The sequence below is a fragment of the Nicotiana tabacum genome, chromosome 17, assembly GCF_000715075.1.
Source record: "Nicotiana tabacum cultivar K326 chromosome 17, ASM71507v2, whole genome shotgun sequence".
Lineage (NCBI taxonomy): Eukaryota > Viridiplantae > Streptophyta > Magnoliopsida > Solanales > Solanaceae > Nicotiana > Nicotiana tabacum.
Window position 1 is genome coordinate 57,760,788 of NC_134096.1, and position 72,089 is coordinate 57,832,876.

At 38.1% G+C, this 72,089-nt stretch overlaps 5 protein-coding genes and 1 non-coding gene across 8 annotated transcripts; 2 read left to right on the forward strand and 4 right to left on the reverse strand.

Annotated features, from left to right (window-relative positions):
- Positions 1-19,763: 19,763 nt before the first annotated feature.
- Positions 19,764-20,951, reverse strand: LOC107770668 (uncharacterized). The gene is made up of 2 exons (XM_075235571.1): positions 20,726-20,951; positions 19,764-20,368 (listed from the first exon to the last, which is right to left on the reverse strand). The coding sequence occupies exons 1-2, from the start codon at positions 20,949-20,951 to the stop codon at positions 19,764-19,766; spliced, it is 831 nt and encodes a 276-aa protein (XP_075091672.1).
- Positions 20,952-29,525: 8,574 nt separating this feature from the next.
- LOC107770669 (GDSL esterase/lipase At1g28640-like) lies at positions 29,526-29,891 on the forward strand. The gene has a single exon (XM_016590002.2). The coding sequence runs from the start codon at positions 29,526-29,528 to the stop codon at positions 29,889-29,891; it is 366 nt and encodes a 121-aa protein (XP_016445488.2).
- Positions 29,892-30,478: 587 nt separating this feature from the next.
- On the reverse strand, positions 30,479-31,525 carry LOC107808255 (uncharacterized). Its single transcript, XM_075235572.1, has 3 exons — positions 31,206-31,525; positions 30,832-30,843; positions 30,479-30,731 (listed from the first exon to the last, which is right to left on the reverse strand). The coding sequence occupies exons 1-3, from the start codon at positions 31,523-31,525 to the stop codon at positions 30,479-30,481; spliced, it is 585 nt and encodes a 194-aa protein (XP_075091673.1).
- A 1,417-nt stretch (positions 31,526-32,942) lies between these two features.
- TRNAR-UCU (transfer RNA arginine (anticodon UCU)) lies at positions 32,943-33,015 on the reverse strand. The gene has a single exon. It is a non-coding gene; the product is annotated as a tRNA-Arg (tRNA).
- A 473-nt stretch (positions 33,016-33,488) lies between these two features.
- On the reverse strand, positions 33,489-37,939 carry LOC107808258 (uncharacterized). Of its 3 annotated transcripts, none has more exons than XM_016632765.2 (5): positions 37,611-37,939; positions 35,925-36,539; positions 34,604-34,922; positions 34,031-34,112; positions 33,489-33,931 (listed from the first exon to the last, which is right to left on the reverse strand). In XM_016632765.2, exons 2-5 carry the CDS (start codon positions 36,466-36,468, stop codon positions 33,737-33,739), a joined length of 1,140 nt encoding a protein of 379 aa, XP_016488251.2. In that variant the 5' UTR covers positions 36,469-36,539; positions 37,611-37,939; the 3' UTR covers positions 33,489-33,736. The 3 variants fall into 3 exon arrangements, with proteins under 3 accessions (XP_016488251.2, XP_016488250.2, XP_016488249.2); XM_016632764.2 differs by having other exon boundaries at positions 35,925-36,559; positions 37,611-37,909; XM_016632763.2 differs by having other exon boundaries at positions 35,925-36,636; positions 37,611-37,759.
- A 14,639-nt stretch (positions 37,940-52,578) lies between these two features.
- LOC142171866 (protein FAR1-RELATED SEQUENCE 5-like) lies at positions 52,579-53,124 on the forward strand. Its single transcript, XM_075235573.1, has one exon. It carries the CDS (start codon positions 52,579-52,581, stop codon positions 53,122-53,124), a length of 546 nt encoding a protein of 181 aa, XP_075091674.1.
- The last annotated feature ends 18,965 nt before the right edge of the window (positions 53,125-72,089 follow it).

Here is a 72,089-nt window from a genome sequence, read left to right on the forward strand (position 1 = left end):
GAACCTTCCAGCCTGCTAAGGAGGTAAGAATGCCACCATATGTGGGCCTTGTCCTCAAGCTAAAAGGTGGTGAAGTCCACCCTGTTGGACTCCAGTATCCCCGTGTAATGTAGCCTCTCTTGCACTGGTCAATGAAATCATAGGGTTCATATAACCGCTCACCCTCAAAGACAAGGGTACGAAGAGTAGTCCATCTTTCTAGCTATTTCTACTATTCAACGGACGTGACTAGTCTAGGCTCTGGCATAGCCGCTGCAACTGGCTAGACCCCGCCTGCAGGTAGTATACCTGGGGTCTGATAAATGGCAACATCGTGCCCTGGAGCCTGAGCGGTAGGGGCTTGTGCTCCCCCTCCCACCTGAGATCTGGCTGGGTCCGCTGGAAATAAATGAGCTTACGTCATAGAGTCCATGAACTGCAGCATACGACCCATGACCTCATAAAATCCCGGTGTAGTCATGAAATCTGCTGGGGCTGGCTCAGCTGCAGGCACCTCATCCTGCTCCTCAATAATAGGATCCTCCACTGGATCCACTGGTGTTACAACGGAAGCAACTCTAGGACATCATCATCCTCTAACAGGAGCTAGAGCCCTCCTCCGGCCTTTGCCTCGGCCTATAGTAATGAGGGAAGCAACTCCTCTACCGCCGGGTACATCTTCCGTGTGCATTCTCACCATCTATGAGAGAATAATAGAAAGATACTTAGCACAATATCAATTACACGATAGGAGATTAAGAAAGAGAGGTTTCCTAACACCCTATAGCCTCTCGAAGATAAGTATGGACATATCCGCACCGATCTGCAAGACTCTACTAGGCCAGCTCATGACTCGTGAGACCTATATAAAACTAAAGCTCTGATACCAAGCTCTAACGATCCAAAACCTATAATAGGTCGCGATGATGCCTAACGTCGCCGTTAGGCAAACCCACACGTGAACCTCAAATTTAATTATCTCCTTGTAAGTTTTAAAAATAGAAGTTTTCTTAAAAATTTCGAATAAAGTGAAATCTTATGCAACCGCATATACTTCTTTCTAACAAATATCAAGTGTGAATAGTACCACATTGCATAGCCAGCAAAACCCGGTACCACAAGTGCATGAGCAATCTAGAGAATATACAAAACTAATACATCTATTGTCTGAAGTATAATACACAGAATCAGTAAACAAGGTAGAGGGATATTCCAGTGATGCAGGTCGATGCAAGGCTAGAAACTCACCACTAAGTCTCCGTGGAAGTGCGGCTACGTGCCCGTGTGACCACTGGAAGTACATGTCTCAGTACCTGCACATTCAGTGTAAAAGTCTAGCGTGAGTACTTAAACAACGCGTACCGAGTGAAAATCTAGTCTAACCTCAAAGAAGTAGTGACGAGGGGTCGACTTGACACTTACTGGTGGTCAAATAGTAATAAAATGCATAAAGTAGACCTGGAGTATATACAATAAGTAGAAACAAAACAGATAAAACATTAATAGTAAATTCCCAACATGAATCTATATCAAATCTCTAAAAATGTCATAACCGGCCTCGAAGGCGCTAACTCAACTGTTACTAGAACCAAATCAAATCTCAAGTGTTAAGCACGAGTCTGTCGAGGCGAACGGCCCAATCCCATAGGAATAATGATACAAAGTATCGCTAAGGCGAACGACCCAATCCCATAAGAATAATGTTACAGAGTACCGTCGAGCCAAATAGCCCGATCCCATAAGAATAGTGGTACCATAATGCCGAGGCGAACGACCCGATACTATAAGAGTAGAAACGTTACCTCGCTCACAGAAGTACATACGAGTTGAGAAGGCATGGGTCTATAGTTCTTCAAATATTTCAAAATTTCCAAAGTAAGAGCCCAAAATCGGTATTTTTATTCTAGTCTTGATCACAAATTAAGGAAATCAAATACATTGAATAAATACAAATAACACTATTAAGGCATGATATGAATCTAAGTTTACCCGGACATAACATAAATACAGTTACGCACGGACCCTCGTTACTTCGTGTGTATAGCTTCCCACAACAAGTAGCACTTACTAAGGGAATAAATTCCCTCTTACAAGGTTAGAGAAGAGACTTACCTCATTTCCAAGTCCACTTCCCGGTCCACAAATCATACTAATAGCCTCAAATTGGCGACAAGCAATCCGAAACTAGCCAAAGGTCGAAAAACTAATCAATATATGCTCAAAAGTTCATAATTTAACTATTATAGTAATTATCTAACCCAATTTGGAAAGTTCCTAATATTCACCCCAGGCCTACGTACTCGAATTCCGAAAATCTTTGTAAATAAATATTACTCATAACCTCACGAATACAAATATATAATTTCTACTCGATATCATAATCAGTTTCGTGGTCTAATCCCATTTTTACCAAACCTTGGTTTTTCAACAAAATACTACAATTCCTACAATTTCTATGTTAAAATCTACTCATAATCTATGTATTAATGTCTCTGTGTATGAAAGGAGCTATATCTTGCTAGTAAATTAACAGAAAATGCTATGTCAGGCATTGTAGCATTTGCAAGATACATAAGTGCACCAATTGCACTAAGATAAGGTATTTCGGTACCAAGAAGTTCCTCGTCCTCTTCTGGAGGTCGTAACAAATCCTTATTCACTTCAAGTGATCGAACAACCATTGATGTACTCAATGGGTGCGCTTTGTCCATATAAAAACGTTTTAAGACCCTTTCTGTATAAGCAGATTGATGGATAAAGATCTCGTCTGCTAAATGTTCAATTTGCAGACCAAGAGATGCTAGGTGAAAATTGTGTAGAAAATACTTACCTCAAGATTCTAGGTGAAAATTCCTCTCTAAAAAGCTCCAAAATCGGCCAAGAGATGTGTGAAATGAAAGAAATGGCCTAAGTCCCAATTTTAAATTAAACCACTGCCTAGGCGTCCCTTCTTCGCGATCACGGAAGAAGCCTCGCGGTCGCGAAGGAAAAACTTGCCTAGACCCGAAACTATGCTATGCGAATGCCATGGGAAACTAGCGATCGCGAAGGCTTGCCCAGTCTGATCTTCGTGAACACGGTCAAAACTTTGCGGGTAATCAAAGTTGACCCCTCCTAGACACGTTCTTCTACGCGAACACGGGACATGTTACGTGAATGCAAAGGCCTCAAGTCCCAAACCTTTGCGAATGCGAAGAACAAATCGCCCATGTCCTAAATCCTTCACCGTGAACGCGAGAGGACCTCCGCGTTCGCGAAGAAGGAAACCAGAACCAGCAAAATTTGTACTTTTTGACTTAGCTCCAGGTGGTCCGAAACACACCCGAGCCACCCAAGACCCCGTCCAAATGCACCAACAAGTCTATTAATATAGTACGGACCTGCTCGAAATCTCGGAACACATAAAACAACACTGAAACTAAGAATTGCACCCTAAAACCAAATTAATCAACTTATGAACTTCAAACTTCCTCAACTAGCTCCGAACGCGTCGAATCATACTTAGACAACTCGAAATAATGCCAAATTTTACGTACAAGTCAAAATGCACAATAAGAACCTATTCCAAGGCTCGGAATCCCAAATGAACATCGATAAAACAAAATCCATTTCAAGTCAAACTTAGAAAATTCTAAAACCTTCTAAATACCAACTTTCAACAATTAGCGCTAAAACGTTCCCGGTCTACCCAAATATCGCTCCGAACATACGCCGATTCCAAAATCATCATATAAACCTATTGGAACCTTCAAATCCCGATTCTTAGGTCGATTACTCAAAAAGCAGACTCAAGTCAAACTTGGCGACCTTAGGCCATTATTATAGAACAAAGTATACGAATTTAACCCGAACCCTTCCAAAACCAAACCAACCACCCGTCCAAATCAAAAAATAGTGAAAGCACATACTAAAAGTCTTAATAGGGAAACAGGGTGATAAGTGGTGGATTTTGACTACTTATTAGCGCCTTTTAACTTTTGTTTTAGCCTAAAAGCACTGAATTATGTTCCTGAAATTAATGAAATAGTGCAAAATTGTAGGAATGGTGGAAGTTAGGCTCCCAAGATGAAATACAACTCAAAAAGGAGTAGTCTAAGCACAAGGTACTAAAAGGGTACAGACGCACAAAATGTGTGGTCCGCAGAAGGAAGGAATTTTGCGGCAGAGAAGAAATTGCGGACCGCAGAATTCCATCTACGGCCGCAACCAAAGAAGGCAAAATCTACAGACAATTGTGCAAATTGCGGACCACACATGAATTGTGCGGCCGCAAAAGCTGGACTAGGAGTCAAGATCAGAGAATATGCAAATTACCAAGTACTGAACCTTAGTGCATTGCGGATCACACAATATTTGTGCAGCCGCAAAAGATTGCCTTGCGGCCGCAACCTTAACATTACGGATCGCAGAAGAGTGTCTTGCGGCCACAGTTCTAAATATGCGGACTGCAGAAAATTGCTTCGCGACCGCAGTTTAGAATTGTGCGGACGCAGAACTCTAGCTCTTGTCAGATGAAGAAATATGCAGACCGCACATGGAATTGTGCGGCCGCATAACCTCCCGAGGAGTATTTTTGTCCGATATTTTTAGCCTTGTATAAATAGATGAGTTTCAGAAAATTCGGTCAAGTTGGAACATCAGCAATTACTGTAGCTATTTTTCTTTGTCATTTTTTGGAAGTTTACTTTGCTTTGGTGTATTTAACAATAGATTTAATCATTTTAATCTTTCACTATAAGTTTAATTAGTCTTTCTTTTTCATTTACTTCAAACCCAAGTATGAGTAGCAAGAGTTTTACTAGGGTTGTGACCCAACCCTAGTGTGTAAACCTTATGGGTATTTAATTTAGTGCTTGTTTATGATTGGGTGTTTATTATTTAGCTTAGTTCATGCTTTAATTTGAGGAATTAATGGTTGCAAACATTAGTTCATGCCTATTTGACTTAGTCTCTTCTTGAGAAAGAGAGGCCTAGACTAGGATAACTTGGCTAACAAGGAATTGGGTTAATTGAGAGATTGATTTACCCAATTAAAGGGTTCAACCTAGAGATAGTAATAACCCGACTTGAGCTTTTATCAACTATTTTGTGTGATACCCATTTGATCTTGAGAAAGCTAAATTGGGCAAAATCACTCTCTGAGCGAGAGGTATTGAGTAGGTACTTTAGAGTTGATAGCTATAATACACTCCAGTCAACAGAACAAGCATTAATGTCTTTATCACATTAGGCAAACTCCTAGGTAATGGTCATAGACTTAGGCTTTTACCAATTTGGAAAAAATCCCAAAAATAATTATCTCTAGTCTTCTTTCTTTATTTTGAAATCAATAGAGTAAAATTAGAAATAGAAAACCAATCTTTTTGTGGAAGTGCAATCTAGATAATTCAATCATGCGCATTGAAATATATACCCCTAACTCCCAACTTAGCTTCATGTGGATTCGACCCCGACTCTTAGTTGGGTTTCTATAATTACAAACAACTGTTTCAAACCTCTTTTGAGGTGTACAATTAGAAGCTTTCAATCTTTGGCATCATTGCCGGAGAGTTAAAAATGGTATTAGCTATATATTTGGGTGTATTTTTGGAGTATCTTCTTTTCCTTCAGTGTTACTAACTTGTTTGAGAAATTGTAGGTACAACTATGGATACTAATGAGCTCAGAAATATTGCTTTGGGGATGTGGACGTTGAGGATGACCAAGTGGATGAGGTTCCTCTTGAACCTCAAGCTAATAGAAGAGGCCGAGTGCCTCATGACAATGTGTCCGTTCCATCTCCACCTCCACCACAAGCAGCTCAACAGCAGGTGTTACCTAATGAAGGATATGCAAGTGCAATAGTCCCTCCCCATATTAGGGGTGGGCAACTTTCAAATCACCAACATGATACTCACTTTGCTAGAGCAACGAGGTTTCTTCAGCGGTGCTCCAAGTCAAAATGCAAACAAACATTTGAAGGGGTTTTTGGACACTTGTTGGGGGAGAAAATAAACAAATGTCTCTGAGGATGCATTGAGGCTAAGGATTTTTCCCTTCTCTCTATGGGGGAAAGCTTTAGATTAGTTGGAACGTTTGCCGAACCATTCCATTCACACTTGGGATGAGTTGGCAGAAAAGCTTATTTCTATGTTCTTCTCTTCGGGGCACATGGCTACACTTCGGGATGAAATTTTGGCATTTAAGCAAGAGCCAAATGAACCACTACATGAGATATGGGAACGCTATCGAACAATGGTTAAGGAATGTCCCAACAATGATATGACGAAGAACATGATTCAACAAACTTTCTATCGTGAGATCAACACAACCAACCAATGTATAGTGAATCAACTTGCCGGTGGGAACTTCATGACTACGCTGCATTCAGAGGCGTGTGATATTTTAGATGAAATATCGGAAACATCATCGGCATGGAGATCCCGGGCTAATGTTCCACAAGGTGATCCCAACGTAATCCACCTTCACAAAGAGTTGCATGACCATGGGCAAGCCATTACCGAATTGACAACCACCATGAATCAACTAGAAAAGGCTCAACTTCAACAAGTGCAGCATCCTAAGCAAGTCAATGCCATGGAGGGAGTGAACATGATAATGAACAAAATAAGAACAAAGGGTCCACAAGTGCAACATCGAGTGGATAATTTTGTGCAAGAGGATAGTAGTTTTGATCAAGATGATTCTTACAATAACCAAGAAGAGAAGGTGAAATATGCGAACAACTTTCAAGGGTAACGAAACAATTTCCAAGGCCCCAACCAACAACAATGGTGACCTCAAAACAATCAAGGCAAGTGAAATTCTAACAACCAAGGAAATTGGAGTGGTGGAAACAATCAAGGAAATTAGAATGGAAATAATCAAGAAAATTAGGGGGGGTAACAATCAAGGCTGATAGAACCATAATCAAGGTAATCGGGGGTCGGGTTTTCAAAGGTCCCCGATGTATCAACAACCGAACAACCCGCCTCCCTATCCTTCCCATGGTCCTAGTTCTTCAACCAACAATATGGGATGTATTGAGAATATGTTCAAGCAAATGATTAAAAATAATGCCGATTCGGATGCCCAACTTTCCTCACACAACACATCGATCCACAACTTATAAGTGCAAATGGGAAAAATCTCTCAAGCTCTCAATTCTTGTCCTAAGGGGGCACTACCAAGTGGCATAGTGGTGAACCCAAAGGGTGGGAATAATACGGGGCATTCCATGGCCGTTACTATAAGAAGTGGAAGAGGTGGGAATGCACCCATCTCAAGTCAAAGGCAACTTGTGGATGATGAGCAAGTGGTACAAGAATAAGAGGTCCCGAACAATGCGATGCAATCAAATGCTGAAGTTCGGATTGATATTGATGATAATGTGAAAGAGACTCAAGAGGATGTGAACCTGTCTAGGAATCACATTATTGACATACCGGAACAGGTAGTGCAAAAGGCTAAGGCACCATTGCCTAAGCCTCCACCTCCATCTCCTCAAAGACTTTCCAAACAAAATGGCAAGAATCAATTCAAAAAGTGCATTTAAATGATGAAGAGTCTCTCAATCAATGTGACATTAGTTGAAGCTTTGGAACGAATGCCCGATTATGCCAAGTTTATGAAGGATCTCGTGACGAAGAAGCGGTCAATGAATTTTGAAACTATCAAAGTCACTCATCAAGTGAGTGCAATTGTGAATTCAATGGATCCTAAGTTGGAAGATCCCGATGCTTTCATGGTTCCTTGTACAATTGGAACTATCGAGTTTGCTAAAGCTCTTTGTGATATTGGGACAAGTATCAATTTGATGCCCTATTCGATTTTTAAGACCTTGAGAATTAGGAAACCAAGACCCACCTCTATGAGATTACAAATGGCCGATCATACCATGAAGAGACCTTTGGGAGTGATTGAAGATGTCTTGGTTCGTGTTGATAAATTCATTCTTCCCGTCGGATTTTGTCATTATAGATTGTGAAGTTAATTTTGAGGTTTCGATTATTCTTGGAAGGCCTTTCCTTGCTACGGGAAAGGCTCTTTGTGATATTGAAGCCGGAGAACTCACCTTCCGGGTGGGTGATGAAAAAGTGGTTTTCCATGTGTGTAAATCTATGCGGCAGCCAAATAGCAATGAGGTATGTTCTTTAGTGGACTTGGTGACCGATGTTATTGTTGATGATACAAGTGCCACAATAAATGTTGGTGATATGTTGGAGGCCGGCTTGCTCAACCTTTATGATGACGAGATGGATAGCTTCATAGAATGTGTGAACTCTTTCCAAGGAATGGGGTCGTATAATTATGCACCCCGAAAACTATCCTTGGAGCTTGAAAATAGGAAAACTCCTCCTACAAAGCCTTCCACTGAAGAGCCTCTTACCTTGCAGTTGAATCCATTGCCTCCACATCTTCGGTATGAATTTCTTGTCCCTTGTTCTACTTTACCGGTTATTCTGTCCTCTTGTTTGACTAACGTGTAGGTAGATTTTACATTGGTGGTGCTACAAAAGAGGAAGAAGGTTATTGGGTGGACATGGAGGATATTCAGGGGATAAGCCCCGCATTTTTCATGTATAATATCAACTTGGAGGAAGGTGCCAAACCATCTATTGAACATCAAAGGATACTAAATGAGGCTATGCAAGAAGTTGACAAAAAGGAGATTATCAAGTGGTTGGATACCGGGGTTGTCTACCCCATTTCCGATTGTTCGTAGACTTCTCCAGTTCAATGTTTCCCAAAGAAAGGGGGAATGAAGATGATCACCAATGACAAGAATGATTTGATTCCTACAAGAATGGTAACCGGTTGGAGAGTGTGTATGGACTATCGCAAGCTCAATAAAGTCACAAGAAAGGATCATTTTCCACTTCTTTTTCTTGACCAAAGGCTTGATAGGTTGGCCGGTCGTGCTTTCTATTGGTTTCTTTATGGGTATTCGGACTACAACCAAATTCTTATTGCTCGGGAGGATCAAGAGAAAACAACCTTTATGTGTCCCTATGGTACTTTCGCCTTCAAGCGGATGCCATTTGGTTTGTGTAATGCACCGGTGACTTTTCAAAGGTGTATGATGGCTATCTTCATGAACATGGTGGAGGATTAGCTTGAATTTTTCATGTATTACTTCTCGGTGGTTGGGAATTCCTTTGATGATTGTCTTGCTAATTTAGATAAAGTGTTGGTAAGATGTGAAGAAAAGAATTTGGTGCTCAATTGGGAGAAGTGTCATATCATGGTCGAGGAAGGCATTTTCCTTGGTCACAAAATCTCAAAGAATGGAATTGAAGTTGACAAGGCAAAGATTGAGGTGATTTCTAAACTTCCACCTCCAATTTCGGTGAATGGTGTGCGGAGCTTCTTAGGCCACGCGAGATTAGTAAATATTTTGGGGAAGCGACACTCGCATGAATTTCTCCAATATCGTATTATGACGTGTCCGCAAGGAAAAATGTGCGGACCGTAATTCCCATCTGCGGCCGCAAGAGAGAATTATGCGGTCAGCAAGACTACATCTGCGGCCACAAAATAAATTGTGCAGACCTTAGACCCTCACCCTTCAAGCACACTATGTGTGTGACCCTCACTGTGTTTTTATGTGTTTTATTGTATATCTCTTATGTCTGATTGAACATTGAATTGCAACTAACAACTACGTCTACTTGATATAGATAATGGTTCAATCTTAAGGCAGAGATGATACTTCTAAAGGGAGGGGAGAACTTTCTCAGGGATGAGGCAAGAGAGCCTTACCTAGTTCCCAACAGCATGAAATCAAAAAAATGACAGCAGCCGGGAGATGGAGAGGTGCATATCTCTCCGAGACGAGTTCATGCGCCCAGTCTAGGGACGTATCGTATGGAAACTCAACCTCCATTTAGGAACACGCAGCAGTACAGCCCAGTCCGTCAGGGAGATGCCAACTAAGGGACGAGCCAACATCATCCCACAGCACTTTCGAGGATTCGAAAAGTGCTAGTCAGGCTTCTGAGCCATCTACTACACCTGCCCCTGAGGCACCAGAGACATCAGTTCAGTACATCCCCGATGATGGTAGAGGGGAAATGCTATAGTTACCGGCCTTGAAAGGACGAAGAAGAAAGAGGTTTGGGAGGACCGATTTGTCAGTTTGGATGCCTTCACTAGCTTTCGTCAGTAGTGGCCAGTAAGGCTGCTTACTCTTGAGGTGCAGTTTCAGTTGAAGGATTTGGAGAAATACAACCCGGTAGTGCTGAGACAGTTCAAGGAACACAAGGGGTGGATATGGTTCACCTAGAGTGTGGTGGATGCCAAAGACTATCTTGTCCGGGAATTCTATGCCAATGTGGTGCATATCAAGAAGGGGACAAAGGTAACCAAAGTGCGTAACCTTAAAGTGAGATTTGATCAAGCTACTCTCAATACGTACTTCGGTTTCGAGGATGTCGAGTCGACGGAATACTTAGAGAAGTATGCAATGGGAGATGAAGCCTGGTCTTGGTTAGCAGAGATTCTAGCAGTTCCTGGGCCACCACTGCCATGGAGCACAGTAGGGGTTACTATTCACATGAGGACTTTGAGCTTTGAGGCAAAGGGGTGGCAAACCTTTGTCTGCAGAAAATTGGACCCAAGCTAGAATGAGATCTATCTCTTGATTCCTTGGGCAGTTCTAGTTGCTTCTATCATGGTCGGGTACCCTATCAATGTAGGTGTCGTGATGTCGGCCAATATCTCTATGATCGCCCGACAGGATGATTCTTCCTACTCGTACCCCAACACCATTACAGAGTATCTTACGGATGCGGGGGTGGAACAGAGGGATTTTGATACAAAGGTGAAGCCGAAGAAGCCTTTCTCCTAGTACTCACTTATGGATGCAAGTAACCTAAAGAGAAAAGGTCGACCGTCTACCACTATATGCCAGTCTGATGAGCCAGCTGTGGTAGTTACGGAGGAAGTTGATATCCCATCTACTTCGGTCGAGCCTTCCTCTAGTGCCGTAGTTATGCCTCCACCATCATCCACAACCCCTTCTGTAGCTCCTGCCACAGTCTTCACTTCGTCTTTGAAGCCGGTGCCTATGCATACTGCTCCACTTTCTGCGCTGCGAGTCTCCCATACATTGGCGAGCCTCAACAACTGGATGCAGACATCCACTATAAAGTTGTCTGACCTATCCAGTAGTGTTGTAGCACAGTCTTTAGTTCAGACACCTTAGATTCCCCCTACATTTAAGGAGACATTGAAGAAGATCCTAGAGAACTAGAACACCATCATGGCTACCTTGGTACAACTCGGATCACTGATCAAAGAGCTAGGAAAAGTAGTAAAGAAGATGAGAAAGTCCCAGGCTAGTAAGAGTCAGTGGATAAGCTCTGAAGGCAGGTGACCAAGCTTGTTGTAGCCAGAGATATCCCTTTTGACATGTTGATTGACCCACACCCTTCAGGCCCAGATCGTGCAGCACCATTAGCACCGGTAGCACCAGCTGGCCAGTCTGAGGAGCCAGACTCTGCTGTCGACACTGCCGAGGCAGTACGACAGATGTTCACTAAGCCAGTCACACCTAGAGCTGAGGATGATGAGATCCAGTTAGATGAGATTGAGGGCGGTTACATTGCTGGGAACACAGAGATATCCAAGGAGCCATAGGGAGTTTTTCTTTACTCTTTCCCCTCTTTTACTCTTATTTTATTAAGCATCAGGGACAATGATTATTTTTATTCAGGGGGTAGAGTTTATTTTGATGATATTTGGTATATTCTGAGACAATTTTCCTGTAATAACTTGATATTATTTTCTTTCTCTTTCTTATTCTGTATATATTCTCTGTTTTTCTCTCATTATGTATATTCAGTAGTTTTTGTTTAATTAGCTTCTTTATTTTTGGTTTCATTCTTAGTTCGTAATTTGAGTTAGTAGCTTCTTTGTTTGTTTTAGTAGCTTCTTTCTATGTTTTAGAAGACAATAAGCTTTTGGTTTTCTTAATACCACGGTTCTTTCTAAAGGTAGTTGTTGTGTGAACCGGGTGACTCTTCCCAACGATGGATGGCGTGACAATCTTCTTAAGGGATTGAGTCTGTTTCAAGTGTTTAGGTAATAATAGTAGTGGTAATGAATAAAAAGACCTAATTAAGTCATGCTCGAAGAGTCAAACATGCTTCACTTGGTACTAACACACTTAACTATGTGCTTATGGTTAGAAACAAGGTTTTTGAAAGAAATAGCTCTAGTTAGTGACCTTGTGACTCTTGTGTTGACTTTGGTAACCATCGAGTGGTTTAATTGAATCATAGTGATTTTCAATCTTGAATGTGGTCGTTGTGAGCCCTCAACTCTATCCTATTTAACAATCCAGTTGTGTGAGGGGTGATATACTTTGTTGCTAGTCCAAGTACTCGTGCGAAAGGTCTAGAACTTTCCCCGAATGTATTTCAAGGGGAAATCCTAAGTGTTGCTTTGCTTGAGAAGTGATTGTAGGCTTTCTTTGGCCCGTTTGAATTCTCTATTGTCTACCAATGTTGTTATCCCTAGTAAACCCATTTGAGCCTCGAGCCTTTCTCATTTGATAACCATGTTACAAGCCTTTACTCATTTTATCGTGACCCTCTCTTGGCACCCGAGCTTTCCTTAACACTCTTGTGAAACAATTGGCTAAAAACATAAGTTTGGGGTAGAGATGAGAAAATTGAAAAAGGTATCAAGGCACAAAAATAGAAAAGAAATGATGAAAAGGAAAGGCAAAAAAAGAAAAGAACAAAAAGAAAAATGCAAAAAAATGAATAAGTGGAAGGTTTGAAGGGATTCAAAGAGAGGTAATGATCTCAAACATGGAGAAATCAAAGAGTAAGAAAATGAATGTAATGATCACGAAAGAGTGATGTTAAGTCTCTCTAGTTCCCCAAGGAAAAGAAAGTGCTTCAAAGAATTGGCAAAGTGTGAGCCGAGAATAAAACAAATGGAGTGCTTAAGGAAATGTGTAACCACTCAACTATATTGTATCCAACCCTAATACAAAAGCCTTCATTACATCTCGAAAGAAGTCCTATTTGATCTTGAGACAAGTGAGCTTACATTAGTGGCGATCTACATGAGGGGCAAGCCTATGGTACTTGAAGTCGTACTTGTGGCATTCTCTTGAGAGAGATGAGTGAACCTTTCATAAATCTTTGGATTGAGTGCTAAAATTCTTAAGTGAGCCAGGCAACCGAAAAGTTAAAGTGGAGAGTTTGGAATCCACCATGACCTACATGATAGAGAAAGAGTCCTTGATGAGTAAAGTCAACTTTTGATGCTCAAATGTCACTCTAGAACTATATGTGCACAAATGTTTAACTCGTCGCCTTATTGATAATACATAAGTATTGTCGGTAATTGTTGGTCCCAACTGATGTGTGGATGGCTCACCTTCGACTCCTTGAAATGACCCTTAACTTTTGGAGGTGGGAACTAAATTGTTTGCTTGAGGACAAGCAAAGACTTAAGTTTAGGGGAGTTGATAAGTGGGGATTTTGACTACTTATTAGCGTCTTTTAACTTTTATTTTAGTCTAAAAGTATTGAATTGTGTTCTGGAGCTAATGAAATTGTGAAAAATTATAGGAATGCTGGAAGTTGGGCTCCCGAAATGAAATCCGACTCAAAAAGGAGCATTCTAAGCACAAGGCAATAAAAGGGCACAGAAGCACAAAATGTGCGGTCCGCAAAAGAAATTGCGGATCGTAGAATTCCATCTGCGGCCGCAACCAAAGAAGGCAAAATCTGCAAACAATTGTGCAAATTGTGGACCGCACATGAATTGTGCGACCGCAAAAGCTGGGCTAGGAGTCAAGATCAGAGAGTATGCAAATTACCAAGACCAGAAACTCAGTGCATTGTGAACCGTACAATATTTATGTGGCCGCAACCCTAACATTGCAGACCGCAGAAGAGCGTCTTGCGGCAGCAGTTCTAAATCTGTGGACCGCAGAAATGTTGCTTCACGACCGCAGTTCAGAATTGTGCGGCCGCAGAACTCTAGCTCCTGTCAGATGAAGAAATGTGCGGACCACAAATGTGAGGAATTAATGGTTTCAAACATTGGTTCATGCCTATTTGACTTAGTCACTTCTTAATAAAGAGAGACCTAGTCTAGGATAGCTTGACTAACAAGGAATTGGGTCAATTGAGAGATTGATTTACCCAATTAAAGGGTTCAACCTAGAAATAGTAATAACTCGACTTGAGCTTTTATCAAATTTTTTGTGTGATACCCATTTGGTCTTGAGAAAGCCAAATTGGGCAAAACCACTCTCTGACCGAGAGGTATTGAGTGGGTAATTTAGAGTTGATAGCTATAATACACAACAATCAACAGAAAAAGCATTAAAGTCTTTATACCATTAGGCAAATGACGAGCACAAAACACATACTTAAATTGTGAGCTCTAATCAAAGATAGTATAGTATAATATTGTGTCCACATGGATTTAGATTTAAATAGTATTCTCGTAGTTTCTAGCTTGATTGCTATCTAGGAGGATCAACAGTTGTTATTTATATGATTAATAATAAAATTTAACTAAGAATCTAAAATCTATAGCTATTGACTAATGACAATCGAAGCAAGGCCTAAGCAAAGGAAGATATCAATGGGAGAAAATGGGGTTTTGATAGGATAAGTTCAAGATAATTATCTGGAATTTAACTCTAGATAATTCACTTCTAATGTTAAAACGAGTCTTTCAAATTAACTTAATTATCAGTACAATTGTTTAGTAGAAACTCCTCTCTCGATTAAGTCTCAACCTCTCAATCTGAACCAATTTAAGCTTTGCGAAGATATGCAAGACTGCGTAATGGATTGGACTTTAGGATAACCTCTCTCGATTATTCTCCTAACTAGGTTTAATCAATGATTCAACTAGCCTCTTTCGATGACTTAAAAGAATCTATGAACTCAACCAACAATATAATGCAAAGATATCACAAGTTATGCCTCTTTCGATTACAAGAGCAGGTGAATATATATGCAACAATTAAATCTTCAAAAAATGATTCAAATACATAAAAATAGAGTTATAATCCACAAACAATCATAAGTACACCAAATTCATCAAAACCCAAAAGGGTCTACTCTATAGACATGGAGAAGTTCTTCACAAATGTAACAAAATTATAGAAAAACATAAATTCAATCCAAACTCGGATCTTGAGTGAGGAAGGAATGATGAAATCCTTGTGTCTGTGTTCTTCCTTAGCCTCCTTGGCCTCCTTAGGTCGAAATCTGTTCAAAAGTCCCAGAAATGGTGTTTTCTTGTGTATTTAAGCCATCCCCCAATAAACTCGTTACTTCAAAAGTCCCAGAAATCCTTGTTGCTTCAGCGGAAATGGGATGATACTCTAACATTTTTGAACTATCGCGCAGCATGCCGCGCAGCCCCATGCAGCGCGCTTGTAAGGAATTCCAGAACGATTTGCAAAATGGATTCTGCGCAAATTTTGCACTACTGCGCCGCCCCATGTGGCGCTACTGTGCATTTTTCTCAGAGTAGTTCGTTTCTCCAATTTTTGACAACTGGACTTGGTCCTCGACCCCCGAACGCGATCCTGGTTTAATCCCTTGGGCTTTTACTCAGACTTCAAAGCTCCAATTAGCTCGAATTTACTCTGCAACATCTAAATAACTCGGAATCACTCCTACGCAGCATAAAACACATAATAAATGCAAAGCACTACTAATTAAAGCTCAACATAAGTAAAGTGCAGTGAATTAGAGTGCAATAAGTGACTAAAACACGGGCTTCTAGCCCACCATAAGAATAATCTAGGTAATGGTCACAGCCCTAGGCTTTTTATCAATTTGAAAAAATCTCAAAAATAATTATCTCTAGTCTTCTTTCTTTATTTTGCAATTAATAGAGTAAAATTAGAAATAGAAAACCAATCTTTTTGTGGAAGTGCAATCTAGATAATTCAATCACGCGCATTGAAATATATATCCCTAACACCCATCTTAGCTCCCTGTGGATTCGACCCCGACTCTTAGTTGGGTTTCTATAATTGTAAATGACTATTTCATACCTCTTTTAAGGTGTGCAATTGGACGCGATCATGGGGATCTATAAAGCAAAATGACCAGTCGGGTCGTTGCAAGATCAGCAAAGAGAAGAAGAAAAGGGTTGACTCTAGGGTAGTTGACAGGTTGACTAAGTTCAAAAATAGAAAGGTGTTGAATAGGAAAATACTTTCTAACACTGATGAAAAGGGCAAGGCCCAGTTTTTAGAAAATCTTGACCTACAGGGATGGACACATGGGTTTGTTGAAGCCTTTGCCCCTGTATGTGTGCGTACAGTAGTTGAGTTCTATGCAAATTTTCAATTTGATGGCAAGGTAGTAAAGAGTTATGTGAGAGGGTTTGAGATGGAGTTTGATGCTGAAGTGCTTGGGCTGCTACTAGACATTCCTTTACTGGGATTTGACAACTATCTGAAGAAGAAGTGGCATGCTATTGACAATGATGTGGACACAGGCATTGCGGTTACTAGAAAGGTCTCCCAGAAGTTTGAGTTGGATGCTCCCCAAAAGGTGTACAAGACTGATATGACACCTTTTCACAAACTATTGTTTCACTTTGTGAACTCTTGAATTCTGCAGAGATCTAAGATGAGGCATGAGGCCACCTTGCTTGATATAGTTGTAATGGAGCGTTGGATACAGGTAGAGCCATAAATCTTCCTAGCCTGATTATTCAGCATATGGCAAGGGCTGCAGAGACCTCAAAGCATAAACATGTTATGCCTTATGGCTTCATGCTAACTGAGTTGTTTGATAAGCTCAATATATCCTTGCCTGAGCTAAAGTTTTGGAATCACAATGATGTTCTGGATGTTGCCACACTCAAGAAGTGTGGATATGCTGAGATCAAGGTTAGAGGACCAACTGGCTCTGCCATTTTGCTTGGAAGCCCGAAAAGGTTAGAATTGGATTTATAAGAAAATGCTAAGCTCATGGAGGACAATGATGAGCTGAAAAAGGAAACGAGGCAGCTTCGGGAAGAGCTCAAAAGAGACAGAGAGGCTCATGCTTAACGGATTTACACTCTTGTGAAAGCCTTGATCTCATCCACCTCTCACCCCTAATCCTGGTCCTTTACCCAGTGTCTCCCGTCTATTTATTTTTGTTTGCTTAGTGGTGCTGTATTTTGTCTTTCTAGTCTAGTTTTTGAGTAGTTTGCAGGATGTTTCTGTTTAATTTGTATTAACATTTTAGCTCACGGCCTTGGGCTTAATTTGGCACTACTTAATGAACTATCTTATGTTGTTGTACTGCTTTTCACATAGTTTATATCATCACCATAGTTCATTTGTCTTGATATTTCTTGTGCTTGCGTTGTAGCCTCAATGACCATAAATCTTGCATTTACTGTTGCTTTGACTGTCTAATAGCTATGTATTTTTTGATGATTCCAAAAGGAAAAAGATAGAGTAGGGTGAGGGTGATGCACTTGTCTTGGGGAGATGTCTGTTCAAATATTTGTGTTGCTCACAATATGTTGTTGTTCTCAATTGTGATGTTCTGTGTATGTTTATGAATGTCATTACCTGATTCATGAGCACAAAGTTTTCATCATCAAAATAAGGGAAATTTATTGAGAATTGAGGTTTTGATGATTAACAAGTATGTCCAATAAAAGTGTACTAAGAACCAGGTCCTCAAGGTAGCTGTTGAAGGTTCTTACAGTGCAGTAACTTTTACATAAAGTTAATGTAGTCCGATATAACTGGAAAGGACTCTTGATGTGATAAGGACTATTGCCCAAGAATATCTGTCCACATAGTTGATAGACAAGAGTCACAAGATTTGTGGAGTCCGTGAAACTTTAGGATTGCTGCCGAACAAGAAGATAACTGCGTGTAGGACTCACAAAGATCTCAGAATTCGGGAAGTTAATTACTTTCCTTATGGATTGAGAAGATTATCCTTTTGCACATCAACTGAAGAACGTCATACCATGTTAGTGTGTACTGAAAGTCAGTGTTCTTCTTGAGTCTATTAGTTCATGTGTATTAGGAGATTGGATGGTATTCAGATATCATTCAAAATATGTTAGTCGGAGTCACTATTTGAATGTGCAAGTCAGAGTGGCTTGTAATTCATTCAAGTAGTAGAAGTAGGAGAAATGTGTGGGTATTGATTTAAAAATCTTGTAATCAGTACATTTGGCTCATTTATTCTAGTGAAGTTGAAGTTAAAATCCTACGTGGTAAGGTTATGGTTGTTACACATTTGAGCCGAGTGATTTTTCACGTAAAAATTATTATTCTTATTTTACTGTTTATTTTATTTACGAGTAAGAAGTTAGACAAACAACCAAGTTCTTTAATAATTTAGGAAAGTACTCAAATTAAAACCTTCCTTCTTTTCAGTTTCTATATTTCTTTCTCCTCTTCCCAAGCCATAGAGGAGTCAGGAGTAGTATAAGTAAGACCCTTTTTGGGTGTGGAGATAAAAACATATGACATGAGGGACTTGAGCCATCATTTTTAAGCATTCCGTTGTCTTATTCTGAAACTTAAACAAGGCTCACCTAGATTTGACGTGCTGTCGCCAAGCGGGTTAGTAACTTATTTTAGATTAGAAATACGGCAATCACATACGAGCTTGATTTTTTCTTGAGTTAACTGTTAAACACAAGAAAATATTTATTATTGTAGTAAGTAGGTGCACTTGAAACTTATCAAGTAACTGTGTCACCTGCTCAAACAAAACTGGGAGTAGTCTAACGTGGCAGACTATGCCAAAAAAAGTTTCATCAGCTGCTTTATTTTTAAGTGGTAATGGGATAAAGCGTAACAAAGTGGAAACCCTTGCGTGATAAACATTTGTAGTGCCAAAATGACATTGTTAAACGAAATATCTCTTCACATGTAAATCCTTTAATTTGTATTTGATTCAATATTGTCAAAGCTGCATGCCATCTTCAACGCACATTTCACATGCTTAAATAAGGACATATAGGGAGGCCATACGTAATTAAGAAAAGATTATATGTACTCAGGGTAGTCAAGTGACTTATAAGGTAAAGAACAGATAAAATTTTATACTAAATATTAATTGAAATTTGATTAATATATAGTTAATCAATTTTTACAAATTAAATTACACGTACTGTTAATGTTAAAAGATTTTTTAGCATTATTATTAGGGATAATATACCCCTTGAGGTTGTCCCACTTTACCACTTGTACCAATAGGGTCTCGTGAACCTATTGGCTTTGCTTAAAATGTAATAAATACCACTTCCATGACTAACATGCATTAATCATATTTTGATACGTGGTTTACTGGTTTTACACTAAATTATTTCTTTTTTATTATTTATTTATTTTATCTTCCTTTTTCTTTTTTCCTTTTCTTCATCTCCGTCCCTCCTCCCCTTTCCCCCTCCCCTAGAGGCAGATCCAGGATTTAAGCATAACGGGGGCACCATTATCTTTATTGTCTCAATCACCAACGATAAAGTTCGGGTGCAACTCTTTGAAATGACTATGATAATTTATCATCAAAATAAAAACATCAATATTATCAAATACCATTAACTTGATACTAATATAATAAAAGTACATTGTCCACTCATAGTTGAACTCAACGCGCTTTCATATTTTGAAAACGGTCAATAATAGTATCATTGCTTATATTTACAAATACTTCCTTCTCAAAGTAACAAACTAAACAATCATTTAAAAATGCATCACTAATACTACTACGCAATTCATCTTTGATGTACTTCATGGATGAGAATGCTCTTTCTACCGTTGCAGTTGCGACAGGTAAAATTCAAGTCAACTTCACAAGCAAATAAATAAGTGAATAAGTCTCCACAAGATTTGCCTCAACCAATGCTTTTGCCAAATCACCAATTCCTTTCAAATCAGAGAACCTAGGGTCACCATGTTCCATGTGCCATATGAAAGTGTCAAGTTGGCGGCTAAGATCTCGAAACTTCAATTCACCAAAATCATCGGGATAATTCTTGGCCAATGTCATTATTCTTTCCTTATCAAAATTAGCAAATGAGTTAGCCGGATTCAAGCTAGCCATACCAAGAAGCAAGTTACTACTCACAACATCAAAACGACTATTAAACTCCAGAAGTGGAAAATTAATCACTGCATAAAAAAGCTCAACACGTAAGTGATGTGAATAAGTAACACTAGAAGGCCTACGCTTCGACGTTCCAGGAATATAGAATTCTTCCATCTTGGGCACCAAAATATCATGTTTTGCACAAAATGAAGATACTTCATCCATCAATGGTTCCCATCCTTCATCTCTCATTTCTTGCAAACTTTCCTTCGTGATATCAAGAAATAACATGGCATTGACAATATCTTGCTCTTTCTTCTGTAAAGCTTTGCTCAACTCGTTTGACATTATCAACACTTTCAACATTAAGTGAAGCAAGAAAACAAATTCAAATGCTTTAATTTTACTCGTAAAAGCTTATGCTTGCAACATATCATTAGCATCACCTTCACATTTAATCACCCCAAGCACATGAATAATAGAAGAAAATAAATAATAAAGTTATCCAATGTTTTACAATGTGATCCCCAGCGAATGTCACCTGGCCTTTGAAGCCCTCGCTCTTGATTTAATCATTTCCCACTTTGAATTTCACCACTTTCTAGCAATTGCTCCACCAATTCTGCTTGATGTTTCCGAAGTTGGTCCCTACACATAAAAGAAACTCCAATCACATTCAATACGTTAGTAACAATAGAAAAGAAAGTCTCCACCTCCTTGCAAAATTAAAGCTTTAAGACCATTCATCTTTCCCTGCATATTACTAGCCCCATCATAGCCTTGTCCACGTATTTTGGATGGACTTAATGAGTGTTTCATTAGCAAAGAAAGTACTGCTTCTTTCAATGACTTTGCAGATGTATCACTAATACGAACAAGATCAATAAATGGCTCGTTCACTTGGCCTTTTTTGTCAACATACCGTAAAACAAGGGTCATTTGTTCATGGTGTGAAATATACTTGGACTCATCAACTAATAATCCAAAATAATCTCAATCTAGGTCATCAATTATAGCTTTCACGGTCTCTTGTGTACAAGCACTCACAATATCCTTTTGAATTTTTGGCGAAGTCATCATATCATTTTTTGGAGCATGTTTTAATATATCTCTATCTACGTCTGGAAGCCTATTTCCAAGCCATTCCAAAAGCCCTATAAAAAGGCCTTTGTTTTTTGAAGATTCACTTTCATCGTGACCTCGAAAAGACAACCCAAACTCCAAGAGAAACCTTGCAACATCGATTGGGGCATTTAAACGAATTCGATATTCACTTTTTTGTTTCTCGGATTACTTTTCAAAAGCAGCTTGAATTGATTGAGATTGATTTGAGAAGTCTAGCATTTTGTTGAAACACTTATGGTGGAGACTATTTACTTCACCAACATGTAGACCAAGTTTTTCGGGTCCTTTATTCGAAGCCTTAAAGCCGATTTTTGTGAAAGAGTCACCCGTGCTACTATGAACGTAATCATTTTTGAATAAATAACAATATAAATAAAATGCGGCATCTTTCTTCACACTATATTCTAAACATTTAGAATGTGAATCTTTAAATCAACCCGGACAAAATTGGCGCATTTTTTCCCAAATAAAATTTTAGAAAATTTGTGATAAACTAGTTGTCAAGGCCCTCTTTGGATGTAGTGTCTTCTCACTTCATCCCGTATTCTGGAGCTATATCTATTAATGGGTATTGTCTCTCCGGGGTCAGGATTAAGTGATTTCATATCAAACTCCTCTACAAGATGGGAGGAATTGTCTCTAAAACTAGAACTTGGTTGAGAAGAATTAAACCTCGTCAAAAACATGTCTATCTCAATTTACATCAGCAAAACTTCCTACAAAGCAACAATGCCAAATAAAATAATATTTTAATAGGGGAATCACACCCCTTCTATCACGAACAAAAATAAATATAATATTTCTAATAGGGGAATCACACCACTATATTTTATTATAAGCCATAACTCATAACAATATTATTATTATTATTATCTTAAAGATAGAAGGAACACTTACCAATTTGTGAAAGGTATCCTTGAAATCCAAATACAACTTGGTTTCAAATCATCCACTTCACTGAAACAATATTTCAAATAGCATTAGCAAAAAATCTTCAAACACCTATGTGCACCAACTAAAGATTTAACATCATGTAAATGTGCACCAATCACCATAATTGTTGTCTGCTCAAACAAAAAATTCAAAAACTAAAAGAACACTAGCGAATTCAAAAATTAAAAGATGTATCCTTGAAATCCGAATACAAGTTTCTTGCAAAACTTGCAAGCATTATCTACTATATTAAAGAACTCCAGAAAATTAAGCTAACAAAAAATTTACAGGACTACATGAGCACTTTACTCATCAATTATTTGTTCAACTTAAGTGTTTGCTACTAATTGGATTTGCATTTGATGGTGTTAGTGAAAATGGATATTTTGAATGGGGGAGAAAGTAAATATGTTCATAAGTCATAACTCATAACCAATCTAGGTCAAAATTACAAAAATCAAAAAAATAATATTTATAATAAGAAGAAAAACTTACTCAAATAATTAAAGATTTGAAGAAGAGTGGGATTCGAAGTTCAAAGGGATGCAACTAAGTGAAGAACTGAAAAGAAGGTTGAAGTTGAAAGGAGGCAGAGAAGCTGAGAAGGTTTGTTTCTTGGAGAAAAAAAGAGAGTTTGTTTTCGGATCTTTGAGGGGGTTAAAAAATATTAAGCTATTTAAGTCTTAAGTTAAAAAGTAAAAATTAAATAATATGAAATGTAGGATCCTAGATTCGAAAGAAGGCCACTGAGCATTTTCAAAAACCATCTCTTTTGTCCAGCCTTTGTGACTTTGGGGGCCTCTTTAAATATTTAAAGGGGTCCTCTCTGTATTAACAGATATATATATAAAATATATATACAATATTTTTGTCGAGCCAACGGAACGACCCCAACCCCTAGCGTAGGTCTGCCTCCCCCGTTTCCTTCGTCTCATCCCTGTCTTCTCCCAACTGATTCCTTTTTTTCTTATTGGTTTTTAATTTTAGATTTCTCCATTTGTTGCTTCTTCTTTTTTCTGTTCCATCGCCCCCACCCATTCCTTCGTCTTCTTTCTTTTTATATATATTAAATATCCCTCCATTATTTAAAGTATATCCGTAATCATATTTTTTCTAGTAAAAAATATTGTGAGGAAAGAAAAATGAGAAAAAGGAAAGAAGAAAAATGAAGAAGAGAAAAAAGGTATTGAAGATGATTTTTAGGATGCAATAGGAAGATTTTTTAACAGATAAAGACAAAGGTAGAAAACTCCATCGAGATAGTCATCAGGAAAAATGGTAACTTTCATACTTTTTCCCAAAATTGAAGAAAAGAAGAAAGAAAAATAGATAAAGTAAGAAATGAAAAAATAATATGCATTTTGGCGGGTATGTAATATGTTTTTATTTATGGAAAGTGATGGAGTAATAGAGGCCATGGAGGCAGGGGCAGAATATGGTGGTACGTCACCCGATCGCCTCGATAGAATTTCATATGAGTATTAGTATTTTAATGATATTTCATTTGAAAAGGGGATATAATCAAAACATGGCACCCTGAGTACCAAAGTTATTGTAAGTGCCACCGTCCAAGTGCTTCTGACTAGGCCCAAGATCGACTCTCATCTCACTCATTTTTTTACAAAGCCGATTTTGCTTTTCCTTGTTCCCGCTTTTTCAGAATTTTCTTTTCTTCTCTTTCTCTTAATTTCTTATTTTCATCTTTGAATTCTCTCTATACAGTTCCATCTTTATTAGTTATTTAGATTATAAAAGTATATTATTTTTGTTTTCCTTTTCTTAATCTTAATTTCGAAATCTCAATATGCTTTTAATCATTTTTTGCTTGATCTAGTTAATGTTATTTTTTTCGTGAAGGACCAAACACTTTTAGTTTGGTTATCACGTGTGTATTTTATGCACCAAAACATCTTATAAAGTGAATCGAATTAATTAAAAAATGGACCGAGCCGAACCGAGATAATTCAAAGCTGAGCGAACTAGCTAAATGTACACCCTAATTCAACCTCCTTGATTAAGGGTAAGTTACAGTGGCACTCGTAACCATCAAATCGTGGATCCGTCTCTGCACGGAGGTGACATAGTGGTCAAGTGATATGTGCCTATGTGGAAGAAGCAAAAATTGAAGAAAAAGAAAGAAAAAACAAAAAGAAGAAAGAAAAAGAAATAAAATAAAAGGAACTAAAACAAAAAATATATATTTTAAATAAAAAAGGGAAAAATACATTAATTGTTGGCTTAAATTTGTCCTCGCACGCGCTATTGGGAAATGAAAACAAACCTTATGCCAGATAGGCGTAAAAAGGGATAATAATTCCACATTAAAAATTTATAGGAGGTAAAATATGAGGATATAACTAGTAAAGTAGGACAATAATTATGTATTATATATCTCTTAATACTATAGTATAACTTAAATCCCAAAAGAAACATGCACGCACGGGTAAATTGTGCACACAAAGATCATATCTAGAAGGGAAAGTGCGTGGAGCAAGTCACGTTAACACAATGGACCCATTGAAACTTCAAATCTGCAGAGCCATGCATGAACTTCCCAATTAATTAGCCGACGCTGTTACCGTGTACATGCCTATCATAACTAATTAAAACACGTCCGACAAAACGGGCCAAAACTATTCAAAACCAAATAGCCACCAACCACTGTATTAGGCAACAATAAAGCTGTTATGAGGTTTAATTGATCATATTAATTGACAGAATTCATTATTGACAATCGCTCTACCAATATTTATCTCATTATATACAAGCATATCTCTAATTAGTTGAACTAAATCATTTAGGATTATATATTTACACCAAGTTCAAAAATCATAACTTATTTCACAAAGAACTAGCTAGATTGAATTAAATCTTGGATTTGTTGCTGATAGTATATTGAGCCATCTCAGATAAATAAAATACACATTAAGTGGCGGCAAGTGACAATAATTATGCATAATATAAACCTTGATAAATTGACTGCGAAGGACTTGATGATCCAAGTTGCTAACGCAGCTTGACTGGGCCGACCAAAGAAATGCACAATAATCTTGATATTAGAGTTTTGGATTGAACTGATGTTGCCTCTTACTAGGGCCCTGAAAGGAATGAGAGATGAACCCAAGGATGTGCACAAGCCTTGTCTATCTTGGTCCACATAAATTCCTAACTTGATGAAAGAAGAAAAATATCAATAGGTTGAGGTTAGGTTTCTTAGTTTCATTTTTTAAAAATAGAAACCACCTAATAGTGGGAGATTAAGATTCTTGATGTAAGTCACTTGTGATCATTTTTATTCAATAATCTTGATTTATAAAAATATGAATACAATGTCGGTTTACAAAAATAACCTTATAATATTAAGCATAATAACTCATAATAAAAGGACATAACCGAAATTCTAGATATTAGCCTTATAATCCTATTAGTTTTAGGATATAATACTACACATTAGGAATCCTATTAGTATAATTATTTTCGGGCTGTCTAATTCATATAAAATTGAACAAGTAAATATCTTTTGTCATGTAATCCTATTACTTTTAGGATATACTTCTTAAAAATTTCTATTACTAATTTAATTTGAAAACGTATTATAATGTTCTATTACTAATTTAATTTGAGAATGTATTATATTGTCCAAATCCATTCAGAAAAAAATGAGAGCCTACATTATTATAAAATTATAAATACAATATTAATATATCAAAATAGCCCTAAAATATTAAACGGAAGAACTCATAGGGAAAGGACATAACTGCAATAACCTATTTTTTGGACTATAATATGTTTTGTGCTAATTTTTAATATTTAAGATTTTAAATTAATAAAATTGTCTATTAAATTCTCATTAAAAATATGTAGGAAGGTTTAATAAAATTAATTTCATAAGAATCCTTCGTATGGTAATACATTACCACTACATAATGTCCAATACGAAGAAACAATAAAAGTAATATTAAATAGACTGTATAAAGAGTTAAAATTGAGAAAAAAATACCTCCACGATAATATATTTTATTTTATATTTGAACTATTTTTCTACTCAAATAATATTTTTAATTAATTTTTCGTGTAGTATTAAAAAATACCCAAGTATTAAAAAACAAATAAGAAAATATTTAAGAATATAAATGTGTGAGAAAGAGAAAAAAAAGGTTGGTAAGAGTCAATACCACTAATGATTATACAAACATAAAGATCTAAAAGTGAAATATCATATCAATCATTTATCTTTGAAAATAAAATTTATGGTAGATAAAATTATAATTAAGATTAAATATTCAAAATAAGAGATGAACTAATATTAAAATCTGAATCAACATAGAATAAATTGTTTTTTTATGTTAAAACCAAATAATTAAATCTTTTAATTAATTATTTAACAAAATAATCCAATTCAATTATTTCTTAAATTCATCTTATGAGTAAAATTCTTCTTATTCAAGTTAAAAATAAAATCTTAGGATATATAAATTTATTCCATAAAAATAGCGTTAAAACACAAAGTAAAAAGATTAGTATATTATTAAGAATCAAAATGCAATACAAGTGTCTGAGGAAGCACAATCAAAGCTAAATCCTAAACAAGAACAAGCTTTCAAGATTATATTATAAAGAGTCGACTCTGGTATAACAAGATTATTCTTTGTAGATGCCTCCGGCGGAATCGAAATAATATTTCAATGTCATGAATTACTTGCAAATATCATATCAAGAGACACGACACTGTCAACAATAATGGTAAGTGGTGTACCAACAACGATTTTATTGTGAGGCCACCCACTTTAGATTTGATATACCTCTTCAAACAACTTAAAATAACCATCACAAATAAATATATCAAAGCAAAGTAATTGTGCTAAATTTACAAGAAAAGCAAAATCGATAATATGAGATGAAACACTTATGGCTAAGTGTCAAACGATCGAAATAATTGCCCGGAGGTCTAGAGATATATTGGATATTAATGAACCGTTTGGTGAAAAATTAATGGTTTGGGAGGTGATTTCTGTCAAGTAGTACCAGTAGTTCCAAAATCGACAAAAACCGTGACTTTAAAAGCTAGCTTGCCAAAGTTATACTTCTGGCCTCAAACGAAAAAGATTTAACGGACAAGAAATATAAAGTAAGAACAGATCCAGTATTCAGTGTCTTCTTACTTCGTGTCGGAAACGAAGAAGAGAATCCAATAAAATATGGTTTGGTTCTTCCTAAACACTTGGTTATCAATCCCAATAGTAATAGTAGTGCATTTAATAAGAAAAAAATCTCTATCATTAGATTTTGTGCAAATCGCATGATAGAACTAAAAAGGATATCTTAGCTAGTAGAAATAAATATGTTGATCAACTAAATAAAAGGTTGATTGCAAAATTTTATAGTAAAAACAAAATATTTTTCAGTTTTTGACTCAGCAGAAAATGATACCAATAATTACTACAAAGAAGAATACTTAAATACTTTAATACCAAATGGTCTTCTACCATACATATTTGTTGTCAAGTTTCTTATTTCTTACGTATGTTATTTTCGCTATATATATAATAGACTAAGTTAAAATTGATCTTGCATTGTATATAGATTAATCTTGAAGAAAAAATATGCTCGTCATGCTACTAAAAAACTTAGATACGTTGAAAGTTTATATAATAGCACACGTATAGTATATAGAAGTTTTGATAATAACGTCATAATGCAAAAATTATGATACTGGTTAATATACTTCTAAGCATATTCTTATCCCTGAATTCAACTTTCATCTTCAGAAACTAAGGAATATCCTTTTAAATTTGTGTGAAAATAATTTTTAGTATGTTTATGTTTTGCACTAATAAATAAAGCATAAGGACAAACATCCTAAATATTGGACTATATTTACCGCAATATATTTTCTTGCACGAACAACTGTATGTTGCACTTTCAAGAGGGATATCAAGATCGACAACAAGAATTCTGGTTAAGGCAGAGCAACCAACACATTAGGAGGAAACATACACAAAAAAATATTGTCCACAAAGAAGTGTTCGTTAAGATACCATCACATTAAATACTTTTAAACTATAATATATAATTATCTAACTAACTTAACAAAATTGATCGTTTGTGTAAGTTTTGATGATGTTATTTTATTTTAAATTCATGTATTATGATAATGTAATAATAATTTTCAGTATTTAGATGATTGTTGTTTTATTATGCATAAAATTTCTCTCATTAATTAAATTGTATTGTTCTTTCATATAAATAAATATTTAAAGCATCACGTGTCATTATTAACGTGCAGCGCACGTTAATAGATACTAGTAAATATAGAAATGGAAAAATGAAACGTTTTCCTTTAGTAAAAAGAAGAAGACTTGTACGTGAAGTATAAGAAAGAAAAAGAAATACAGCCATGTGACTAATTCGATACTTTCCTAAAAGTAAAACGATAGCTATTCTCCTAATCCTCCTTGGAAACAATTTTATGTTGCACCTCTATATAAATATTGTATCCACCAGCTTACAATTTTGCAAACCATAGTTTGTATATCAATTTGCTTTGTCTTGTTTTGCTTCAATATAATGAGGAGCAGCCATCGTTTGTTTCTCTTGGTATTACTCTTTACTTGTATTGTTGATCATGTTGTTCCGCCTTTCACCGAGGCGAAAGAAACTGTTGGTCCCTTTAATTCCATATATAGTTTTGGTGATGGCGACTCTTCTTCATCATCAGCTCATTGTTTACCCTAAAAATTGAGTAACAATTAAACTTATATTGTGGTTTTAAGGATATATGATTTGAACCAGTACCAATTGATAAACAACGAATTAAATAGATAAATTGGACAATAAAATAAATCAAACCGGTACGCAAACAATACCTCAACCTCGATTCGAGATAGTTTCGAGGTTAGTTACTAAGAACAATGGAGGATGTAACAAACAACGATGAACAGTAAGTAAAACAAAGAAAACAGCGTATATGTATATTCTTATCAGTGAATAATCATTGTTTTTTTGGTCTACAAGTGAATGGGATCCTTCTTTATATAATAGAGGAATCCTAAATAAGGTACAACTCTAATAACGGAAATAGATCCCATGATCGACACTAATAACCGCTTTGATTTGATCTGTTTCGGGATTTTCGTCGTGATCTTCGACCAATTATTGACATCTCGCCATTCTGTTATTGCGCCTTACTCGAAGTCAGTCATGCTTGATCTCGATTGTTGCTGGTCTCAATCTCAATGAACACTTCGATCTCCAGGCTTGATGTTCTATCTTCGAGCTCGAGCCCGATCTCTTATGAGGTTACCCTCGAGGCACCTCCTCTGCCACCAATCGCCGGATTTCGACCATATACAATCATGTTGCTGCAACCCTCAGTTTGCCTTCTTCGCAACCATACACCCAACGAGGCACTGAGTTCTTCGAGTCTGGCCTGAGTTTTGCGACGCCGGGACCATCATGAAACCCTTTTTCTTCCTCAAGAATGGCATCCCACCACCTCCACAGTCACATGACCTATCTCAGATTTCTACCTTCATGAAGTTCTTCTATGAAGACCGCTTCTCTTTTCATGACTGCGGCAAAAACAATAAGGCTCTTCAGAAGGCGCTCATCTTTATGGATCAACCCGGCGTCAATGACCACAAGCATGCTTTCTTACATGGAAAATCTATTTCAGACGCGTCCCATCTCGTGCCTGAAGTGTTGGAGACAATTAAGAATTCAATAGAAAGACTTATCAACGAAGCTGGAGCCAAAACTCTCATGGTTTCTGAAATTCTACCCATTGGCTGCTTTCCTGGTTTTAGGTCTTTGTTTCCCTAGGGCGATTCAATTGTAAAAAACATATGCCACCAAGGACTTAATATGTTTTCGAAGCTTCACAATGATCACATGTGGCAAGCAATTATGGAGCTGCGTTTGAAATACCCTAAAGTGAGGGGCGGCTCAATAAATATGGAGGCCTAATGCAAATATTCAATAAGAGGCTCTTTTTTTAAATAAAAGAAAAAAATCATATATAATTTCATTTAAATTTTGTATTTCTAATTTTTCATATACAAAGTTATTAATAATTTTATCTAATTCATTTAATTTCTCTTGAGATATACACGTTGTGAGACTGTATTAAAGTTTTAACCTTTTTTGAGTTATGAATTAATAATCGAATCATTTCTCAATTTATGGTGTAGAGAGTGATTCCCAGAAAGACATTTTTTCTCAATTTATGATCAACAATTTAATCCTATTTTTTTAATATGAAAATTTCTACTTTCTCATTTAAAACACTAAATATTCATTCAAAAATAAATTAATATATAACCTATTAAAATATTTTGGGGTCCCAAAAATTATGGGGCCCAAAGCAACTGCTTTAGCAGCCTTACCCTTGGGCCGGCAGTGCCTAAAGTTCACATCATATAATGCAGATTACTACAAAGCATTACTATTGAATCAGGCATGGCCTTTTCTAATGACTTCCTAGGCCTTCTGTACCAGCGGAAAGCAAGACACAGAGTTCTAAACAATGCCCCATTTGCAAAGTGTGGAATAAAAATTAGACCCCAATATGGATAATACGGTCCCGGCAACTTTAGCAGAGTGAAGAAAAGGCCAAATGGCCAATGGCAATCAAATGCAAAGGAACTTCTGCATTCTAGCATTCTAAACAGAGCAGAAACATGTCAGAATACAACCAGAATTCATTCATGTTATTTTCTTCTTGGACAAAGAAGCAGATCAATTCTAGACATGTAGCACAAACTTCTGTCCACAACTGCAAAAAGCCAAACAGAGACAAGTTGAATTGGGGAAAAAAAAGAAACAAGGATAGGAAAACAGAATAACATAGAGATGGTAGAGTCCCTTATTGTAGAAAATAATAGCAAACTTTTCATCTATCTCGTTTCCAAGTTTTAGCAACTAGGAGGCAATGACACTCCAGAGGCAATCAAATAGATGAACTAATTTTTCCTTGAGAAATTATCTAATAGGTGCACTTAATTGGTAACGCTGGATATATTATTTACATGGAACAAAACTGTATCCGCAACATGGAATTTAAGCATCGACAGCCTTCTGCTAGAATTTCATGAACTATGTAAAGCAAAAAAGATCACCTTGAGATATGGAGATTACTCCATAGCTGCGGAATTTAAGATGCCAGCAATAGCAACACCAAAAAGAAAAGGGAACAGGGTGATATAAAGTTTCCTTTCATGTGCACAGTAAAACAACTCAATGATTGAGGTAACTATAAGCACTGGTACATACAAATATTTGGTAACTGTCAAAACAATGTCAAGAATAAGTTGAACGAAATTGTCCAGTGCTCTATTCCAAGGGAAACAACTCTTCACAGGTGTAGGAGTGTTGTTCCACAATTTCCTTGTCCGGTCTATTATGTTCTCCAAGTTAAATTTGTGAGGTTCATCAGATTGTCCAGCTGCTACGTTCATATTGCAGGCTATTCTAGGTCTTGCAATTGGACGTGTCCCGTATGATCTGGTGCTCAAAATGCACATATTAGACTTGATCAACTGTCGTGCCAAGATAGAAGGCGACTGTCATCCAGATTGAGTGAATAACAGGAGAAAAGAAGCAAGCCAGAAAAAATTGAATAACAACACAACAACGAGAACAACAATAAACTTAGAGCAATAAAAACAAGAGAAAGAACCAAAACAACGACAACAGAAAAATAAACAACAATAGTAGTAGTATTAGACTATTAGTGGACACTGGACAACAAATAGCCACTATACAAACATTCTGAAATTGGTTTGGCAAACCAAAAAGGAACTAAATTAAACGTATCTTCCCATTTAGATGTAAAATATGGAATGAATACAGTAGCTTGGTTTCAATACAAATAACATAGGGACAGATGACTAAAATAAGATCAAACGTCAGAAAATAGATGAATTAAATAAGTCTCCCGGTGGTAAACTCAACATGGATATGAGAATATTGCAGGCAAACTTTACATGGCAAATATACGAGAGTTCAGCTTATCAACCACCAACCATCAAAGAGCAATTAAAATACATTTCCCTTTTTATCTCTTGCAGAATACAAAAAATAAAAATAAATAAATAAATAAATAAAAAGAAGAAAACCCCTTTCAGCAGAAAATAGATTAACCTATCATCAATGCTGCTTTCGACATATTTGAAACTTCAGCTTGTATGATCATTTGCCAAAGTCGTGCTATTTTGTCAATATGGTGCTATATAGTAAAGCAAAAATTAGATTTTTCACTCCTATTACTACAGTAATACTAGCAAAGAGTAACTCCAACAGAGACTAAAAAAATTCACCGCACATCAATGTTCCACTAATTGTCTAGCATCCACTACTTTAAACATAGAGTCATATCCATGATTAAATATTCAAGAAATACAAATGTACGAGCTAAGCAATCAAAAAAAGCTAAATTGTCAAAAGACCAGAACTCTATTAGTGCGTGTAATTCTAAACTTATGTACGTAGCAGATAACGAACTGTTGAGAAATAAAAGTCTGTTTATGTGATGTGGGTCGCCTGAAAGCCATTGGCGGCCGGAGAATAAGTTTGAGAAACATCATAGCAGGGAACTAAGGTTGTGCAGATACACTCAAAAACTGTGTATAAGAAACTGCCATTTTTAAACTACTTTCAGAAACGCCATGAAAGATAAAGGTCTTTTTAGGCATGAAATTGAGGGGTTTAAGGGGTGTTTCTTGGAACTTGGAAGAGTGGAGTCGGATCCGGGAAAACCCACTGTGGTTAAATGGGCCGTCTATCTATTTATAGGCAGTATATTATTGAAACTGAAAAATACAAAAAGCCGTGAAATTTTTCTAGTTTACAAAAAATGAGATATAAAAAAGTATACACGCCCAGTGGGACTCGAACCCACAATCGCTTGATTAGAAGTCAAGCGCCTTATCCATTAGGCCATGGGCGCTGCTGTTGTCATGATTGCTCGATAACTCTATTTATAAATCGATTGAATGCTTCTCCTGTTCCAAGAAAGCCTCGACTTCTAAGAAGATTTTTAGGAGACTATATATTTCTTATTATGTTATATATAGGGGTGTTCAAATAGAACCAATAAATCGAAAAGTCAAATCGAGACTTATATTATCAAGAGAAAATATTTACTAAGCAAAAACAGAAACCCTCCTAAAGCTGGACAGATGCCCCAACTTTACTGTTCAAACACCAAACATAATAGACACTATAAACTTCTTGGGGCCACTAATAGCTAGTGCTACTCTTCAGCATTCAATAAATTATTTTCTCTCCTTAGAATTGTTAATTATTTTCTTTTAACCTTTTTAAAAGTCTACATACTATAAATCAAGATGTGTATCTCAATATGTTGCTGCTAGTTTGCTATATTGGTACAATACCTCTCCAATTTGACCTTTCTGGATATGTATTCAGTTCCTCATTGCTATCTGTTTTATAACCATTTACAAAAATAGTTTTACAAAATTCAACAAAGTCAGGTGTTTCTCTTTGAATATATAGCAACATGTTGGTCAAAACTGAATTCTATGACATATGACATCTTTAACTCCTTTGATCACCAAGAATGAAATATCCTCCAAGCTTTGACGAGAACCATATATAAATCGCGCTCTGCTTTCTGTAAGCAATGAAAAAGAAACGATATCGCCCAACTAATGGACACTGCAGTAAAAGCAACTGCTGAAAGAGCCAATCTTGAAATACTTCTGAAAAGGGAAGAGTTTTTTTGAAGTTCTTCGACGACCTTCTGATATTGCACGTCTCATCTTTTGAGCCTTCAACTGAGAAAGTCTAAGCTTGTTCATAATCTTATCCATAGATGCTGACCTCCTCTTTGCTAGTTTCATCTGAGATCCAAAATAGAAGAAGTTGAGTCAGTTTTGCACTATTCAAAGACAAGTAAGAATCTGTAGATAGACAATTATGCATCAGAAGTTCCGAGAGACCTCAAGCTTCTGGATTGCTGCTTCAGCTTTAGCCTTCTGCAAGTTCTCCCAAGCTGTAATCCTGGCTTCCTCTCTTTGCTGCCTGCAAATAAAGGAATAAAGAAACATCAATGTACTGCTTCCATGCATATCCCAACTTCATCTACTACAACAGCGAAGTCATAAAACTATTTTTTTTGTCACATTAGCCTGCAAGAGTAAAGTCATGAATTTACTGTCAAAGTTGATAGCTTCATTACTTTACGATTATAGGGAGTTCAGCTACTTTAATGCGACAACAAAATAATTTTGTGACTTTACTGTTCTAGACTTCTAGTTTGTAAAATTCAGTGACCATACCATAATATATTAGAGTAGGAGGACAATATACAGAGCTTTTTGTTATTTTGAAATATAGGTATCAGCAAGAATATGCGTTACTCCATCTTATATATAGGCTAGCTGTCTAAATTGTTTGATAAACTTGCAAAAAGAGTAAATTAACATTAAGGATGTGCTGGTTGTCATTTCCTGAAGTCAGGATGGATACATTTTACACGATGTAAGTATCAAAAGCATGAAATGACAGCATACTTTGACATGCTCCTTGCTGCATCCGTAACATCCCACCGCGAATTTGAGTCACTCGCATCTTTTAAGTCTTTCCTCGTTCTCCTTACCCCGTTTTCCTGAGATTGTCCGGATATGGGGGTTCCTTTGTCTACCTGTACATCTCTAATCTCAATTTTAGCAGAATGCTGATTATTTGGTTCCTCTACGGAAAGGATTGAAGGCGATCTTCTTTTGGGAGAGGAATGTGTACTTCCATCCGGGCTCATTTGCGTTGCCATGTCTCTACGTGAAACTACACAGGAAATAGCATCTGTTTCGTTGGTGCCATCATGTTTATCATCTGGCAATTATATTCCATCAGCAAAAACAGATTAATGCATTATACTTTACCAAGAATACATTTTTCTTTCAATATATACTTTGGTCTAGGTGATTGCACAATACAATTTAAATTGAATAATGGCAGTTTACTTGTAAAAAGAAGAATACCTACATGACTTGTTCAAATAGTGGAAATCAGGAGGGCTGCGTGTGCGGTGTTAAGAAGCATGAGTAACTGCTACAAGGTCCTATTTCGAAAAAGGATGAAGACTACTAGACATATTATTTTGTCTAAATGCCTAAATTAACCTGATTTGAAATCTCTGTAGATGGAGATAGCACATTATCTGTAGGCTTACATAAGCTGTTTTAGCCAAATCAGCTCTTGGGAAACTCAACTTGCCCCCTACCCGTTTTTCTTTTTGACAATTAATTTAAAACGACTTCCTTCTTTGGTACCATACAATTTCCAATTCATATCTACTTATATTTTGCATTCAAATGACATGGTATTATCTCTTGCTAGCACACTCTGACAAGCGTTCCTTATCTTTGATTAAGATGGTGCATCAAATGAATTTTGTATCAAAGCAAGGAAGCATTCCCGCTAGTTAGAAGATCCATAGGTCACAGACTAAGTGCCTAATCATAATTCTTAAGTACACGAAGTTCTAATTCCTCGTGTTAAGATATGATCTGAAGACCAGATGCAAGCTTCACCAAGAACCATATACCCTCAAATGCTTATTATAAGTCAGGTAAAACTATACAATCTTACCCTCGTACAGAGACCATAGAACCGTTGAGGTTCTTGTGCTGATAACACTGAGGGAAGATATTGATGGTGCTACTTGATAAACAATGGAAAATCAAACAGTCTTAGTAGTAGAATTATGGTATAAAACGATGCATTAACATATAATTGGAGATGAATGTTTTAATATGGCAACAGACCAGTACTGAAAATTGGGATATGAACCAGAAAGTAGCACAATATATGCAAAGAGGAGGAAAATCGTACCTTCGGAGCTTGGTAAAGAAGATTCAGTAAAAAAGTCTGATAGACCAGGAGCAGTGCTTGCTCGAGCCATGCCATTCTCACCATATAAAGCACTAGATCTTGCACTAGTGCCCGGACCATAATAAATGGATAAACCATCAGGCACCAGTACACCTGTTGTAAATGGTGAATTTGCTATAAAATTACTTGTACTTCCACCTTCTTGGACTGGGACAGAGGGTGAAAAGTGAGACCCCAGAGGTCCACTCTTTGACTTAGGCTGCCTCGGGGATTGCACGGTTAAGGCTTTGGGAATTCCATGACCTGATACTGGACTAGTAATCCACCTTTCTGCGTCATCCCATTTTGAAGGCAATGCCCTTCCACTATTGAATGGCATCAATGCAGTAGCACTAATATGCCTCCTGCTGCTGTTGTTTGGCACTGGTACTCGCTCGGAACTCCAGCCTTTCTGAAATCCTTCGAAATGGTTATCTCCATATTCTGGTGTTGATGGACTAGTATACGTACCTGAATTCCTCAATGAAGTATTGTGTTTCCTCATGATTTTTAATTATGCTAAAGTGCAGGCCACATTATAGCTCCCCTACTTATCTGAATCTTGGACTTGTCTTCCTGTCCAGGTGGATGAGACACTTCAAGTAGTATGAGATAATAAACCATCAGACCTAATATTATTTTGAAAAAGTTTTACAACATTCTAGAGTCCAACCTGTGCAGTTCCATAAAATATTCAGATAATAAACCACTAAACCTAACTAATTTGAAAAAATTTAAAGGGTTTGTGTCCAACATTAAGACAGAGACATTAATTCAAAGTTACACCTATATACCCAAAATTAAACCATATGCCCTACTTTTATCTTCGTGGAAAGTAAAGCAATTGCCTCCTAGGGTAGGGGTAAGGCTGCGTACATCTTATCCTTCCCCGACCCCACTTGTGTGAAACTATTGGATTTGTTGTTGTTGGTGGTGGAAAGTAAAGCAGTTCTGTGGAAATAAAGATACTAAGCTAAGCGCATGGTCTCTGGAGTTGTGGTCATTATTTTTGTAGTCCAGAGAACTTATAGTCCACAGTCAGTACTCTAAAAGCCAGGACCACTGAAAGGGTGAAGGGCCAATTACTGCAAATACAACAAACAACAACTACACTTCAATTCCAAGCAAGTAACCAAGTTGGCATGGGCTATAAAATTATCATAATTGTCCAATATTATACTAAATACAAATAACAAGTAGTACTAGAAGTTCTCTATAAACAGGTATACAAATTTCTAGACTAAAAGATTCCTAGAAAACACAGGACCTAAAGTAAACGAATTAACATGACTGGATACAAACTAATTGGTATCCTGATAATTGTAAGCAAGCTCACACAGCTGGAGTTAAGGCAAATTACTGCAACTACCGAATCAAATTAATCATTAGATTCCCCTGAAATCCACAAAACCTTATGCAAATTCAAGCCCCTTAAATCCAAAGCGGCCCCCTCCCACCCCCCAAAAGAACAAAAGGTTAAAAGATTCAGGCAGAAAGATAAATGATTATTCTTCTATTTCTGAACAGCCTAATATATACAGTCAAAGTGAAAAAGTACATCATTGGACAAGTAAGAGAAAAAGGGAGCCGGAGCAGGATATTAAAAGCACAAAAGCGTCATCCCTTTTTAGCAAAAGCAAAGCTTACCCTTTATCAATGCAGAGAGTGGAGCTAGTTGATCTATAGTTAATACAACTCAGGTTAATCTTTGGCTGCAAATGAGGTATAGGTAGTGAATTCTGGAAAATTTGTTTAATTCCAAGAAAGGGAAAAAAAAAGAATAAAGAAATGGAAGTAAGGTTCTCCTGATGTGAAAGCAATCAAGAATTGAAAATTGTAGATTGCAGTGGTGGGCGGTTCAAAGATGATAGCGAGACGTTTGACAAAATCAAAATGTCCCTCTCTTTCTCCGAGTTCTAAAGAAGAAAGAGTGAAGAGTAACTGTTAGAGATTTTTCTGACTCAGCTTAGAAACGTAAGCACTTAATAATCACTGCGAAGCTTTAACTAGACTAGATGTAAAGATTTTGTTTTTGACCAAATTTATCAGAGGCTGACAAGAAAGGAAAGAGACAAGCGAGGGGTGAAGATGGCAAAAAACAATGTCCGAAAAGAATGGGCAAACCCACGTGATTAAGCCGCTTAAAGTACGGCATTCACTTTTTGGAGCATTCCCCCTAATTATATGTATTTTCCCCCCTCCATTATTTTCCCCTTTCTCTTTTGGGTAAATACATAGGAACCCCTTGAACTATGACCTTTTTTCCAACGAACAAGGACCAAAATGCCCTTAAATTATTTGAAATAGCTTAAAAATGTCCTTTTTTGGTATCAAAAATATATCTGCCGTTTATATTTTAGACCACAAATACTCTTAAACCGTTAATCTTGCCATTGAAGGTGACATGGGGATCCAACTGGGCTAGATTTGCTTACATGGCCATCCACCTAAGCAATACAACATGACAAAATTATTTTTTCAGAAAAATTATTTTTTCGGAATTCTTTTTAAAATACAAAATTAACACTTATTCCGAAAAAAGTAAAATAGTTCCGAAAAATTATTTATTTCTAATTTTTAAAAAAAAATACAAAATCAACACTTATTCCGAAAAAGTAGAAAATTTCTGAAAAAATTATTTATTTCGGAAATTTTTATTAAAATACAAAATCAACACTTATTCCGAAAAAAGTAAAAAAATTCCGGAAATGTTATTTATTTTGAGAAATTTTTATTAAAATACAAAATCAACAATTATTCCAAAAAAAGTAAAAAATTTCCGAAAAAATTATTTATTTCTGAAATGTTTATTAAAATACAAAAGCAACACTTATTCCGAAAAAAGTAAAAAAAAATATCAGGAAAAATATTTCCTGAAAAATTTTATACTTTTTTCGAAAATAAATATTGATTTTGTATTTTGAAAAAAAGTCGAAAAAAATAATTTTTCTAAAAAAATAATTTTGCCATGTTGGATTGCTTAGGTGGATGGCCATGTAAGCAAATCTAGCCCAGTTGGACTGTCATGTCACCTTCAATGGCAAGACTAACGGTTTAAGAGCATTTGTGATCCAAAATATAGACGGCAGGGATATTTTTTATACCAAAAACAAGCAGAGGGCATTTTTGAGCTATTTCAAATAATTCAAGGGCATTTTTGGCCCTTTTCTGCTTTTCCAAGACACTGAAACTTGAAAAAAGATCCAGTCAAGTAATAAAATGATCGAAAAAGGGCCAAAACTGCCCTTGAACTATCTGATATAGCTCAAAAATATCCTCCATTTATTTTTTGAACCAAAAATACCCTTGTCGTCTATATTTTGGACCACAAATGCCCTTAAACTGTTAGTCTTGTCATTGAAGGTGGCATGGCAGTCCAACTGGGTTAGATTTGCTTACATGATCATCCACCTAAGCAATCCAACATGGCAAATTTATTTTTTCGGAAAAATTATTTTTCTGAAAAAATTTTAAAACACAAAATCAACACTTATTCCGAAAAAAGTAAAAAAAATTCTAGACCGAAAAAAATATTTTTCGGAATTTGTTTTAAAATACAAAATCAACACTTATTTAGAAAAATATAAAAAAATTCTCGAAAAAATTATTTATTTCCGGAAATTTTCGAAAAATAATTTTTCCATAATTTTTTTTATTTTTTTCGGAATAAGTGTTGATTTTCTATTTTAAAACAATTTTCGAAAAAATATTTTTTTCGAAAAAATAATTTTGCCATGTTGGATTGCTTAGGTGGATGACCATTTAAGCAAATCTAACTCAGTTGGATTGTCATGTCACCTTCAATGACAAGACCAACAGTTTAAGGACATTTATGGTCCAAAATATAGACGGCATGAATATTTTTTGTACCAAAAATAAAAGAATGATATTTTTGTGTTATTTGAGATAGTTCTAGGACATTTTTGGCCTTTTTCCGTAAAATGATTAATGATTGAGATCCATTTCTTTTATACTAATAAAAAAAGAACTAAAATAGTAAAAGTTTGCCTAACTCCACCGTTAAGAACTAACCCAAGTTTCTCACCTTTTTTTTTCCTTTTAATACATTAAAATATGTCTCTTATTTTTATCAAAATAAAGCTACAACTGAATTTTATCAAGAAAAGGCAACTAAAGATGGCGGGAATCATCTTCCCGATTTTTTTACCCGCCAAAGGAACCTTTTCTCCTTTGGAAAGATCATACATATCATTAAAAGATATGTATTCATCTTTTACAAGTATCTCATCTTATTTCTTTTCCTAAGAAACCCAAAGGTTTCATTGTTGCCATCGTCAACAACAAACAGTGAATCTCTTGAAATACAAGGTTTTATTCTCTACCTTTTCTTATATTATTAGTTATTTTTTGGTTTTGTTAAATTTAATTATGTTTTTTTATTTTAAGTTTGATTAATTGATATTTTTTTGATCTAATATTATATGTTTTCATTCATATGCCTCATCTAACAAGCTGCAAATACAAGAAAGTTCCATTATGATTATTTAATTTATGATGATATTAATAAGTTTGTACCTTTTTTTACATTTGAATCATTGTTGAACTCCATAGTGTTTTAAGTTTGATTTTTCTTTTTAGTATAGTTGAGAGTTTCGTCACGACCCAAAATCCATTAAAGGTGGTAATGGCGTCGAACATCGTTGTCAGGCAAGTCAAAAATAAATACTTGACTTGGTTCTCATTTTTAATATTTTTGAAATCATATTTTCTTTAATTAAATAGTAAAATATGGAATTTTCATAGTAAATAATAATATTTTTAATAATTTCAATACAGGACAACCCATAGTGTCACAAGTGCATGAGCCTCAACTAGGAATGTAAAATAAAATACAACATCTGTCCGGAATACAAATTGGATAGGAAAAATATAAATACTCCAAAGGAGACTCTACTGGTTGATCGTAGTATAGAATGCAACTCACCTAAGTCCCCGCGATAACCGCGCCTCTACGCCTACGAGGCCACTAGACATATATGCACCTACACAAAAATATACAGCAAGTGTAGTATGAGTACGTAAATCAATGCGTACCTAGTAAGTATCCCATCTAACCTCGAATAAGTAGTGACGAGAGGTTGACTCTGACACTTACTATGGGCTAACAATAAATACCGATATTATATTTAAGCATGAATTGTATGAAATAGCTGTAAACTCAATAACAAGAAGTTAGTGGACAAATCTTTTATTAATAAGAGATTTTTTCAAACTTATTCTCGTCATTTCACAATTTATATCTCAAGCCAAAGAAGCAATATCAATTATAATTGGTTCCAAAGATTTATCATGCTCAAATTATGCCGAGGTCGTAAGACCCGATCCAACATAATATTTAAACTGTGCACTGCCGAGGGTTGAATGACACGAAACATCGATGCATCAATCTGCTACCGAGGTATTCGGCCCGCTCCACAAAAGAGGAAAAAATACATTAAACAACCAATTCAAGATTTATTAAGGGGCAAATATTTCAAGAATTTTAAAATCTCATTTAACGGTCAAGTAAATGAAGTTTAACCTTTTTACAATTTCCTTATCGATTTTTTAAATATTTAGACAATTAAATTAACAGGTAGGGCGCAAACATCGCAAGTACAACATGATATGGGTCCTAGACTACCCCGGACATAAGTGTAATAGTAGCTACGCACGGACTCTCGTCACCTCGTGCGTACGTATCCCTCACAAATTGAAGCACATAATGATTTGATTCACCTATGGGGTTAATTCCCTTTTACAAGGTTAGAAAGTAGACTTACCTCGCTCCGAAATTCCATAACCGACTCCCAAGCCCTTCCAACAACTCAAAATGATGTTCATCGCTCCAAAACTAGTCAATAAAGGTGCAAATCTATAAATATATACTCTAATACTCATTATAAATCAATTTACAATAATTTCCAACTCCGCTCAAAAAGTCGATAAAAATTATCCTCTAGCCCACGTGCCCGGATTCCGAAATTTTTTGAAGACAAACACTACCCATAGCACTACGAAATAAAATATATAATTTATTCACAATTTCATGCCCAAATTCGTGATAAAAATCCAAGAATACCAATTTCTAGGTTTTTCTTCAAAATCTCAAATTTTTACAAATTTCCATGCTTGAATCCATGTATAAATCTTGTATTTAACTCACAATACAGAGAAATCACTTACCTTAACATAGATGATGAAAATCGCTCCTTGAAGCCTCCAAAATCGCCCCAACCAAGTAAAAAATGGGAGAAAAATGAGCCAAGTCACGTTCTTAAATCAATCTGCCCAGCTGACCTTCCGCATCTGCGGTACATCAGCCACATCTCCGGTCTCGCAAGTGCGGCCAAAACATCCCACCTACGCATATCCTCTGCCCGGCACAGCTCCGCACCTGCGATGCCAAACGCGCCCATGCGGTCTCGCACATGCAGAGACTTTTCGCTTCTGCAACTCCTTCTGCCAGCTCGCGTTCCGCTTCTGCGGAGCTTTCCTCACATCTACGGGCTCGCAGATGTGGAAACATCCTCGCATCTGCGGCCATCCCAGCTCCGTCCAAACTCTATATGTTAATCATCCAGAATTCACCCGAGGCCCTAGGACCTCAGCCAAATATACCAACACATCCTAAAACACATTACAAACTTAGTCGAGCCTTCGAATCACATCAAACTATGCTAAAACCATGAATCGCACCCCAATTTAAGCTTTATGAACTTTAGAACTTCAAACTTCTACCTTCGATGCCGAAACCTATCAAATCACGTCTGATTAACCTCAAATTTTGCACGCAAGTCACATTTAATATTACAGACCTAATCCAACTTTCAGAATTGGAATCCGACCCCGATACTAAAAAGTTCACTCCTGGACAAACTTCTCAAAAACCTTCAAATTCGAACTTTCGCCAAATGACCTCAAAATGGCATACGGACCTCCAAATCCACATCCGGATGCCCTCATAATACTATAATCACCATACGGAGCTATTTCCAGGTTCAGAATTTCAAACGGACGTCGATAACATTGAAAGCACTTCAACCCAAATTTATAAAATTCTTCCAAAATTCCAACTTCCATAATAGGCGCCGAAATACTCTCGGGTCAACCAAAATCCGATCCGGACATACGCCCAAGTCCAAAATTACCATACAAACCTGTTGGAATCTTCAAATCCCGATTCTGAGGTCGTTTACTCAAAATCAACCCTTAGCCAATTCCTCCAACTTAAAGTTTCTGAATTTAGAATTTTCTCTCCAAATCAACTCTGAACTCCTCGAAATTCAATTCCGACCACACGCTCAAGTTATAATACCTGAGGTGAAGCTGCTCATGGCCTCAAACCGCCGAACGACACGTTAGAGCTCAAAACGACCGGTCGGGTCATTGCATTCTCTCCCACCTAAACATACATTCGTACTCGGACGTGCTAAGAGCTGCTTTGGAGTTGTCTGAAATCACAGTTTTAACACCTCGTACACCTACCCGTGCTACCATAACTCAGTTGAGCACATTAGCTCAAGAAAGTCTTAAGATTCTCCCTTTTATTTAGTCAAATAAGCCTTAGTGCCAAATTCCAACATCCAGAATTCTCCACCAGGCATGTTTCCAACATACGAACACCGTATCAATCACTACACACTACACTAAACACGATTGTATACCCTTACTGAATTCTTACCATGCACCGCGTAACTCATTTTCCCAAGGCAATCTTTCCAAAGCACAACAACTAAAATTTCCACTGACCAATGCCCTTAGTGTACCTCATGACTAATTAAGCTTTTCTTTAACTCTCGCAATACTACCACGACAAAGAAGATGTGTGGAACTCATAGCCACCCGCCGAATCCCAATTTATGGAGTCTCTCCACCCAACAAGAACCATTATCTCATTCTGGATTGAATAACAATTTTTACTCTTTAATATGTTTCATATAAATCTGATCGCATTGATCCCAGGTCCAATAATCTCGTCTCACCCAGTACAAGTTGCTCAAGCAATAAGCCACCTCAGATACTGCCAAAAGTCTCATATGATGCCACAATGCGCCAACAAGCTACAAACTCAAATGTGATACATAAGGAAAAACAAACTCTAGAAAGAACTACTTAACCCACGTAACTAATTAAACAACTGAAAGGATGTTATGAACCTTTATCAGAAACGAGAAACAAAACACACAAGAATAGATATGGGAAATTGTACTCAATATCATACTATTGCGGTGTGCAACCCGATCCATACATGATACCGTTACGGCATGCAACCCAATCCAACCATGATACCCGTGGCGGTGTGCCACCCGATCCAAACAACATATCCGTGGAGGCGTGCCACCCGATCCAAACATAATATACACGAATATCAACCACCAGCACGCGAAGTGCATAATACAATCCTGGGGAGACGAATAACTCCATATGTTGCGAAACTCAAGCACAACTAAGGTGCGATAAATGACCTGTATCTTGAGAGCCTTACTGCTCTCACAACACCACAAATTTCCCAAGATCTCAATACGAGTGCGAATAATCAAACCACCTCACAACCCACCTGATATAGTATAGATTACACGGAATAGCTGACGACAGATTTAATATCCAAGGCCCGAAGACCCCTCCGAAAATAACGCTATGCTGAAATGAACATATCTAGCTTGATATAGGGCCCACATTCACATTTAGATCCAACCACGGACCTCAAACCGATTCTGATCATACCATGCTTGGCTAAATAGCCCCTCAAGGGCCCATAATGACCTATTCACGACACATAAGAACATCCATCAAATCTGAAACAAACTCACATGGTCCACAACCCAAGGAATAGAATGCCTCTCAGGCATAAACTCTTGCACTTGCGATATTACCATTACCTCCATATTAGGTCTCAATCTTTAACAATCAAGTGACTGACATGTCACACTTATACAAATCTCCCTGTGGGGCATGCTCTCACGACCATTCCGCTCAGGTAGCAAGTTTGCACCTCCATAATGCCGGCCATAATAATGTTGTGAAGCAAATCAAGAAGCCGCAAATCAGTACACAAAGCCTCTTATACAGGACGCCGATCTCAGGTGACGCTAAAGACAATACCAGCTTACTCTAAACATTTGAATTATTCCCCGCTCATCCGAACTCTTGACATTCTTGTCGACATCAACTGCAACCTTGATCCTCAACTTTCAATTCCCATGTCGCTCACTACACCTAACATACCAATACGTGAGAGTACAAGAATTCCATCATAACTCCCGATCCACTAATAGAATAAACACTCTGTCATATAGCAACCTTTTACTTAACTCATTTCAGGAGAACCATTACAACACGCGACTAAATTCCCATAACCGCAGAAAATACAATCCTCAAGTAGTGGTCTAAATCACCATAACTCTTCTGGGATCCATCTATACATAATAAGCCATAATACTCAAATCCTCCAAATAAATGTAATTACGGTAGTCGTCAAGCCTCGCACACACTCCACAAATCATATGTATAACTTAACACGCTGAAGGAACTGATCCTTGCCACCATCATTCTAATTCAACCATTGCTAATTGATCCGACTTCTTCTAATTTACTCTGGACTTGCCCTAGAAATAATAATAGCTCCATTCAAAATATCATGATCCCAAATCCGCACTCATCCTGAGTGACCTTATTTCACGACCATGATGTCTCCAAAACTCACGAACCATCTCATACCCTCCTTATACGCATATTCGCATCTTCAACTGGTACACCCATTATGATAATTCCTCTATGAATTCGAAGTTACTTTCACCCCATTCCTCAAATGCTACACCGCAGACCGAAGATAATATAGAACACTCCCTGCACCTTTCATAATCCACTGCAAAAGCTCGATACTTAACCATATTACAGACTCGAAACCCTGAGGCACCGCACTTTAACTTTTGAATCCACTGGGACCGTTGTTGAGAGTCACTCACTCTGGCTTGGTCCCGTATATAACCAACTCCAAGGCTCTGCTAGCACGTGTACACCCTCTCAAAGAAGCAACCGACTAAATTTCCTTTCCTACATCACATCCCCATGAAGAATAAACTTTGAGTCTTCCCAAAACCTGAACATGAATCGATAAGGCCAATTACAGCACATCTTCCTCAAATCCTTTGCTCAAATTACCACTGATGTTCTCTTTCCTTAGTCATGATAACCCGCCAATACACCGATAACCAGAAACCGCACAAGTTGACAACTACGCAATCCAATCATAGACGGTGGGGCTCCCCCACTTAGCTTGAATCTACCATTGCATAACTCTAGAACCCACCAAGATTCCTTATCCCCTATTGATATGATCTTGCACAACCAACCCGCCAAAATCCTTATGTTAAATATTTCATGAACATTATGAATCACTAGCCACATTCACATATTCGACCTCTTACTGGATAGCCAGTAAAATTCTTCGTAGAAGTTTCATCAACATCATACGACCGCTAACCTGCTCACAGGAGATAACCCACCCGTGGAAATTACTTGCTGACATCTTTCTACAGTACTACACCGAGTACAATTACTACGAAATCAATAAACCACCCTGAGCTCGTGCTCATTCACCAGCTGTACAAGTCCGTTCACTCCCCATTAACATTAACTAAAGGTGCGACGATACATTCCAATCCAAAGTCATGTTGCATCCCTCTTCATATTAAGCAACTTCTTCGTGTCGTACCCAATCTTCTTCAATATAGCACCCAATATTCCAAATTAAGCACGTAGACTTAGTCACTGTCCACCATGAATCCCAAATCACTCTAACTTCCCCCAAGGCGTGTGGCTATCCCACCACAGAACCCGTATGTTGCTCTACTACTCTCTCACTTTGGTCAAATCCTCTCTTTTAAGAAACTACTCGACTTCTGTTTCCTTACACTTGGCCTCCTAAAAGTTTAACCACCGCAAGACACCTCCCACATGTCATTTCTCACCCTTCGCTACCCAGTTGTTGCCTTAAACTCAAAATTCATCTCTGTAGCACCCGAACCAACAGATCCTCGCCAACTCTAAACCTCCCCGAAGATCATCCTCCTCAAACCATCAACACTAGGAACACCAATTCGATCCTGAAACACTACACATCGCGATCTCTAACAGCCTCTCCCCCGGCACTATTCCATAATACCCTGCCCCAAAGGCGAATTGAAAAAAACCATAACACCGATGAACCTTAACACGTTTAACAAGGACGATGACACCACATCACAATTGAGAACTCTACCACGCTCAAAAATATTAAGCCTCATCACTCCATCAACCCCAAACCTGAACAATCATAGTAAGATTACCTTTCCTTTGCTTGGATTAAACGCTGAACCTCTACATCATGCACTAAGAAATCCTCCTTTCAAGTCATTTATTGCCCCGACACATAGAAAAACATCCTACCATTACATCAATACTGTGAGATAATAACTCATGAACATCATAGCAACCTGTGCATAGCCTCGAAACTATTCAAAATATAGCTAATGGGCCGAAATGACAGAACACCCTTCTGCAAGAAGACAATAATAAATGCTCGAATGAGCAGGGGGAAACACCCTGCCCCAAGTCTGTAGTACCATTAAAATTCTTCGATTCCCAATTGATAACAAGCACTTTGCGTCGCATAAGATTGAGTAGGAAGTAGGGGTGTTTGTCGATCGATATGGTACGGTATTTAGATATTTCGGTTTGGTATTCGGTTTCTTAAAATGCTATACCAATACCGTACCTAATTAAATTAGGTATGGTTCGATTTTTCTCCTTTCAGTTTTAGTTTATTCGGTTAGGTAACTTTAGTTTATTTGGTTTCAATACTAATAGGTGCATAGAGCCATAGACTATAATATTCTTAATTAAAGTACTCAAAAGTACAAAATTAAAAACGTATGTTGACAAAAGTTTTATCTAAAACCAGCAAATATCAACCTAGAGAGAGAAAACTACACATAAAGGAATAAATTTGATCATTAGAAATGTTTTCTTACTCACTTAGAGTTAATTGATGAACTTAGAGAATAAAAGAAAGTAAAATTATAGTTTTTTATATTTATGTGATAATTAATAATACGTGTTTTGTGTAATATAATATATATTTCGGTACAATATCGATATTTTATTTTAAAATACCAAATACCATATTTTTTAAAATCTTAAACCAAATACCATACCGAATGCTAAAATATCGAATACCAAATACTAAAAAAATCGGTTTTGGTACGGTAATTCGATATTTACCAAATTATGCCCAGCCCTAGTAGGAAGAGAATAAAGGCATAAGCCTCAACGGAATCAAATCGCACGATGAGGAATCAAGAAGGGAGGTGCTCCTAACAGCCATGTAGACTCTCGAAGATAAGTACAAACATCTATGTACCAATTTGCAAGACTCTACTAGACTCGCTCATGACTCGTGAGACCTAAGTGAACCTAACGCTCTGATACCATGTTGTCACGACCCAAAATCTATTAAAGGTTGTGATGGCACCGGACACCGCTGTCAGGCAAGCCAAAAATAAATACTTGACTTGGTTCTCATTTTTAATATTTTTGAAATCATATTTCCTTGAATTAAATAGTAAAAGATAGAATTTACAGAGTAAATAATAATATTTTTAACAATTTCAATATAGGACAACCCGTAATCACCCCAAAACTCGGTGTCACAAGTACATGAGCCTCAACTAGGAATGTAAAATAAAATACAACATCTGTCCAGAATACAAATTGGACAGGAAAAATATAAATACCCCGAAGGAGACTCTGCTGGCTGCGGATCGTAGTATAGAATACAGCTCACTTAAGTCCCCGCGATAATCGCACCGCTACTCCCACGAGGCCACTAGATATATATGTCCCTACACAAAAATGTGCATCAAGTGTAGTATGAGTACGTAAATCAACGCGTACCCAGTAAGTATCCCGTCTAACCTCGAAGAAGTAGCGACAAGGGATCGACTCCAACACTTACTATGGGCTAACAATAAATACTGATATTATACTTAAGTATGAATTGTATGAAATAGTTGTAAACTCAATAACAAGAAGTGAGTGGACAATTCTTTTATTAATAGGAGATTTTTCCAAACTTATTCTCATCATTTAACAATTTATATCTCAAGCCAAAGAAGCAATATCAATTATAATTGGTTCCAAAGATTTATCATGCGCAAATTATGCCGAGGTCGTATGATCCGATCCAATATAATATTTAAATTGTGAACTGCCGAGGGTCGAATGGCACGAACCATAGATGCATTTATCTGCTACCGAGGCATTCAGCTCGCTCCACAAAAGAGAAAAAAATATATTAAACAACCAATTCAAGATTTATTAAGGGAAAATTATTCCAAGAATTTCAAATTCTCATTTAATGGTCAAGCAAATAAAGTTTAACCTTTTTATAATTCCCTTATCGAGTTTCAAAATATTTTAAATAATTAAATTAACAAGTAGGGCGCAAACATCGCAAGTACAACGTGATATGGGTCATAGACTACCCGGACATAAGCATAATAGTAGCTATGCACGGACTCTGGTCACCTCACACGTACGTAGCCCCCGCAAAGAGAAGCACATAATAATTTGATTCACATATGGGGTTAATTCCCTCTTACAAGGTTAGAAAGGAGACTTACCTCGCTCCGAAATTATATAACCGACTCCCAAGCCCTTCCAACAACTCAAACAGATGCCCATTGCCTCAAAATTAGTCAATAAAGGTGCAAATCCATAAATATATACTCTAATACTCATTATAAATCAATTTACAACAATTTCCAACTCCGCTTGAAAAGTCGATAAAAATCACCCTCGAGCCCACGTGACCCGATTCCGAAAATATTTGAAGACAAACACTACCCATAGCACTACGAACTCAAATATATAATTTATTCACAATTTCATGCCCAAATTCATGATCAAAATCCAAGAATATCAATTTCTAGGTTTTTCTTCAAAATCTCAAGTTTCTACTAATTTTCATGCTTGAATCCATGTATAAATCTTGTATTTAACTCACAATACATGAAAATCACTTACCTTGACATAGATGATGAAAATCCCTCCTTGAAGCCCTCCAAAATCGCCCAACCAAGTGAAAAATGGAAGAAAAATGAGTCAAGTCCCGTTCTTAAATCAATCTGCCCAGCTGACCTTCCGCACCTGCCGTACATCAGTCGCATCTCCGATCTCGCAAGCACAACCAAAGCGTCGCACCTGCGCATATCCTCTGCCCAGAACAGCTCTGCACCTACACCTGCGATGATAAATGCGCCGTTGCGGTCTCACACATGCGGAGACTTTTCGCTTTTGAGACTCCAACTGCCAGCTCACATTCCGATTTTGCGGAGCTTTCCTCGCATCTGCGGGCTCGCAGATGCGGAAATATCCTCGCATCTGTGGCCATCCCAGCTCTGTCCAAATGTCTCTTCTTCGACCACATCGTCGCACCTGCGAGCTCACACCTATGGCCTTTTTCATGCAGGTGCGATTGCACAAGATATCAGTTGCCTCAGCATTTCTTCCAAGTCCAAACTCGATCCGTTAACTATTCGAAATCTACCCGAGGCTCTCGGGACCTCAACCAAATATACCAACACGTCCCAAAATATATTACGAACTTATTCGAACCTTCAAATCACATCAAACAACGCTAAAACCATGAATCGCACCCTAATTCAAGCTTAATAAACTTTAGAACTTCAAACTTCTACCTTCGATGCCGAAACCTATCAAATCACATCCGATTGACCTCAAATTTTGCAACCAAGTCACATTTGATATTACAAACCTACTCCAACTTCCGGAATCAGAATCCAACCCTAGTACCAAAAAGTCCACCCGGTCAAACTTCTAAAAAACATTCAAATTTCAACTTTCACCAAATGACCTCAAAATGGCCTATGGACCTCCAAATCCACATCCGAACCTTCCAATGCCAAAATCACCATACAGAGCTATTCACAGGCTCGGAATGTCAAACAGACGTCGATAACATTGAAATGTACTTCAACCCAAATTTATGAAATTCTTCCAAAATACCAACTTCCATAATAGGCGCCGAAATACTCCCAGGTCAACCAAAACCTTATCTGGACATACGCCCAAGTCCAAAATTATCATACAAACCTGTTGGAACCTTCAAATTCCGATTCTGAGGTCGTTTACTCAAAATTAACCCTTAGTTAATTCCTCCAACTTAAAGCTTCCGACTTTAGAATTTTCTCTCGAAATCAATTCTGACCACACGTACAAGCCATAATATCTGAAGTGAAGCTGCTCATGGGCTCAAACTAACGAACGACGTGCTAGAGCTCAAAACGACTGGTCGGGCCGTTACAATTTCGGAAAAAAAAATGTGCAAAAATACTCTTGAAGAAGTTTTTCAAAGTAACTCTCAAGGGCTAGTAGATTATAAACTGAAACTTGGCCTTGAGTTTGCTAGTGACGAGGATGCACTTAATTATTATAAGGAGTATGCAAGAAGAGTTGGTTTTAGCGTTCTCAAAGTATACATCAATATAAATAAAAAATTGGGTTATGTAACATCATGGAAGATTACATGTTTCAAGGAGGGTTTTTGTAGAGATAATAAACGAGAAGATCAAGTTATAAAATTATGAAGAGAAACTCGAATAGGATGTCAAGCTCATATTATTATTACCCGTCACTTAATGGGAAAGTACCATATTACTAAAGTTGAATTGAAACATATGACAATGGTTCATATGTTGTCATCTCACCGAAGGATAAACAAAGTTCAGGCTCATGAAATAGATTTAGTAGAGGATGCTGGATTATTTTCTAAAGTAACATTTGATTTTATGAGTCTTCAAGCTGGAGGTCGAGTAAATTTGGGTTATACCAAGTTAGATCAAAAGAACTACCTTTGAACAAAACAATAAAAGGCTATGAGACGAGGGGAAGCAGATAAATAAACTTACATACAATGTCTATAAGAAATATATTATCATTTCTTATTTTTATTAGACTTCTTAATGTAATTTTCTAATATTAGAAAATAATAAAGTATAATGTAATATTTTTTTTCATATTTCGTCCAGGAGTACTGTTAGAGTATTTTGAGAAGAAGAGAATTGAAGATCCATCTTTGTTTTTTGTGGTACAGTTGGATGTTGATGATATGATCACAAATATATATTGGACAGATTCAAAGATGATAATAGACTATGATACTTTTGGAGATGTGCTCTCATTCGATTCCACTTACCAGACGAATATAGAGCACATACCTTTGGCTAGTTTTATTGGATTGAACAACCATAGAAAAATGGTTATTTTTGGAGGCGCTTTAATGTATGATGAGACTGCAGATTTCTTTTAGTGCTTGTTTGAAACGTTTCTTAGAGCAATATCTGGGGAAAACCCAAAAATGATTTTTACAGATCAAGATGTTGCTATGAGTAAGGCCATCTCACTTGTCATGACTGAAGTTTATCACATGTTATGCATCTGGCACATGGAGCAAAATGAAGCTAAACATCTCAATCAAATTTATAAAAGGTACACTTCTTTCCATGGTGATTTTGGAAAATGCATTTATGAGTATGAAGATGAAGCATAATTTATGGATACTTGGAATACAATGCTTGATGAATATAACCTTCATGAAAATGAATGGTTGCAAGGAATATATACATTAAGGGAAAAACTATTTGCAGCATATGGAAAGAAAACTTTTTCGGGTGGTATGATCATCACACAATTGAGTGAGAGTTTGAATGGTGATTTAAAGAATTACTTGCAGTCTGATTATAATTTAGTACAACTTTTTAAGCATTATTATCGAGCAATTGAGGATAAGCGATATAATGAGCTGCAAGATACTTGTGATGCATCACAAGAAATTCCAGTATTAAAAGCACAAGTTCCTATTTTGGTTCATGCTAGAGAGGTCTATACCTCAAATATTTTCGCAAAATTTCAAGATGAATATATGAAATCTTTATCAATCAAAGTGAATATTGGATGTGAGAAGAACACTTTGTCCACCATTTACAAGGTTAGTAAGAATGGGCATACTCGAGAGTATATTGTTATAGTGACAGAGGTAGGCCATATATCTTGTGTATCATGGAAGAAGAAAAAATTGAGAAGGAGAACTAAGGGATGACTTGGACAAACGCCATGCTGAACTGCTTTAGATGGTAAGCTCTCTCAAAAACTCATTCGATGGGCTGCAATTGAGTCAACAATCGAAAGACAATGACTCTACCTCGACTGCTAGGGATAAGGTACTACAATCAGGTCAGGGCATCCTTATTGTGCTAATGCAAATCGAGGTCATATATATATAAAATGATCTGGTGCAGTAATATTTACTCTCACGCTTCAATGTTTCGTGCTATACACTTTAAATGCCAAGTGGCCAGAGAGTTGGTATTAATACTACTTCAAAAATATTTAGGGTGTAATAGAATCTCTACAGAGTTTCAGTGTCTCCTCGGAAAAAAGGGCCATAGTATAGGGGGTTCCTATGTATATTTCCCTTTTCCTTTCCTATAGTATGTTAGTAACATGCAATTAGTAAATATTTATTCATAATCAATTTCCGCCAAGTTAAGTAATTATTTATAACGATTAACAATTAAAGTTAAATAATCATATTTTTGTAATATACATTAAATTATTTTTTATGTTTATTAATTTGAAATAAATACCGAATGAGATAAACTTTTATATATTCTACCTATTAACTATGCCAACATTAGCATAGTGGAGAAAAATGCTTATGTACGTTTTTTCAAGAACATTCAAAAAATTCTAGTAATTTGCGATTATCTTTTAAATTATTTTTACAAATTACAAAACATTCAAAAATCTGAAAAACATGTTTGTGTATTACACAAATGTTTTTACAAAAAATAATTTCGAGTTGTCCAAAAACTGCACCTTAAATTATTTCCCGAATTATTATGCATCTTTCCAATAGCCCAAATTTGCTATGGCCAGTCTTCTTTCTCTTCCCCCATACCCGTCCTTATTCATGGGATTTTCTTTCGAACTTTGTTACAACAAAAAATAAAATAAGACAATTGTATATGGTCAAAATCGGTTTCGACATTCGTACGATTAGTCAAGATTGGAACATAATTGACCGAAGGTCATCTTCATAATATCGAGATGGGATCTGAATCCAGGTTACCAAGCTCGAAGTTCTGGGACCGATCAAGTACTGAGCTCGAAGTCATTACCGAGCTCGAGTCCAAATCGAACCATGAGGTGAAGCGGTGTCATCGAGCTCAAGAGCCAGGGACCGACCAATATCAAGCCCGATTCGATACCGATCCCCGACTCAATATCGAGCTCTAAATCTGGAAATCAACCAATACCAAATCCGACCAAGATCGAGCCAAGAGACAAGAGCCGTTACAGCCGCACTAAGAGAATTAGGGAAAAGCTAATCTATCATGGGATCCCCACTATGTATTTTTAATTAAATCTAAAGTAGGATTCCTCCACTATAAAAGGGATAGCTACTATTTCTGCAGAGGAGGAAACATTAAGGCATTGATACACTCTCATATTATTGATATTCACAGAGAAAAATATACTGATATTTATATTGAGATTATCCTCTTGTGAGATATATACATTGATTCATCTTGCTTGTTCATAAAATAGCTTTCTATTTCAATTTGGTTGGTATGTTATTCTTCATACAGTTAATATCCAGTATATTTCTACTTAATTTTCGATTTGTGCCAAGTTGTATCACGTATCCTTAGAACTATGTATAAATTCAAATCTATCCATTTTTCGGGTAAACAGTTTGGCGTCCACCGTGGGGCTAAGGATAACAGTGGTTGTTTGGTACGAATCTCTATAAAACACACCATTTTACACTTGCTCTTGGAAGTATCTTTGATTTCAGGTTGAAAATGACGAATTCTCAATTAATGACCCTACCTATCGACAACAAAGCGGGCCTTCAAGATGAGAACAACAACTTAACCCCCAGGGATGGAAGGCTACTCATCGATCCCGTTGGAGCTCGGTTTGAAGAGCCAATAGACGTCAATTCACATGTGGCCATCGAGGCGAACCAACGTTCTGACCCTGAAAATAACATTCATGATGGAACTCGGTCTACAGCTCGAAATACCCAAAATGCTGAGGAAATCGGAATCAGCTTGCGTATGATCTTCGAGATGTTAGAAGATAAACAAGTAGCAATAGAACAATTGCCGAGCCAAATCCAGGCACCGACCAGACTCGAGCGCAGTCCACCCCAAGAAATCACCCACAAAACGGGCCCAGCTATAGTAAGGTTAAATGAGCAAGAATCGGGGAATAATCCCGAAATTGTTAAGATGTTCGAAGAACTGACAAAACGAATAGAGTCAGGAGAAAGGAAGATCGAGGCAAATGACGAAAAAGTGGAAACATGTAACTCCAAGGTTGATCAGATCCCCGGGGCACCACCGATATTAAAGGGCTTATATTCTAAAAAATTCATACAAAATCCTTTCCCCCCGAGAGCGGCTCCTAAACCGATCCCCAATAGGTTTCGCATGCCCGAGATTCCTAAATACAATGGAACGACCGACCCCAACGAACATGTCACTTCTTACACATGTGCCATTAAAGGGAACGATCTAAAGGACGATGAGATCGAATCTGTATTACTGAAAACATTTGGTGAAACCCTATCACAGGGAGCAATGATATGGTATCATAATTTACCATCTAACTCTATCGATTCTTTTGCTATGCTTGCAGATTCTTTCGTAAAAGCACATGCTGGGGCCATAAAGGTCGAAACCAAAAACTCGGACCTGTTCAAGGTAAGACAAAAGGAAAATGAGATGCTAAGAGAATTCATATCTCGTTTCCAAATGGAACGAATGGATCTACCACCAGTCACAGATGATTAGGTTGTTCAAGCTTTCACTCAAGGTCTAAACGAACGGAGCTCGATGGCTTCACGGTGGCTGAAGCATAACCTGATTGAGTGCCCAACTATTACTTGGGACGATGTACTCAATCGGTATCAATCAAAAATAAAAGTCAAAGATGACCAGTTGGGTTCTGGGTCCGATATTAAAAGGGATATCGACCGAGAACCAAGGTCAAACAAGGGTCGATATCGGCCGTATTACGGAGATCGTAAGGGTAGCGAACCTTCACGTAACCCCGTACAAGGCGAAATGGGAAATGATCGAGGCCAAGGGTCTCGGGGGCTGATGAACAAGAACGGGTTCGACGGGCATACCGGACCTAGGGAAACACCTAGGTTATCGGAGTATAACTTCAGAATCGATGCATCTGCTATCGTGTCGGCTATCGGACGCATAAAAATACTAAATAGCCTCGACCTTTGTAGACCGATCCTTCCCAGACAAATCCCAATCAAATGTATGAATATCATGGCACTCATGGCCACGGAACGGAAGATTGCAGGCAACTAAGAGAGGAGGTAGCACGATTATTCAATAAAGGGAACCTTCGAGAATTTTTAAGTGACGGGGCCAAAAACCATTTCAAAAACAGGAATTTCAATAGAAAAAACGAACAAGAAGAGCCACAACACATCATCCACATGTTCATTGGTGGGATCGATACCCCCAAGGGTCGGTGCTTAACCGCACTAAGATGTCGGTTATAAGTGAAAAGTGATCCCGAACTCAGGATTATACCCCTGAAGGAACCTTGTCCTTTAATAGCGAAGGCACGGAAGTAATCATGAAACCACATAATGATGAACTGGTAATATCTGTACTTATGAATAAAACTTGAGTTAAATGTGTGTTAATTGATCTGGGTTGTTCGGCCAACATCATCTGATCGAGGGTCGTAGAGCAACTCGGTCTGTAGGACCAGGTTGTGCCCGCAACCTTGGTACTAAACGGATTCAATATGGCATGTGAAACTACTAAGGGCGAAATAATCCTGCCAGTTTACATGGCTGGAACTATCCAAGAAATAAAGTTCCACGTGATCGAAGGCGATATGAGATATAACGCTCTGTTTGGAAGGACATGGATCCACAATATGAGGGTTGTGCCCTCGACCCTCCACCAGGTTTTGAAGTTCCCAACATCAGAGGCAATCAAAACAGTCTACGGGGAGCAACCGGCCACAAAAGAAATGTTTTCCGTTGATGAAGTGATTCCAATATCACCATTATCACTAGCAAAAGGATTGAATCTGAAGGAGGATTGGAATACCAAGTAGCAATCACAAACGTCAACTTCGACCCAATTAGAGAATCAGAAGACAGACAAAGATGATGAACATAAGATCCCTTGAACTTTCGTGGTTCACCATGATTCCGACGCCACCCAATCAACAATCGAAGAACTGAAGCAAGTCATACTAATCGAATATCTACCCGAACGAAAGGTATACCTGGGCAAGGGGTTAGATCCTGAGCTCAGGAGAAAGATTATTCAATTTCTTATAGCTAACATAGACTGTTTCGCTTGGTCCCATCTTGACATGACAGGGATCCCACCGGGAATCACCACTCATAAGCTAAGCTTGGACCCAAAATTCCACCAGGTAAAACAAAAAAGAAGACCCCAGTCTGAGGTCAAACACGCCTTCATCAAAGGTGAGGTAACCAAACTTCTTAAAATAGTGTCCATTCGGGAAGTAAAGTACCCCGAATGGCTAGAAAATGTGGTGGTAGTCCCTAAAAAGGGGAACAAACTTAGAATTTGTATAGATTATAAAGACCTGAATAAAGCATGCCCTAAGGACTCTTTTTGTTTTGCCTAATATCGATCGTATGATCGATGCCACGGCCGACCACGAGACTCTCAGTTTTCTAGATGCCTATTTCGGGTACAACCAAATAGAGATGAACCCAGAGGATCAGGAAAAGACCTCATTTACCACTAAGTACGAGACCTATTATTATAATGTAATGCCATTCGACCTAAAAAATGTTGGTGCAACTTATCAACGACTAGTAAACAGAATGTTCAAAAAGCAAATAGGAAAATCAATGGAAGTTTATATTGATGACATGTTAGTTAAATCCCTGTGAGCAGAGGACCATTTAAAGCATTTGTAGAAAACTTTCGACATACTAAGGGAGTACAATATGAATCTCAATCCCGAAAAATATGCTTTTGGGGTTGGCTCGGGCACGTTTCTCGGTTTCATGGTGTCCAATCGAGGAATCGAGATTAACCCCGATAGAATCAAAGAAATCGAGGACATCACAGTGGTAGATAATGCAAAGGCCGTGCAAAGGCTAACGGGATGGATAGCCTCCCTGGGACGATTCATTTCGTGATACTCGGATAGGAGCCAACGATTTTTCTCTTTGCTTAAAAAGAAAAGCAATTTTTCATGGATTCCATAATGTCAGCAGGCTTTGGAAGAGCTAAAACGGTATCTATCGAGCCCTCTGTTGCTTCATACCCCGAAGGCAGACGAATAAATTTACCTGTATCTAGCTGTCTCAGAGGTAGCAGTAAGTGGAGTCCTAATTCGAGAAGAACGAGGTACGCAATTCCCTATTTATTATGTTAGTCGAACTCTAGGCGAGGCCGAAACTTGATACCCACACTTAGAAAAATTAGCGCTTACTTTAATAAGTGCCTCTAGGATATTAAAACCATATTTCCAGTGCCATCTGATACATGTTGTAACAACCTATCCTCTACGAAATAGTTTACACAAACCTGAGCTTTCAGGTCGATTGGCCAAATGGGCCATAAAGATCGGTGGGTACGACATCGAGTATCGACTTCGAACCGCTATCAAATCTCAAATCTTAGCAGACTTCGTGGCTGACTTTACGCCGGCCTTAGTACCGGAGATCGAAAAGGAATTACTGATAAAATCGGGTACCTCTTTGGGAATTTGGACCCTATTTATGGATGGTTCCTCGAACGCAAAGGGGTCCGGACTGGGCATCGTACTAAAATCGCCCACAGGTAATATAGTTAGATAGTCTATTAAAACTACAAACTTGACTAACAATGAGGCCGAGTATGAGGCCGTGATTGCAGGTCTTGAACTAGCTAGAAGTTTGGGAGCCGAGGTCGTGGATGCTAAATGTGATTAAATGAAGTCAACGGGACTTTTGAAGTTCAGGAAGATCGAATGCAGAGCTACTTGGATAAATTGCAAGTGACTCTACATTGATTTAAGGAATGAACTTTGCAACATGTACATCGAGAGCAGAATAGTAAGGCCGACGCTTTTGCAAACTTAGGGTTGTCGGTCGAGGATGACAAACTCAACTCGGGGACTATCGTGCAACTCATGAAATCGGTAATCGAGGAAGGTCATACCGAGATAAACTCTACAAGTCTAACCCGGTATTGGAGAAACAGATATATATAGTACTTCAAGAATGGGAAACTTCCATCGAATCCAAAGGAATCGAGAACTCTATGCACAAAAGCTGCACGGTTCACCTTATCTAATGATGGAACATTGTTTAGAAGGACGTTCAATGGTCCACTGGCAATATGTTTGGGACCAGGAGAAACCGACTACATCCTACGTGAGATTCACAGGGGCACTTGCGGGAATCATTCCGGTGCCGATTCATTAGTCCACAAAATAATCAGAGCAGGATATTATTGGATCGATATGGATAAATATTTAAGGGAGTTCGTTCGAAAATGCGACAAATGTCAAAGACATGCCTATGATTCATCAACCCAGGGAACTTCTCCACTCGGTCCTAGATCCTCGGTCTTTCATGAAATGGGGGAATGGACAGCGTCGGCCCCCTCCCATCAGCCCCAGGTAAGGCTCAGTTTATTTTGTTTATTACTGATTATTTCTCTAAATGGTTGAAGCACAGGCTTTAGAGAAAGTCAGAAAAAAGGAGGTGATAGACTTCATTTGGGACCATATCATATGTCGGTTCAGGATGCCATCCGAGATTGTATGTGACCATGGAAAGCAATTCATCGGAAGCAAAGTAACCAAATTTCTCGAAGACCACAAAATCAAAAGGATCCTATCAACACCTTATCATCCCAGCGGAAACGGACAGGCCGAATCAACCAACAAAACCATTATCCAAAATCTTAAGAAAATATTAACCGACGCTAAAGAAATATGGAGAGAAATACTACCCAAAGTACTATGGGCTTACCGTACAATATTTTAATCGAGTACCGGGGTGACACCATTCTCGTTGGTTTATGGCGCCGAAGCTCTTATCCCGGTTGAGGTTGGAGAACCTAGCATCAGGTTTCGATATGCAACAAATGATTCCAATAACGAGATGATGAACACGAGCCTAGAATTATTGGACGAAAAATGAGAAGCAGCTCTCGTCTGATTAGCTGCCCAAAAATAGCTGATCGAAAGGTATTATAATCGAAGAACCAATCTTCGATATTATAAAATCGGGGACTTAGTGCTAAGGAAAGTCACCCTCAACATCCGAAATTCAAATGAAGGAAAACTGGGTCCGAACTAGGAAGGACCGTATCAGGTTCTCAAAATCGTCGGAAAAGGATCCTACAAGCTTGGTGTAAAAACGGCGAACAACTACCAAGCAATTGGAACGTGTCGCACCTAAAACGATACTAATGTTAAGGTACGACCCTCCTATGTTCATATATATCTTTCCAGGTGTTCGAACATAAACAAGGATGGATTATTCAACTCGAAGCCTTAGGCCTGAAAGAACGTGTTGCACTCTTTTTCCCTTAGACTGGTTTTGTCCCAAATGGGTTTTTCGGCAAGGTTTTTAATGAGGAAACCATTGATCGTGCTAACTTAGAGAAATTCAACAGTATCCGAGGCATCTTTACAATCAACCTCGAATACTGGGGGGCATTACCCTCGAATATATCAAGTTCGATGCAAGAAAGTTACTTCATGATAACAAGGTTTCGATAGGAAAAATTATAAGAGCCAAATGGTCAAAACGAACTATGCTCATGTAGTTTTCTCGATCCCTAGTACAAAACATAAACACATGTATAATGACATAAATAGAATTTTCTTCTTTACCGATATCTTATCTCTCAGAATAAATCCTCTATTTCGCGATCTATTATCCATAAACCGGCGACTGCCAACCCAAAAATTGATGAGATCAAACCCCACATAAGCCTAAGGGCCACACATCACTTCGAGTTTGAGAACGCACTCACTCGACCATAAAGCCTACGGGATACATTAATTCGAGTTCGAGCAATCACTCACTTGACTATTAAGCCTATGGGATACATTACTTCGAGTTCGAGCAATCACTCACTCGACTATTAAGCATAAGGGCTACTCTTACCTCGGGTTTGAGCAAGCACTCACTCGATCATAAAGCCTACATGCTACATTACTTCGAGTTAGAGCAATCACTCACTCGACTATTAAGCCTATGGGCTACATTACTTCGAGTTCGAGCAATCACTCACTCCACTATTAAGCCTACGGGCTACATCACTTCGAGTTTGAGCAAACACTCATTCGAGTATTAAGCCTAAGGGATACTCTTACTTCAAGTTCGAGCAAGAACTCACTCGACCATAAATCCTACGGGCTACATTACTTCGAGTTCGAGCAATCACTCACTTGACTATTAAGCTTACGGGCTACATTACTTCGAGTTCGAGCAATCACTCACTCGATGTCACAACCCAAACTAACTTCTGTCGTGATGGCGCCTATCGGAGAACTAGGAAAGCCGACTCATTTCTAAAACAAACCGATATTTTTATTTCAAGGATAATTTCAATGTTATTTAACACAAAAACCTTCGTAAAGGAGTTCCAATCAAAATAAAAGTGCGGAAGGAAAAACCCGATATCGGAGTGTCACTAGTTATGAGAATCTACTACAATCTGTCTAACAATATCAAGGCTAACTCAGTCTGGAAAATAGCTAAATACAATTAAAGGAAAATAAAAGGGAGAAGAGCAGGGCTGCGATCGCCAGGCAGCTACCTTGCTATCCCCGAAAAAAAATCTGCAATCAGAACAATCAACAACCGCTACCATATCCAGCTACACCTGGAACTGCACACAAGGTGCAGGGAGTAACGTGAGTATGCCAACTTAGTAAGTAACAACAATAAATAAAGATTGAGCAGTAGTGACGAGCAATAAATCATATAACATTCATATAAGGAAATCTCAGTAAAATATCACATGCGTTTAAAATTAGGATTTGAATCAAAACATCTCGTTTAAACCCAGCTCCAGTAAAACATCATTTAAAGATATTTTTCAATAGTTTTCAAACAGAGGAAAAATGCAAAAGGTGAGCAAAAATGATGAAATCATAAGCAGCCCCTCGGGCAAAACATCACTCATATACAGCCCCTCGGGCAAACCTCACAGTCACTCATGCCACTCGGGCATACCTCACAATCACTCTTTCCACTTGGGCATACTTCATAATCACTCTTGCCACTCGGGCATACCTCACCATCACACATGCCTCCCAGTCATTCAGCACTCAATTCTTAGCACTCGGCACTCGCACTCAGTAGGTACATGTGCTCACTGGGGGTGTGTACAGACTCTGGAGGGGTTCCTTCAGCCGAATCGCTATAATCTATACGGACAACTCACGTGCTGCACGGACAACTCACATGCTATAATAATAAAGTATGTTGCAGGCGGGCAGCCCCGATCCACACTCATCCTCACAATCAAGCCCTCGGCCAATATCAAACATGTTCCGGCGTGCAGCCCGATCCCATAAATATCCTCAAAAATTAGGCCCTCGGCCTCACTCAGTCATAAACCTCTCAAGCCACTCGGGCATTTTAGTAAAAACAGGGCATTCGGCCCAAAACAACATTTATATGCATTAAAATAGAGTCATAAAACTGAGTTATGCAGTAAACAAGTAAAACCATGACTGAGTACATATAAATGCCCTGAAAATCACTAAACAAGTACTGAGTAAACACGTCAGTACTTGCACAAGGCCCAAACATGGCATCCAGCCCAATTAACAGTAACTCTTTCTAAAAACACATAAGTATCATATAATTTCCATAAAATATGCAACTTTACAGTTGCTACGGGACGGACCAAGTCACAATCCCTAACATGGCACGCCCACATGCCCGTAATCTAGCATGTACATCAATAAAAATAGTAGAATGATACAAAATCCAGGGTTTTGTACCCTCGGGACTAGATTTACAATCGTTACTTACCTCAAACTGGTCAAATCTATACCCCGTAATGCTCTTGTCTCTGGACTCGGCCTCCAAATTCTCCAAATCTATTTACAATCAGTACAATACCATCAATATGTAATAATGGAATGAATTCCACAAGAAAAACTATCAAATTAGACCAAAACCCGAAATTGGCTCAAACCCGGCCCCCGGGCCCACGCCTCAAAATCGTACAAAATTTAAAAAACTAGAAATCTCGTTCACTGACAAGTCTAACCATACCAAATTCATCAAAATCCGACATCGTTTGTTCCTTCAAATCCTTAAATTGAACTCTTAAAAATTCCAAGCCCTAACCCCTCATTTTCACTAATTATAATGATTAAACAACGAAAAATCACCATGTATACAAGTATTAGGGCTCAAGCAACTTACCTCACTGATAGCCTTTGAATCACCCTTCAAATATCACTCCAAAAGCTCCAAAAACTGACTTGAAAATGGTGGAAGTGAACCAAAATCGCGAAGGGTTCTATTTATGGTTTCTGCCCAGGTTTTTCGCACCTGTGGAAAATTACACGCTTCTGCGCTACCGCACCTGCAAAAAAATCCATCACAGGTGCGGAATTCACTTAGGATCCCATCTTCCGCATCTGTGGCCCAAACCCTCGCGCCTGCGAAGGTGCACCTGCGCGTCTACTCTGCTTCTGCGAAGCCTGCCTAGCATCCCCTTTTACGCATCTGCGCCCCAAGTTTCGCACCTGCAGGCTCGCAGATGCGACCTCCAACTCGCACATGCGCATCCTGCATAGACCACCATTGCTTGCACCTGCGCACTACCTACGCACACCATCGGCCTCGCACCTGTGGAAGAATGAAAATAGCAGTAGCAGCAGCTTTAACTGCATTTTCCAACTTCGACAAATCCGTTAACCACCCGGAATTACCCCGAGGCCCTCGGGACCTCAACCAAAAATACCAACAAGTCATATATCAACATACCAACTTAGCCGAACCTTCGAATCACTCAAAACAACATTAAATCATCAAATTTCCCTCGGATTAAAGCCTAAGAACTTCTAAATTTCCAAATTCGGCAACCGATGCCGAAACCAACCAAACCAAGGCCGAATGACCTCAAATTTTGGACACACATCACAAATGATGCTACGAACCCATTCCAACTTCCGGAATTCCATTCCGACCCCAATATCAAATTTTCCACTACCGACTAAAAATTGCCAAATTTCTAATTTTGCCAATTCAAGCCTAATTCTACCATGGACCTCCAAATCACATTCAGGGCGTACTCCTAAGTCGAAAATCACCTAACGGAGCTAACAAAACCATCAGAATTCAAATCTGAGTTCGTTTACACATAGGTCAATATCCGGTTGACTTTTCCAACTTAAGGTTCTAAATAAGAGACTATGTGTCTCATTCCATTCTGATACCACTCCGGGCCTGAACCAACTATCCTGGTATATCATAATATAGCTTAAGAGAATAAAGGAAATAGAAATGGGAGAAACAGGGCTATAACTCCCGAAACGACCGGTCGGGTCGTTACACTCGACTATTAAGCCTAAGGGCTACTCTTACTTTGAGTTTGAGCAAGCACTCATTCAACCATAAAGCCTATAGGCTACATTACTTCAAGTTAGAGCAATCACTCACTCGACTATTAAGGCTATGGGCTACATTACTTCGAGTTCGAGCAATCACTTACTCGACTATTAAGCCTACAGGCTACATCACTTCGAGTTCGAGCAAACACTCACTCAACTATTAAGCCTAAGGGCTACTCTTACTTCAAGTTCGAGCAAGTACTCACTTGACCATAAAGCCTATGGGCTACATTACTACGAGTTTGAGAAATCACCCACTCGACTATTAAGCCTATGGGGAATATTACTTCGAGTTCGAGCAATCACTCACTCGACTATTAAGCCTAAGGGCTACTCTTACTTCGAGTTCGAGAAAGTACTCACTCGACCATAAAGTTTAGGGGCTACATTACTTCGAGTTCGAGAAATCACTCACTCGACTATTAAGCCTACGAGCTACATTACTTCGAGTTCGAGCAATCATTCACTCGACTATTAAGCCTACATGATATATTACTTCGAGTTCGAGCAATCACTCACTCGACTATTAAGCCTATGGGTACATTACTTAGAGTTCGAGCAATCACTCACTCGACTATTAAGCCTAAGGGCTACTCTTACTTGGAGTTCGAGCAAGCACTCACTCAACCATAAAGCCTACGGGCTACATTACTTCGAGTTCGAGCAATCACTCACTCAACTATTAAGCCTAAGGGCTACTCTTACTTCAAGTTCGAGCAAGCACTCACTTGACTATTAAGCCTACGGGCTACATTACTTCAAGTTTGAGAAATCACTCACTCGACTATTAAGCCTACGTGCTACATCACTTCTAGTTCAAGCAAAACTCTCACTCAACCGTAAAGCCTACGGTCCACATTGCTTCGAGTTCGAGTTAACACTCATTCGACTGCTAAGCCTAAGAGATACTCTTACTTCAAGTAAGAGCAATCACTCACTCTACTATAAATCTTAAAGGCTACTTTTACTTCGAGTTTGAGAAACCAAATACACTCGACTATTAAGCCTAAGGGCTACTTTATATTTCAAGTTCAAACAAATGCTCGCTCGATTATAAAGGCTACAAGGTCCGACTTCGATCAAATTGCCTAAGGCCTCGAACTTATGAAAACTTTTATAAGTAATGAATGAAACAAAATCTTCACAAGGCAGACAATAAAACAGAGACAAGTCAGGAAAGGAAAAGATCTTTATATATATATAAGAGTATCTACATCGTTCGATCAGGACCCTACACAAAAAATCAATATGGAAAAAACTTAATTTTCCTGGGGGAAGTATCTTCTCCATCGGGCTCCACCCCACTCTCAGACCCACTCCCGCTCCCATCATCATCGGAAGCCAAGGCTCCGGCATCGGTTTCAAGCTCTTTAGCCTTTTTTATCTCTTCGGTAAGATCAAAACCTCGAGCATGGATCTCCTTGAGGGTTTCCCTCTGATGTTGGCATTTGTTGAGTTCAGCAACCCAATATGCTCGAGTTTGAGTGGTCTCGGCTGCCTTTTTCGCTTGTATTTAAGAAGCTTCAGCATCTACCCGATAGACAGCCACGAATTCATCCGCCTCGGACTTTGTTTTTTCGGCTTCAGATTTGGCCTTGGCAAGTTCAGAAGCCAACCGAGCCTCGAGCTCCTCTATTTTTCTTGCTTTAACCGAGCTCTTCTCCTTCATGCCTTGAATTTAACTTTCGGCCGATGATAATTAGGATTGAACAGTCTCTTTTTCTACAGCGAGGCGGTCCATGCCTTATTTCCACCCCAAGGTCTCCGCCCTTATCATATCGACCTCCTCACGAAGTAGCCCGATCACCTTAAGCTTCTGCTGCAGCCGTGAGATCGAAATATTAGCCACTGTTCCCGAATCGAGCCAGTGAGTGTTTAAGATTATCATTACCTGCTCGATTTGATCTTGGTATGCCTTGGCCAACTCGGCTTGGAGATCTTTAATCTTTTCCTCTTTCTGCCCATTAAGAAATTTGAGGGCATTTCTCTCTTCCGAAAGCCCTTGGAAGTCGGCCTCACGTCGGCTCATTTCCGTTCGAGACTTGGAAAACTCTTGATAAAGAGCTAAAGCCTATACGAAAAAGAGAAAAAGTTAGGCAGAAAATGGAAAAATATGAAATCAACAAAGGGAACCGAGACTTACTCGATTCAGGGTTCGTTGAACCTCAAAGAAAAGACCCGGCGTGTCACTCGGACCGGCAGCATCTTCAATACCGGTAAACAAATCGCGAAAAGGGTCCTCTCCCTCATGGGCCCCATCTACCTCGAGGGTCCCCAAAGCTCGGGCTTCCCGAATCGCCCCTTCAGAAAAAATAGGGAGAGTAGGCAAGTCTTCGATTACTATTACCCCAAGCGAGTCACTTGTGGCATTCTCCTTAGTTTGAAGAGCTTCAGGGTCGGCCCCTTCAGATATACCCACCGTTTGTTGACTTCGGTGGGAGGCATCCTCGATCTCTAACGACTAGAGGACTTTGCCTGTGTCCTTCTCCGACATCCCCTCAGTTCGAGATGGAGCCTCATCAAACGCCATTGACCCTGCTGCCTTTGGGGCATCAGTGGTTTTCTTCACCCGGACCACCAGTATGGACCTATCATTTTCTTCTTCTTCTTCGCCTTCATTCCTTAGACGCCGAACTGATTCTTCGGTCAAAGGGATGTTGTTCTTCCTCGGCTTACGAGCCGTCTTTGGCTTAAGTGTTGGATCCTCGGAGGTAGAGGCCCTTTTTCTTTTGTTGTCCTTCGCCGATTTTGGAACAGGAACCAAAGTTGTTTCCTCGCCAGATGGGGGCCTCATAACCGTATCTTTGCCCAGGCCTACACACAAAACTATTGGTTAAGTATAAGAAAAATATTTTGTTCGAATCATCAAAGACATGGGAAAAAGGCTTACCATGATTTTTGGCCTCCCATCGGCCCTTTGATAAGTCGCACCACGAGCGCTCAGCATATGTGGAGGTCGAATCCAGGTCCCGTACCCAGCTCTTAAGGTTAGGAATAGCACCGAGCATCCAAGCGACCGCTACATTACGAAAAAGGATATCGGTGAGAAAGAAACAAAGGAGAAAAACAATATGAGCTAACAGTAGAAGTTATACTTACGCTTCATGTTCTACTCCTCGGGAAACGACATTTTCTCGGCCAGGATTAAGTTAGAAGTCTTCACTTGAACTAACCTGCCCATCCAGCCTCGATCCTTGTCCTCATCTATGCTCGAGAACAACACTTTGGTATCCCGATGCTGGAGTTTTATTAACCCACCTCGATAGAGGCGGGGGCTGTACAATCTAATGAGGTGGTCGAGGGTGAAAGACATCCCCTCGACTTTGTTCACGAAGAAGCGGATCAGAATAACGATCCGCCAAAAAGAAGGATGGATTTGGCCGAGGGTTACTTGATATTGCCAGCAAAAATCGATGATAACAGGGTCGAAAAGGCCCAACATGAAAGGGTAAGTATACACACTTAAAAACCTTTCACATGGGTAGTAATATCTTCTCCGGGAGCCAGAATTATCACTTCTTTGTCCTCCCAGTTGCAATCTTTCCTTAACTGTTTAAGGTGGCCCTCAGTTATCGAGTACATATATCTCGATACTGGCTCGCATCGACCGGGGACCGGCGAAACTTTGTCAATCTTAAAATCAGAGGTAAGAACACACCCGCGGGAACACACTCCTTAGGTCGTGGCTCCACCGGTATTTTGTTATCGGCAGGTCGCGAAGAAGAAGCTTTTTCTTTTTGAAGAACGGTTTTTGACGTTTTCGCCATTAGGATCTGAAGATTGAAGATAGAGGAAGATGACAAGATTTTGTGTTCTAAAAGAGGGATTTTGCAGTAAAAATCATAAATTTACATATGAACTCAGAAGATGCAAAAGGGAACTTAGAAGATTTGGAGATGTAAAAGTAAAAAGTTATAAAAAGAGGGGTTATTTATAGGGTTGGCAATGACGGTTCAATGTTAACGATGGCTGACCATCGTCTGACATGCATTTAATGCCTTGGTAACTGAACCGACGGGACATCTATCACGTACGTCATGGTCGGGCTCGATGCAAACGTCAGTATATATCTAGTCATACTGTTGAAAATTATGTCGTTTCTCGCCACATTCTTCCCGAGAAACGAGGGGACTATCTGTATACAGTCAAAACCTATTTTGACCTTCGTATGATTAGTCAAGATTGGAACATAATGGACCGAAGGTCATCTTCATAATATCGCGATGGGATCTGAATCCAGGTTACCAAGCTCGAAGTTCTTGGACTGATCAAGTACCGAGCTCGAAGTCATTACCGAGCTCGAGTCCAAATCGAACTATGAGTTAAAGCGGTATCATCGAGCTTAAGAGCCAGAGACCGACCAATATCAAGCCCGATTCGATACCGAGCCCCGAGTCAATATCGAGCTCGAGTTAATATCGAGCTCTAAATCTAGAAATCAACCAATACCAAATCCGGCCAAGATCGAGCCAAGAGACAAAAGTCGTTACAGCTGCACTAAGGGAGAAAATCTAGGCGGGAATTAGGAAAAAACTAATCTATCATGGGATCCCCACTATGTATTTTTAATTTATATCTAAAGTAGGATTCCTCCACTATAAGAGGGATAACTACTATTTATGTAGAGGAAGAAACATTAAGGCATTGATACACTCTCATATTATTGAAATTCACAGAGAAAAACATGCTGATATTTATATTGAGATTATCCTCTTGTGAGCTATATACATTGATTCATCTTACTTGTTCATAAAATAACTCTCTATTTTAATTTGGTTGGTATTTCATTCTTCATACAGTCAATACTCAGTATATTTCTACTTACTTTCCGATTTGTGCCAAGTTGTATCACATATTTTTAGAACTACGTATAAATTGAACTCTATCCATTTTTCGGGTAAACAACAATAAAAGAAGAAACTCCTACCTCGATGTAAATAAAATAGAAACATTTAATTTGACCACAAAGAAAGTGCTATGTCATTTTGATTAAATTAACTTGGAGATATTTTATTTTCCGCTCTAAGTGGTGACCTGAGATACTATTTCTTTAATATTAAGGGTATAGTTAGAAATAATTAATAAATTTAATCCCCAGTAGGGGAATTTTTGGTTTCATGTGATTCTTGAACGAATTTTCTAATTGTTCCTCCTTTAATGCAAAGAACATATATAATGGAAATAGAAGATGAAACTGTCAAAGCCATTGAGATGGTTGGCTATGACTACTTGGAGCTTTATTTATGGAAAGCTTTGAACATTCAATTATTAAATAGTTTGGTCGAGTGATTACACTTTTACGGGTTCAGCTCTGCTCCAGTAAATATCAATGGTTGTTTAGATTATCGACACGTGTCCTTCTTCATTCCAAAGGTTAAGATTTGTTTATATTGATGGCAATATCTGAAAAAGATACAATAATAAAAATTCCAACAATTACATTATTTTCTCTCTTTCCAGGAAAGAAGTACCGTAGAAGCTAAGCATTGACTTCCAAAGTGCGTCTTCTTCCTTTTCATTTACAATAATTTTTGTGTGGTATTATTTAATTGAAGTAATCATGAATATGTTCTATTTATTAATTGCTCCATAGACAATATTGAGACTATTAATTGTATTTTATTTGAAATTTATCCGGTAAATATGTTTGTTTTGTCTTTTAATTATCATTTCTTGTTTTTGAGCGTAAATTTGGATTTGAATTTAAAAGATAAAAGTATAGCTGATAAGGTATAGCAAATATGTAAGAAGAAATATTTTTAATTTTGTCTTACAATTTTTTATCCTTAAAATCGGATAACAATTGAATTTATACGTGATTTTAAAGATACATGATCTAACTTGATACAAAATGATAAATCAAATTAAAATTGAAAGAGGCATTGGGAAAATAAATACAAACCATACAAGTAGAACAGTCTTCGTCTTAGCAGATTAGCCACCCTCGGGCCAAAAGAGTTTTTACCGATATCATAATGGAATGACAAGAGAATAATAAGAACTAAAAATAACAATATATTGCTTTGGAATGCATGTTCCAATATGCTTTACAAGTAATCACACCTCATTTATATAGCAGGGGAGTTTTATTTTAGGTACAATTGTACAAAAGGTAAAAATCTCCTGGTTTGCTGATTTGCCGATTCTCTATTGATACGAGTCGAGATTCCCACCGTGATATCTGACCGGTTACGGATATTTTGGCCTTTCGTTATTTCGATCTCTTGTTGGTTACATCAGCAATGTTTCCTCGAGCTTACTCGGAGTCAGGGTCGATTTCCGGATCATGGACTCAATGCTCTTGAGAACGGATATTCTGACCTCGTGTTCTGGTTCAACGAGACTCGGGGTCGATCTTCAACCCCTCGCGCTCTGAGCCCGATCTGTCATTTAGTAATCGAACCTGATTTCAATCGTAAACAGAGAGTCCCCTCATTTTTCGGAGAGTAAGCGACGAGAAACGATATGAGCTTCTGATTCTCACTGTAACGACCCGGCTTGTCGTTTTGAGAATTAGCGTCTCGTTCGGCGGTTTAAGATCTCAAGCAGCTTCGTAATGCGTATTATGACTTGCGTGTGCGGTCAAGTTTGGTTTTTGGAAGGTTCGGAATTAAATTGGAAGAACAATCCTTATTTTAGAAGCTTAAAGGAAAAGAGTTGACCGGAGTTTGACTTTCGAGAAACGACTCCGGAATAGGATTTTGATGATGTCAATAGCTTCGTATGGTGATTTCGGATTTAGGTATATGTCCGGATTTGGATTTGGAAGTGAGAACGACAATTTGACACATTTTGGCGAAAGTTGGAAAATGATTTTTTTTAGAAAGTTTGACCGGGAGTTGACTTTATTGATATCGAGGTCAAAATTCGATTTTGAAAATTGGAACAACTCCATTGTGTCATTTAAGACCCGTGTGCAAAATTTGAAGTCATTCCGGATTAATTTGATACGTTTCGACGTAAATTATAGAATTTGGAAAATTCATAAACTCATTATTCGATTCGAGGCGCGATTCGTAATTTCGACGTTGTTAGATGTGATTTGAGGCCTCGAGGAGATCCGCGTTATGTTATGGGACTTGTTGGTATGTTAGGACGGGGTCCCGAGAGGCTCGGGTCAGTTTCGGGGTGGTTTCAGACCATTTCTAGGCCATTTTTAGTTGCTGATATTTGGCTACAGAGGTATGCATCGTGATCGCGAACATACGGTCGCGATCGCGAAGAGCAATTTTGTTGTTTGGAAACTGTAAATCGCGATTGCGGAAGCCTTTCCGCGATCGCGTAGAGAAAATTTCTGTTGCACTAACCTCACTTTGGAAGCTTATATCTCGTAATCTATAAGGAATTTGGAGATGATCTAAAAGTAAAAGTTGTAGATATTTGTGTCTA

Coding starts and splice junctions, on each gene's coding strand:
- LOC107770668 (XM_075235571.1), bottom strand. CDS start 20,951: ATGACCCTTGTTTTACGGTATGTTGACAAAAAAGGCCAAGTGAACGAG. Junction 20,369..20,725: donor AGCTTTAATTTTGCAAGGAG/GTGGAGACTTTC, acceptor TAATGTTGAAAG/TGTTGATAATGTCAAACGAG.
- LOC107770669 (XM_016590002.2), top strand. CDS start 29,526: ATGAAACCCTTTTTCTTCCTCAAGAATGGCATCCCACCACCTCCACAG.
- LOC107808255 (XM_075235572.1), bottom strand. CDS start 31,525: ATGAACGTAGCAGCTGGACAATCTGATGAACCTCACAAATTTAACTTG.
- LOC107808258 (XM_016632765.2), bottom strand. CDS start 36,468: ATGAGGAAACACAATACTTCATTGAGGAATTCAGGTACGTATACTAGT. Junction 34,923..35,924: donor TTCTTTACCAAGCTCCGAAG/GTACGATTTTCC, acceptor TATAATTGCCAG/ATGATAAACATGATGGCACC. Junction 34,113..34,603: donor GCAGCAAGGAGCATGTCAAA/GTATGCTGTCAT, acceptor CTTTATTTGCAG/GCAGCAAAGAGAGGAAGCCA.
- LOC142171866 (XM_075235573.1), top strand. CDS start 52,579: ATGGATACTTGGAATACAATGCTTGATGAATATAACCTTCATGAAAAT.